Source organism: Triticum aestivum, chromosome 6A (assembly GCF_018294505.1).
Source record: "Triticum aestivum cultivar Chinese Spring chromosome 6A, IWGSC CS RefSeq v2.1, whole genome shotgun sequence".
In the NCBI taxonomy this organism is placed as follows: domain Eukaryota; kingdom Viridiplantae; phylum Streptophyta; class Magnoliopsida; order Poales; family Poaceae; genus Triticum; species Triticum aestivum.
Genome location: NC_057809.1, coordinates 18,621,953 through 18,694,041, shown reverse-complemented (window position 1 = coordinate 18,694,041; position 72,089 = coordinate 18,621,953). Strand labels below are relative to the sequence as shown.

The 72,089-nt window shown below is 46.1% G+C and overlaps 3 protein-coding genes and 1 pseudogene across 3 annotated transcripts; 2 read left to right on the top strand and 2 right to left on the bottom strand.

Moving 5' to 3' along the window:
* Nucleotides 1-4,355: 4,355 nt before the first annotated feature.
* On the bottom strand, nt 4,356-5,221 carry LOC123131715 (histone H2A.1-like; annotated as a pseudogene).
* A 24,397-nt stretch (nt 5,222-29,618) lies between these two features.
* On the top strand, nt 29,619-30,417 carry LOC123131712 (protein H2A.5-like). The gene is made up of 2 exons (XM_044551386.1): nt 29,619-29,879; nt 29,976-30,417. The coding sequence occupies exons 1-2, from the start codon at nt 29,703-29,705 to the stop codon at nt 30,240-30,242; spliced, it is 444 nt and encodes a 147-aa protein (XP_044407321.1). The 5' UTR covers nt 29,619-29,702; the 3' UTR covers nt 30,243-30,417.
* A 2,166-nt stretch (nt 30,418-32,583) lies between these two features.
* Nucleotides 32,584-33,240, top strand: LOC123131716 (histone H2B.2-like). Its single transcript, XM_044551389.1, has one exon. It carries the CDS (start codon nt 32,668-32,670, stop codon nt 33,100-33,102), a length of 435 nt encoding a protein of 144 aa, XP_044407324.1. The 5' UTR covers nt 32,584-32,667; the 3' UTR covers nt 33,103-33,240.
* Nucleotides 33,241-58,062: 24,822 nt separating this feature from the next.
* LOC123131710 (uncharacterized) lies at nt 58,063-59,520 on the bottom strand. The gene has a single exon (XM_044551384.1). It carries the CDS (start codon nt 59,385-59,387, stop codon nt 58,227-58,229), a length of 1,161 nt encoding a protein of 386 aa, XP_044407319.1. The 5' UTR covers nt 59,388-59,520; the 3' UTR covers nt 58,063-58,226.
* Between the last annotated feature and the right edge of the window lie 12,569 nt (nt 59,521-72,089).

Here is a 72,089-nt window from a genome sequence, read left to right as displayed (position 1 = left end):
AACGGCTATATAAGTTCGGAAATAGAACTTATAGTTCACAAATCACTTTAAAGTTGGAATCATCATGGCATCTTTCACATCTCCAAGCCTCCAAACGACCATCTTCAAATCTTCCAATGCCAAATCAAAATGCCAAGTCCTAGGGAAGATCAAAATTCACTCAAGCTAAAGTTAAACATGAGAACAATATGTAGATTAGTATATGAAATTTGCAAGTACCTGTACTTCACCTGCATTCCCTCTTGAATGTCTTGAAAACAACTCCAAAAGCTTTGTCCTTATTCATTTTCAGCATCTATGAGAATCAAATAAGTAGTAATGAACATCTTATGAAACATTGTAGCAAGATAATGATAAACTTTATGATGATATGTAAAGAAAGACACACCTTTATATTTGTTTCTTATCCAATATTGAACACATCAAGGCCTCTAAGATTTCGGGGGTAAGATGGCTACGGTGGTAAAAAATAATGTAATTTCGCGGGTATTGCCGGGTTTCGGGTTCGGGGACTACCGAAACGTGTGTAAACCCACGAAACGTGTCGGGTTGTATAATGTGCCCAACAACAGCCCCGCGGGGATGAAAAGATGCCTATCCCCGTCCCCCAATAGGGTAAAACCCACGGGGACGCGGGTTTCGGGGCCCCATTGCCATCTGTGTGTTGACTCCGGTCAAATAGGAGGTCCTGTCAGGGACACAGGCTATATCTCGATCCCTAGTGGGCTGACCCGGTTGTAAGTTCGTTCGTTTATTCATTTGGTTTGTTTCTTTCTTTTCTTTCTATGCATTCCCATCCCAAAAAGTGGTTTAATGAGTCGGCTACTTCGCTAGTGGTGAGGCTAGGCACATGACACGAGAAATTCGACTCGATGGTCCGGTGCTAATAGAAGTCACTTAATCTCCATCTAGCAAAGGTGCCAAATCCTTAAAGTAAGTATCTATTCGCCTAGTGTACCAACCACGTGGTACGACGTGCACTCAAAGACCTGGAGAATGAGGGCCCACCCCACCCAAGAGCGCTTATGTCATATGGGTACTCGGCTGGAAACAATCTTTATGGTTTTTATATCCGGTTAGAATAACAAAAAAGAATCAAAATCCAGGTTGGTTGGTGAGGTTCGGAAAGCACTTGTTGAGTCTAAGATTCCTTTATTGCTAAATGTTACGACCTAAATGCTGAACTATTGACCCTACTTATTCGGAACTTCTCGCAATAAGCGCTATATAATCCTTGTTAGCAGTTGAAGATGCTCTATATTGGGCAGTGTGATGCTTTCTCTCGCTTCTACAAGACCAACAACACCTTGCCTTAAGCACGACGTATGGTGGGCCGACCCAAAAGTGTTAGGTTCGTTAGTTTCATTTGTTTCATTGTTTTTTTACCTTTTTATGATTTTGAAAACACAACAATAGATGCTATATATATTCAACAATTAACTAACTTGAAAATTTTTAAATACTGCTCTAGCATTTAGAAAATGCTAACACAATATAAAACATTTGTTTGCATAATTGTTTTAAAATGTCATACTATTCAACAAGATGGTGGTGACAATTTCAAAATGTTTGTGTGTTTCAAAAAAATGTACTTACCATTTTTTAAAAACGTTTGAACAATGGAGAAAATATATGTGTATCTTTTAAAAAATCGTTTCATTCAAAAGAAATTGTGAAATTTAAAAAGCTGTTCACACATTTCAGAAATAAGTTTATGAAAATTTTAAGAAATGGTTGTACAATGCATAAAAATGATCACGTAGTTTAAATTTTTTGTTTCCTATCATTGGAAAAATTCCCATGAATTTGCAAAAAGTTTTAATGTAGGCATAAGAACATTCAAACCTATATTTCAGAAAAAATATTATATATTGTACGAAAATTCTTCATCTATTTTTAAAGAAATGTTTCATCCATTCAAAAAATAGTCACCATGTGTTTGAAAAATATTTAACTTGCTTTCATAACATGTATTTGAAAAATGTTTTCATGTACTGTATTTGATACACAGAAAAACAAAAATAAAAAACTGCAAGGAAGGTTCTAAAACCCAATCGTGAGAACCGCCCCAAAATGGGTTCAATGGACTGGCCCACTAAGATGTGAGCACCCCAAGCGCCAGAGGTGAGTACATGCTACATCCTCAGAAACTTAGACGAGATCAATATAGTCGTTCGGAACATGCCACCGAGGTGTGACTAGGTCATACACCTCCATGTATTGGGGAATTATTGCCTCTTTGATTGTAACCCAATAAATACGGAATAAAACTCCCTTTTCATTGCAAAAAAAAAGAAATATATTTTTGAGAGAAACAGTAAAAGAGATATAGCCTTTGCGAATGGCGCTGTTACATTGGGCAGAGCGAGGAGCAATCCCTACTGGGCCACCGTTCAACTGAGCATCGTAATTACAAGCAGGCGCCAATGGTGGTATAGTGTTCAACACGTGCGCCGCTAACGTATGTTCTATTTTGGACTAGCCCATGTATGCAACACGAAGGTATAGTTAACTGGTAAGCACTAAATTTGAACTAAAACTACGACAAGAAAATGGAATGAAAGGAGTACCTGAGTCCATACATCGAGAAAAAAACTGAGTACCAGATGCGAGTGGCCGGGCGTGAGTGAGTCTCTTCACCCCCAATGGTTTTATGTTTTTTGTCGCTTTTATAAGTACAATGTAAAATAAATAAGTTAAAAAAATAAAAATATTTGTGCTACCAATTTTTCACACAGATGAACTTTTTATGTAATTTTATAAAATGTATCTGATAATGCTCGTGGCTTTCAAAACATATTTGTATGTTTAAAAAAAATGTTCATGTAGATTTTAAAAGATCAAGTTTTTAAATTAGTGGTCATGCATTTCTTTACTATAATTAAAGTAACCTGATAAATGTTTCATGTATTTTATATAGTATCATTTAACAAAATGTTTGCTCCATTCTGAAACATGTTCATGAAGTTACAAGAAAGTGTTCACATATTTTTAAAAAGTGATACTCTAATGTTGAAATAAATTTGCACATTAAAAAATATCCAAATAGACTTAAAAAGTGTTATTGTGATTTATGTTCAGTTGTTTTAAGTGCTAATGTAATTCGAAAAAAGAGCTTGCATGTTTAAAATAAATGTTCTTAATTTCTAGAAGTGTTCACAATTGTAATTCTTAAAAGTTATTAATGTAGTTATTAAAAGTGTTGATGTGTTGAAAAAATATTTATGTTTTAAAAGTGATGGGTCATTTGAAAAGTTTTCTCATAAAGTTTTTACAAAACATGTATGTGCCATTTTAAGAACGGTTCATGTTTTTATTTTTAAAAATATGTATTTTAAAAAATATATTTATAAAAAGTACTAAAAATCCGAGACAAAACAAAAACAAATAAGAGAAAGTCGACGAAAAAGTAAAAAGGGAAAACTTTGAAAGAAGACGAATAGGAAAAATAAATAGAGACAACAGAGGAAAAATAAAAAATGAAACAATAAAATGGAATTCAGCAAAAGAAAAATGTAACAAACAGAAAAATATAATGGAAAAAACGATATAAACCCTCGAAAACAGCATGAAAAACAAGAGAAGCGTACACAAAACCTATATCCTTAGCACAAGACCTTCCATGGACTCGGTACTAGTTTTGGTTGCAAGCGATTTAGCGGAGAATCAATGTGTTCAATTCAAAGTTTTTTTACTGAGATTTGTACCTGTTGTATTTCCATGGTGGTTACCAATTTTACTTTCAGAAAAATATTTTTTTATTGATGGAACGAAGTGAAACATCACTATATCAGTTTTCTTACATGAGCATGGTTGCTATCTTAATTCCTCAATGTTTGTTTCTGCTTTAGGTCAATCTAAATTAGTACCTTATCTGGCTAGTGGCTCATAAATCATAAATCTGGTTTGTGGTTTGTTACATACACCTGAGTCCTGACTCCCCAAACTTCAGTTTGCATACGGCCGGCTCAACTCCAACCGGAAGAATTTGTTTGGCCTGTGAATACAACATGTAAAGAACTCAACTACAGAGGGAAAGATCAAGGCGAAATTAACTGCAGGAATGTCTTGGCATGGCTTTTGTGGTTCGTTGGTACATGCTTGAGCAAGTCTAAGATGGTGGTGCTGACTGACAGAAAGCTGATCATGAGGTGCGAATTTTTTCTCTGCAGCTCAATAGTAATATGATTGTGTTGATCTTCATAAGGAATTTACAATCAGTGTTTGCAATTGAGCACCATAATTCAGAGAGCAAAGAATTGGGGGATTTTTCAGCCGATATAAGTGAGAATTTAGTACTAGGATAAAACAGCACAGGAAGCAAGGATTAACAGGATCAATTTCACCCACAGATAGAACAAGAGAATTAAGATCTGAGCGATTGCATATTTAGCCATTCCTACAGAAATCACAGACATAATGCCACCCTTTCTCAGCGAATCTAAGGGCAGAACCACTACTCATCTAACTAACCAAAAGACTGCTCATCTTGTCCATGAGAAATGGATCTAAGCAACAATGGCTATGCTATGGGGAATTCTACTCCTTGGCGGCGACCTTCTTCTTGGGGGACTTGGTGGAGGTCTTCTTCTTGGGCGACTTGGCCTCCTTCTCGGCCGCGGCGGGGGACTTCTTGGGCAGCAGCACGGGAGTTGATGTTGGGGATGACGCCGCCGTGGGCGATGGTGACGCCGGCAAGCAGCCTGCCGAGCTCCTGGTCGTTGCGGACGGCGAGCAGCAGGTGGCGCGGGATGATGCGGGTCTTCTTGTTGTCCTTGGCCGCGTTGCCGGCAAGCTCCAGGACCTGAGATTCAAAAACGAAATCTGTAAGTTTTCCGTCGAACACAAGAAGAACAGAGCAGAACTGATGCTCGGGGACAGGAAAGATCCGTCAGTCATCCGTCGAACAGTGCAAGAACAGAGCAGAACAGCCTCGAGGAGGGAGGACATCTGTGCGTACCTCGGCGGCGAGGTACTCGAGGACGGCGGCGAGGTAGACGGGGGCGCCGGAGCCGACGCGCTGGGCGTAGCGGCCCTTCTTGAGGTAGCGCCCGATGCGGCCGACCGGGAACTGGAGCCCGGCCTTCACGGAGCGGGTCACCGCCTTCTTCCTGTCGCCGCCCTTCCTTCCGGCCATCTTGCTTGCTGCTACTTCTCCGGCGACGAGGGCTCTCGAGGTGTGGTGTTGGCGGCGGCGGCGCTGGATCGGAATGCTCTGAGCTTGTGTGTTGGAACGCTGGCGTGGGCGCGGGTTTTATCCGGAGGAGGGAGCGCCGCTGGCGGGGGGAGCGATCCGCGTGATGCGGTGCGCCAGCCGTTGGATCTGCAGGGTGCGGGCGGTCGAGATCAGTTTGGGGGCACGATCCGTGTGAGGGTCTAATCGGCCAATCAGAGAGCAGGGATTTTCTTTTACCACTTGATGATTGTCTTTGTGCATCATTTGTACAAAAATTTCCACTCTTATCTTGCAGCCAATTGATTTTTCACCGAGACGAATCTGCTTATATGTATAACATTATTTTGTTGTTGTAGCTAATCACATTTTTTTGGTAGTAAGCCCATTCATCATGTGTGGATCAACAATTTAGCATCGGGTATTGGCCATATTCAGTTTCATCACTCCATAGACTAAAATGTTCAAATTTGGCAAATTTTGATTAGAAACTTGAAGTTTAAGAAATGGAAGGTATATGCGTTGTACAGTCTGTGGAGTGAAAAAATAAGGATGGGTAAGGATAACAATTGTGGCCATTGTCAATGTCGTCATAAGTTGTTTCACATTGGGAAAACAATCATGAATCATGCGAGTAATAAAGAAGTTGATTTGCTTGGGTGCGTGAAATGTTTCTATATGTAGCATCTAAAAAATGTCAATGGTATGTTTAAAAAGAGCTGGGTGAACATGTATATGACACATTTGTGTGTGGATTTTTTGTTAACCCTTGTTATTAATGAGCCTATTTTCATTAGTCTGTTCATTTGTTTGTTTTTTGCCTACTTTCATTACTCTGGTCCTTTGTCTTTTTTTCACTCTTACAGCGCATGAGATGTTACTATTATTTGTTGAACTTTGTGTTTAATGTTACTTTTGTTATCTTTTTAACGATTAGCGTGATTCATGTGACTTTGTGAGATGAAAATGGAGTGGATTGTGCATTATCCTTTGACATAGTCCCCAAGCTACATTGCCACACCCGAGCTCCTAAGACATCATTGATCCTCGAGCCTCACAGTCCCTCAGCCGCCACCACACCCGCTAGTCCGTGTACGACCCCCCCCCCCCCCCGCGCGCGCCGGGTCCCGAGCTCCACCATTCCTAACTCAGTGTCCAGCCATCAACAACTCAACCTACAGCTAACCCAGGACTTGCTATTTCAACCACCTCTAGATAAATCGATCCTTCTCCGTCCATCTTCATCTCTAGACGATGGGCTCCATCTCTTGTGCCCCCTCCCTCTGATCTCTTACTACTGAAGGTAATTTCACTTCCACATGATGTATGACCGTGTTGTTGTTGTATGCTGATATTGATGTATGGTGGTGTTTCTGCAAATGATTTTCTCAATCAAGGCAACCCTCGCTAACATCCTTAGCAGGGGTTGGAGACGTATCAGTTGGGAAACGTTGCATGGAAAACAAAAAAAAAATCTATGCTCACGCAAGATCTATCCATGGAGATGCATAGCTACGAGAGGGGAGAGTGTGTCTACGTACCCTCGTAGACCGTTAAGCGGAAGCGTTTATCACGCGGTTGATGTAGTCGTACTCTTCGCGATCCGATCACGATCCAACCAATCTAGTGCCGAACGCGGAGGCTCGATGACTCCTTCCTTTTTTGTCTTCCCTAGCCACATGGGCTTTTAAGGACTTGGTGCGCCTAGCCCAATAAAGCAAGGGCGCCTCCCCGCAGCCCATGCTAGCCCTTGGGTCGTGGTCGACCCACTTGTGGACTTTCAGACCCCTCCGGAATCTTCCGGAACCTTTTGGAAGCTTCCCGATACAATACCGAGAAAACTGCACCTTTTTTCAAAACCCAAAATATGACTTCCCATATATAAATCTTTACCTGTCGATCATTTCGAGACTCCTCGTGACGTCCGTGATCTAACCCGGGACTCCGAACAACATTTGGTTACCACTCATCAAATATCACAATACTACTCTAGCGTCAACGAACGTTAAGCGTGCGACCCTGCGGGTTCGGGAATTATGTAGTCATGACCGAGACACCTCTCCGGTCAATAACCAATAGCGGAACCTGGATGCCCATATTGGTTCCTACATATTCTATGAAGACATTTATCGATCGAACCTTTATGACAACGTACGTTGTTCCCTTTGTCTGTCGGTATGTTACTTGCCTGAGATTCAATCGTCGGTATCTCTATACCTAGTTCTATCATGTTACCGGCAAGTCTCTTTACTTGTTCCGTAATATATCATCTAGTAACTAACTCCTTAGTCAATTTGCTAGCAAGCTTCTTGTGATGTGTATTACCGAGAGGGCCCAGAGATACCTGTCCGATGCACGGAGTGACAAATCTCAATCTCGATCCATGTCAACTCAACAGACACCTTTGGAGATACATGTAGAACATCTTTATGATCACCCAGTTACGTTGTGACGTTTGATAGCACACAAGGTATTCCTCTGTTATTCGGGAGTTGCATGATCTCATGGTCATAGGAATATGTATTTGACATTAAGAAAGTAGTAGCAATAAACTGAATGATCATATGCTAAGCTAACGGGTGGGTCTAGTGTTGGGGAACGTAGTAATACAAAAAAAAATCCTACGATAACACAAGATCTAACTAGGAGATGCATAGCAACGAGAGGGGAGAGTGTGTCCACGTACCTGATGTCTACTACACAACCGTATTCTTATAGACGTTGTTGGGCCTCCAAGTGCAGAGGTTTGTAGGACAGTAGCAAATTTCCCTCAAGTGGATGATCTAAGGTTTATCAATCCGTAGGAGGCGTAGGATGAAGATGGTCTCTCTCAATCAACCCTGCAACCAAATAACAAAGAGTCTCTTGTGTCCCCAACACACCCAATACAATGGTAAATTATACAGGTGCACTAGTTCGGCGAAGAGATGGTGATACAAGTGGTATATGGATGGTAGATAAATGTTTTTGTAATCTGAAATTATAAAAACAGCAAGGTAACTAATGATAAAAGTGAGCGTAAACGGTATTGCAATGCGTTGAAACAAGGCCTAGGGTCCATACTTTCGCTAGTGCAAGTTCCCTCAACAATAATATCATAATTGGATCACATAACTATCCCGCAACATGCAACAAAGAGTCACTCCAAAGTCATTAATAGCGGAGAACGAACGAAGAGATTATGGTAGGATACGAAACCACATCAAAGTTATTCTTTCCAATCAATCTGTTGCGCTATTCTTATAGGTGTCACAAACAGCCCTAGAGTTCATACTAGAATAACACCTTAAGACACAAATCAATCAAAAACCTAATGTCACCTAGATACTCCAATGTCACCTCAAGTATCCGTGGGTATGATTATACTATATGCGTCACACAATCTCAGATTCATCTATTCAACCAACACATAGAACCTCAAAGAGTGCCCCAAAGTTTCTACCAGAGAATCACGATGAAAATGTGTGCCAACCCCTATGCATAGGTTCATGGGCGGAATCCGCAAGTTGATCATCAAAACATACATCAAGTGAATCACATGATATCCCATTGTCACCACAGATACGCACGGCAAGACATACATCAAGTGTTCTCAAATCTTTAAAGACTCAATCCGATAAGATAACTTCAAGGGGAAACTCAATCCATTACAAGAGAGTAGTGGGAGAGAAGAAACATAAGATCCAACTATAATAGCAAAGCTCGCGATACATCAAGATCGCGCCAAATCAAGAACACGAGAGAGAGAGAGATCAAAAATTATTGACCAAAAGCGGAAGCGTTTAGTAACGCGGTTGATGTAGTCGAACATCTTCACGATCCAACCAATCCAAGCACCGAACGTACGGCACCTCCGTGTTCAGCACACGTTCAACACGATGACGTCCCTCGAGCTCTTGGTCTAGTTTAGGACGAGGGATAGTTTCGTCAGCACGATGACGTGGCAACGGTGATGATGAAGTTACCGGCGCAGGGCTTCACCTAAGCACTACGACCAGGCCCGTCGATGAGGGTGAGCGAGGTGAGCGATTGCACAGGGCCCCCAAAATTGTGGGGCCCACATCGAGAGAAAAAACCCTTCGTCTCATGCATCCGAGCATTTCATTTGCATACATGTTCGTCTCATGCATCCGAGCATTTCCCCGTTGTCCCTTTTGCAATCCAGCGCTCCTATGTCACCCGGTGTCCCTTTCTACCTCTTTTCATGTGTGGGTGTTAAACGTTTTTGGATTGGACCGATACTTGTCATGCGGCCTTGGTTTACTACCGGTAGACCGCCTGTCAAGTTTCGTGCCATTTGGACCTCGTTCGATACTCCAACGGTTAACCGAGGGACCGAAAAGGCCTCGTGTGTGTTGCAGCCCAACACCCCTCCAAAGTGGCCCAAAAACCCACCTAAACCCCCTCCTTCCTCTCGGTCGTTCGATCACGATCGCGTGGCCGAAAACCGCACCTTATTTGGACTCTCCTAGCTCCCTCTACCTATAAATACGCGCTCTCCTCCGAAATTCTCGCGCAGATGAAACCCTAATTTTTTCCCTCGCGCCGCCGAACACTTTCCCACCACCGGCCGGACATGTCCACCGCTCCCCTCCACGTCGCGTGGACCAATGGCAGGCCGCCACCTCAGCTCCGCCGCCTCCCGCACCCACTCATCCACCGCCACGTGTCCACCCGGCTTCCCCACCGCGCCGCGGCCCGCGGAGCCCATCCAGGGCCCGCGCGAGCCCGACCGGGTTCGCCGCCGCGCGCTGGGAGCCCGAGCGCTCCGCCGTCACCGCTCAAGCTCCCGCCGGCCACCCGTGCCTCGTCGGAGTCCGTCCACCTCGCCGGCCTCCGCTCCTCGCGCCTTCGCATCTACTGCACCAACCATCGCCACCATGAAAATCCATGGAGCCGAGCTCCCGATCTTCGACGCCGGCGTCATCGAGCCCCGCTGTCCTCGGGAACGGGTCCGTAGCCTCGGCCTCCACTCCCCGCGCCTGGATCTGGCTGGTCTCCGCCGTCCCTCGCCGGCATCGCCATCGGGCGCCGCCACCCTTGCCTCCCGGGTTTCCGATCAGGATCGAGGGAGACGAGCGCGCCCCCATTGACCCTCCACATGGGCCTCGCAGGCCGCGACCTCGCTGAGGCCCTGATCCATCGGCCCGCCTGCCTCCTCCCCGTGTCTGGGCCGAAGCCCAGGGTGAGCCTCTCCTATTCCCCGCCCGTGCGAAGAATAGATATCCAACGCTCATCCTGTTTTTATTCTCAAAATGGCGAGTGAATTGCAGAAAACCACCACATTGAAGCCTAGGGTTGCAGAAAACACTCTTCTACGTTTTTGTGCCAGCAAACACTGATTTCGCGCCTAATCATTTGCAGAAAACACCAAACCTTCTGTTGGGGCATTTTAAGCACTATTATGATAGGTGGGGCCCGATTTTGGGGACGTGGCGTCACGGCCGCGAGCTCACGCCGTCTAATGGTGCTACAGTTGGAACGGACGCGCCGTCTCGGTTAAAACGGCACAGGTCCCTTATCCACTTCATTTTCCCCCTTTCACCACTCCTCTCCTCTGTCTCTCTTTCTCCCCGTGCTCCATGGCGATGGCGAGCCCTGACGACGGCGGTGGAGTGGATGGAGGCTCCAGCGGAGGGTTGCTTCGCGGCGACGAATCGAACAAAGTGGAGGAGGTGTGCGGCAGCTCAAACCCCCCGAAGAGGAGAGCACCATTGCCGCCGCTTGAGTACCGCACTGCCGGCGCTTTTGCCCGTGTTGTGCATGCTACTCCGACGGGTAGCCATCAATGGGCTTCTGCATTTGGCGGCGTTGAGTAAGTTCTCCCCCTCCTTCCGGGTTAGGGATCAATTTCTAGGGTTAGGGTTAGGGATCAATTTCTCATAGTTCAATAGTTAGTCTTCGATTTGAATGAACTGTAGGTCAATATTGTTTGTAGTCTAACCTCTGATATGTATCCTATCAGTTAGATGAATTTGCTCCTGTGTATGAAGTTAACTGAATTTTCTCAGTGTACACAAGTTTTTCAGTTGACTGAATATTGTTTAGTGCCAATAGTTTGTAAAGGCCCAAAATTTGCTCCTGTGTATGAAGCGTCTGAAGTTAACTGGATTAGGGTAGTGTATGAAGTTAAATGGATTTGCTTCACTGTATGACATTAACTGAATATTGTTTAGTGTCAGTAGTTAACTGAATTCTATTAGCGTATGAAGTTAACTGGATTAGGGTAGTGTATGAAGTTAAATGGATTTGCTTCACTGTATGAACTTAACTGAATTTTTTTAGTGTTCAAAAAATTTCAGTTAACTAAATATGTGTCAGTTTCACCTAGTAATTTGTAATATTTCAGTTAACTGAATATGCACTTCTTTGCTTTGTAGTTTGTGTGATGATGTGTGGGAAGTTAGGCTCCACTTTCATGACAGGGACAATTTGGAAAGGACCATGGTGTTTCAGACATAACATTTCTGAATCTAATAGCACTAATAGAGACAGCAGGCTATGGAGAGGATGACTACATGTACTTTGTTAGGGATGCTGGCCTGGGAGTAGCTGGTTTAGAAGAGATCTGTGATGATGACAAGGTTGATGAGATGCGAGACCACATTGCCAACATAGATCAGGCCATAGTTAATCTGACAGTAGTTAGGGGTAGTGAGCCCAGACCTGGAGATTTAAACATAGGTCATGTTTGTGAGCAACAGGTCCCTATAGATAGTGTTGGAGAGAGGACTGTGTATGAGGTCAGTGATGAAGGTGTGGTGTACAGGTCACCATCCAAAAAAACAAGGAGAGTTGCACAAGTTGATGAGCAGGAGGCACATCCAATACAGTTTTACTCCAGAGAGCAGAGCACGCATCTGATTATGCAGAAAGATATAGATATGGATCAAGGAAATGCAGAAGATGTTGATTTGGAGCAAGAGGAGTTGGAAAGAAGTATGGAGCTTAAGAGGAGGAATAAAATACAGAGGTATAAGAAGCATAAGAAGAGTGTTGAGAGGGTGGAGGCAATTAAAAGAAAACTTCCTGTTTTAGTAACTGAAGATGACTCTGACTTGGAGCAAGATGAGGATTTCATGGCTAGGATGGCTGAGATGAGGAGGCAAAGACAGGACCCATTTTTACACTTTGAAGGTGACACTGATGTTGAAGAACCTTATGAGCTAGAAGAAGAGGTAGTGCATGAGGAACATGGAGATGATGAGGAAATTGAAGAAGGGGTGGTACCACAAGGGGAAAAGAGGAAGAAGTTGAAAGTAAGAAAGGGGCCAACTAGTAGATCACATGCAAGTTTGGAGCAACAATTTGAGGATGTTTGGGTGCCATCATCTGATGAGGATCCAAATCCTGGTGATTTGAAGGAGGAGGATGATGATGGGGCAGTACCCCTAGCTTTTGTGCTTGGCAATAAGAGTAGGGCCAAAAAACCCAAACCAAGAATCTTGTATGATGAGGATAGAGAGAGCCCGGAGATGCAGTTTCTCAAAAAGCTTTGTTTTTAAAGTGTTTACCAATTTAGAAGGGCACTTCTCACATTCCACGTAGCTCAAAACAGAAACTATGTGTTTCATAGGAACTGCAATGACAGAATCATAGCTATTTGCAAACATGAAGATTGCCCTTTTTTCATTGCAGCTTCTGTGTTGGCAAATGAGAGAACATTTTGCATTAGAAAGGCAATTTTTTTGCACACATGTCCAGCTGTAGCGGAGAGCACCAAGGTGACTACCAAGTGGGTCACACATCAGGTGTTAGAAGCAATAAGAACAGACTTGAACACACCAATAACTACAATAATGCAAAACCTGAAGAGCAAGTATGGAGTTGAGATTAGCACTCATATGGCCTACAGGGCTAAGAACAAAGCAGTTGAGATGGTGCAAGGAGATCAGAGGGGTCAGTATACCATAATCAGGGATTACTTGCACGCTGTCTTGGACACAAATCCAGATAGTAGGTGCATTGTCACTACTAAGTTCTTAAAGGAGCATCCAAGCAAAAATCCAAGGTTCCATGGTTTGTTCATCTGTTTGAATGCTTGCAAGGAAGGATTTCTGAATGGATGTAGACCATTCATAGGTGATTACTTTACTTTCTTTACTTTGCCTTGTTTGAATGCCTTGTTTTTGACTTGTGTTGTGTGCCAATGCAGGTGTGGATGGATGCTTCATCAAGCTGTCTACTTGCTAACAAATCCTGGCTGCCACAGGAAGGATTGGGAATAATAACATATATCACATTGCTTTTGCAGTTGTGGACAAAGAAGACACAGACAATTGGACTTGGTTTCTATCTGAACTGAAGATAGCAATTGGTGGAGAATTAGGGAGATTTGGTTATTACACCATAATCTCTGATAGACAGAAGGTAATTCCCATGTTTAGTTGTATTTTATAATATACATTGCTTCATAACTGCTTAGTTCATAATTGCATAGTTCACAATTGCTTAGTTCATAATTGCATAGTTCACAATTGCATAGTTCACAATTGCATAGTTCATAATTGCTTAATTAGTTGTTGGTCATATACATTGCTTAGTTGTGATTATGGTGATTTCTCCAAATAGGGCCTTCTTAAAGCTGCAAACAATGTATTCCCCAACTACCCACATAGATTCTGCCTTAGACACATCTATCAAAACTTCCAGACTGCTGGTTTTAGGGGGTCAGAATTAAAGAAGTACATGGATAAAGCTAGTTACTCTTATACTGAAGATGACCATCTTGCTGCAATGGATGCTCTTAAAAATGAGTGCAAGGCTGCTTGGGCTTGGCTTAACAAAGTTCCTAGAGCTACTTGGGTTAGCATTGAGAAAGAACAAGCATCAGGTTTGTACAAGCACCAGGTTCAGCCAGATTTTGTTTTCTAACACTTGAATGTATTAACTTGCTACAATTATTATATGCAGTCTAACAGCATAGGGGAGGGTAGCACACAAGGAAGCAGGGCACAAACAACACCAAGGGGATCAACAAGTGCAGCACCAAGGGGATCAACAAGTGCAGCACCAAGGGGAGCACCAAGGGCAACTTCTTCAACAGCTCCAGCACCAAGGGCAACTTCTTCAACAGCTCCAGCACCAAGGGCAGCTTCTTCAACTGCAGGTGCAGCAACAAGGGCAGCCAGCTCAACTCCTGCCAGGAGAGCTTCTTCAGCTATAGCAAGTAGGAGAGGTTCAATAGTTGCAGCATCCACATCAGCACCATTCTTGCCACCAAGACAGAGAAAGCAACCCAGCAGGCTGAAAGACTATTTCTATGCTTCTGGGAACTGATGTTGAACCTTGATGATGATGTGATCTAGCTAAACTAGTAATTGCTAAGATCTATTTTGGCAACAACTTGTGGTACTGTAATCTGGCTTGTTCAAGTTGGCTTGTTGGATCAAATCATCGATATGTCGACAAGATGAGGCTCAAGGTGACACCTAGGGTCAAATCATTGATATGTCGACAAGATGAGGCTCAAGGTGAACCCTAGGGTCAAATCATCGATATATCGACAAGATGAGGCTCAAGGTGACACCCTAGGGTCAAATCATCGATATATCAACAAGATGAGGCTCAAGGTAAACCCTAGGGTCAAATCATCGATATATCGGCAAGATGAGGCTCAAGGTGACCCCTAGGGTCAAATCATCGATATATCGGCAAGATGAGGCTCAAGGTGACACCTAGGGTCAAATCATCGATATATCGACAAGATGAAGCTCAAGGTCACCCCTAGGGTCAAATCATCGATATATCGACAAGATGAGGCTCAAGGTAACCCCTAGGGTCAAATCATTGATATGTCGACAAGATGAGGCTCAAGGTGACACCTAGGGTCAAATCATCGATATATCGACAAGATGAGGCTCAAGGTGAACCCTAGGGTCAAATCATCGATATATCAACAAGATGAGGCTCAAGGTGACACCTAGGGTCAAATCATCGATATATCGACAAGATGAGGCTCAAGGTCACCCCTAGGGTCAAATCATTGATATATCGACAAGATGAGGCTCAAGATAACCCCTAGGGTCAAATCATCGATATGTCGACAAGATGAGGCTCAAGGTGACACCTAGGGTCAAATCATCGATATATCGACAAGATGAGGCTCAAGGTAACCCCTAGGGTCAAATCATCGATATATCGACAAGATGAGGCTCAAGGTAAACCCTAGGGTCAAATCATCGATATGTCGACAAGATGAGGCTCAAGGTGAACCCTAGGGTCAAATCATCGATATGTCGACAAGATGAGGCTCAAGGTGAACCTTAGGGTCAAATCATCGATATGTCAACAAGATGAGGCTCAAGGTAAACTCAAGGGTCAAATCATCGATATGTCGACAAGATGAGGCTCAAGGTGAACCCTAGGGTCAAATCATCGATATGTCGACAAGATGGGGCTCAAGGTGAACCCTAGGGTCAAATCCATGAATCTAGATAACAGAATTTACTAACTTAGCACATGACAATCAAAGTGCACTCACATTCATAAAGTTTCGTCAAGGTTGGATCCAACACCTGATCTCACAAAATACATAGACAAAGGTTCAGAAATAGATACTAAAGTACTTAATAGATGATTATCATCTTGATTACAACACTGCTGGATCCAACACCATAGATCACAAACTCATCAATGACGTACTTGTGTCACAAGTTCATACTAAAGTACTGGATAGAAGATTATCATCTAGAAACTGATAGATGATTATCATACTAGAAGGCACCCTACTCATCTAAGATAGCCTTCACACCCTGAAGCTTCAACTTTATCTTTTCCTCAAACTTTTGAAGCTCAGAAATGTGATACTGCAGTTTAAGCCTCTCTTTTGTGAGCCTCTCCTTCTCCTTCAAATGATTGAACTTCAAGTTCCTAATCACATTGGCTTGAGCACATGTCAGGTTCTTCAGAGTTTCATAGTTTAGCAGCATCTTCTTCTTCTCCTCCTCTGTCTTTGACAGCTCCGCCTTCAAGTTCCCCACTACAGTCTCAAGCTCAACAATCTTCACATCAACATATTCCTTCTGCTCCTTCTGATTGTTTAACTCCACACCCCTCTGCTGCTGGGCATCCAAGAGAGAATTCACATCAGCATACAAACTGTCATAGTTCTCCTGTAGTTTCTTCTTCTCCTCCTCTTTCTTTGACAACTCTGCCTTCAAGTTGCCAACTACAGTTTCAAGCTCAGCAATCTTCACTTCAAGATATTGCTTCTGCTCCTTTTGATTGGTTAACTCCCACTAGTAGAAAAAGGGCCAAACGTGAAGCACATTAGTGCCGGTTTGTAAAACAACCGGCACTAATGTGATCAATAGTGCTGGTTCAAATGGCTATGCATTAGTGCCGGTTCGTAATGAACCTTTAGTACCGGTTCGTGCCACGAACCGGTACTAAAGGGGTGGTGGCAGGCTGGCGTCAGGCTAGGGCCCCACGAGCCCCTTTAGTGACGGTTTGTGACACAAACCGGTACTAAAGGTCTAACCTATAGTACCGGTTTGTGTCACCAACCAGCACTAACGAGTCTTAACCTATAGTACCGGTTTGTGACACAAACCGACACTATAGGGCAATTTTCAAACTCTACCTCCCCCTGTGTGCCGCCATTTCAGTTCTGAAAAGATCAAAAGAAAATGATAAAAACTTCAAAAAATAAAATCCTTCGAGAGGTAGTTATATTACTACATCTACTAGTTAGGAAAATTTGAAAACTTAAATTTGGACATATTTTGCAAAAAGTGTAGGAAAAATGTAAAACGACTATAACTTTTGCATACGATGTCGGAAAAAAACGTATAATATATCAAAAAATCCAGCATGAAAATCCGCATCCGATGGAGACCGCCTACGGCCTGTTTGCAATTTTTTAGAATCCTCAAATTCCAAAAGGAAAAAAAGATATGGTCAAATTTAAGTTTTTTTTAATTTTTTTTTGTTAAATCTGGTCAAACTACTTATTCAAGAAGTATTAATGTTACTACATAATTATTCAAGAATATTAGTGTTACTAAATAATTATTTCAATTTTTGAATTTTGGTCAAATCTGGTCAAACTGTGGTCAAACTATGGTTAAACTTATTCAAGAAATATTAGTGTTACTAAATAATTACTGTTTTTAAAATAATAGTTTCAAACTCAAACAGTGAAATGTGTGACTTCATGCTCAAGCTAAACTCCTAAGGGTTAATAGGATTGACATCTTACTATTGTCAGGAAAACAACAAGTGCAGACTTGGAAACGAAGGAGAATAGAACATGAAAGTTAAGCGTGCTTGGGCTGGAGTAGTGAGAGGGATGGGTGACCAGTCGGGAAGTTAGATGATTTGGAATGAGTGATCCACACTTGAGCAGTTAAGAGAGGTGATTAGAGACTAAATCACCAAATAATTCAGAAAAATTAAAAATCAAAAAAAATAATAAAAAAAATTCCAAAATTTTCAAAAAAAATTCTAAAATAAAAAACCTTTAGTACCGGTTGGTAACACCAACCGGTACTAAAGGTCCCCCATACCAGGGCGCGAGCTCACGCCACGTGGTGGCACTTTAGCGTCGGTTCGTGCCGAACAGGTACTAAAGGGGGGGCTTTAGTGCCCACCAATTAGTGCCGGTTATGGAACCGGCACTAAAGGCCCTTACAAACCGGTTTTAAAGCTCCGTTTTCTACTAGTGTCCACACCCCTCTCCTGCTGGGCATTCAAAAGAGCATTCACATCAGCATACAAACTGTCATAGTTCTCCTGTAGTTTCTTCTTCTCGTCTGTCAGGTTGTGAATTGCAAAGGAACTCTCTAGATTGTCGTTGGTCCTAGCTGACTTAGTCTCCTCATACATATCCCATAGCTTGGCCAATGCCTTCTCCATTGAGTCTGGCCATTCAAAATCAATCCATTGAACTACTCCACAGTTTATGCCTTCCTGTATTATAAACAATAAAAGAATAAATAATTGTCTAAGACCATCAAACCAACAGGTTCATGTATCTAATATGTGCACTGTTAAACAGACAAATTAACAAGTCACTAAGCACTCACAGGTTCCTTACCATACAATAGACAAATTAACAATGCCCACTGATAAACAAGTCATTAAGCACTGACCATAATAAACAATGACTACCATCCACTAATGAGAACACACTCCAACACAGTAGCTAAAGCAAATTAAACAAAGACAAAGCACTTAACCAAGCTTAACAACTTGGTAAACAAAGGAGTAAGCACTGACCACAATAAACAATGTGTGGTCAGAACAAGCTAAAAAAATCCACTAATGACAAGGCATGTCATAAAAGGCTAAACAAAGACCAAGCTAAAAAAATCTTAAGAGCTTGATAAACAAAGCATTAAGCAAACAACTTCCTTTACACAGGATGTGAATCATACCTTCTTAGCACATCCAAGAAACCTCCTGCCCGTGTGCATCCCTTCAAATGCTACAAAGCGTTCGGCCGGCTCACCGTGTTCACACAACACATTCACATCTACGTCAGTACCATTGAAATTCGGATCGTGCATCGTAGCTGGAAGCTGCGGGAGCAAGCAAAGAGAAGGCTAGGTTCACATCGAGCTCAGTGAAAAAATCCCCAATTCACTAACCCTAACCCTAGCTCTAGGTATCTAACCAACTGACCTTGATGATGCCATCGCAGCAGGAGGAGATGTTCAGGACTGAATCCTCACTGGTCTCGTCGCTCCACGACACCATGGCACCGGGGAGCAGCAGAACGGCGGTCGACGGTCTGGCGGCGCCGGGGAGGAAGAACAGAGTGAGGAGAGGGCGAGGCAGAGGCGAGAGTGTGAGAAGAGAGCTGGATCGAACCTGTTTTTACCCACACGCCGGAGTAGTAGCGGACGCCACGCCGTTAGACGGCGTGAGCTCGCGGCCGTGACGCCACGTCCCCAAAATCGGGCCCCACCTGTCATAATAGTGCTTAAAATGCCCCAACAGAAGGTTTGGTGTTTTCTGCAAATGATTAGGCGCGAAATCAGTGTTTTCTGGCACAAAAACGTAGAAGAGTCTTTTCTGCAACCCTAGGCTTCAATGTGGCGGTTTTTTGCAATTCACTCCAAAATGGCCAAGTCCTCAGATCTGCATAATTTCTAGCACTGTTCATCGCATCATAACTTCATCACCGTTGCTCCGATTCATGCGTGTAGCATATCAAAATGTTCGTATCGACGAGTACATCATTTCATCCCATTGCATCATTTTCATTTGAGCTCATCTTGATGCCTGAAATGCTGTTGGAAGAGGGCTATGTGAGGATAGTTTCAGATCTGTTTCAGCAAATGCCCTTTTGTCATTTTTGCCATGATTAATGTGTGCATGCTATGATCCTGAGCTCTACATGTGTTTTGAAGAATGCCATGCCATCTTTACAGGGGTGTATGCCATGTATTTTTGTGATCTTTGTGATGACTAGCACAAGCATGCAAAGTAGCTTACTTATTGATGCTGATTTCAGGGACTTAGAATTTCACTAAGTCCTTGCCCTGTCATTATTTTTATGCCATATGTTCATGTTGTTTCCTAGTGATCCATGCCTCTTTTGAGCATGATCAGTAAGGATGTTTTGTAGATATTGTGGTTCTATATCCATCCATGTCTTTGTTTGCAATTATGGAGCACCCTAGCTTGACTCAATCGAGCTCTACTTTTACTATAAAATGTTCCTGGCAGATTGTTAACATGTTTAGCAATTTTGTCGAGCTTGTGGTTGTTGATCCATGCATGCTATGTTGTTGTTCTTGCCATGTCTAGCTTCTAGGCCATGTCTATTTGCTGGGTGTATGCTTAGTTTGCCATGCCTTGTCTCGTAGTGAGTGCATCGAGCTCGTAAACATGCCTACCCGTTATCTGTTCTTGCCATGCTCCAGTTTTTCACTAAGTCTGAATCTGTTTATGTTTTTGCTATGTTCACATGCTTGCAATTGTATTTTCTGATCCCTTTTGGCTCATGGTCACTAAGGGTCTTTTGTTGTATGCTTTGAGTAGCTTCATGCCATGCCTTGCTTTGCCATGATATGTTCATGTAGCATATAGTTATCGTGCTCTAAACATTGCTTCTTGATGATAAATTCCTGACATGTTGTTATTTTCACTAAGTCTGAAACCTGTTATCTTTTGCATTTTTGCCATGCTTGTTTGAGCTTGCTATTGAGTGAATTAGCCGTAGCTCAGTCTTCATCTTTTGTCAAGCATCATGAGTGGATCCCTGCCATGTATTTTGTTGCTATGTTAGAGTGCTGTAGCATGTTGTTCTTGATGCATTTAGATGGCCATTTGTTGTTAATCGCAGACCGGTGCCATATTTGTTTTGCTTGCCATTTCCAAACCGTGCATCCGATTCCGGTGATCTTTATATCGATTTCGACCGAAATCAACTCCTCTTTCCAGTGGCACTCTTGGATTTCCAAGTTGAGGCCAGGTTCAATCATTCCTTTCCAAATCATGCATATGCACCGCATACCGCATCCCCCATATCATACCATGTTCATGTGTTGGTTGTTTACTATGTTGTGTGTTTCTTTCCGGTGTTGCTTCTTCGGGTTGGTTCCGATAACGTTGCATTTGTGAGGACCCGTTCGACTACGTCCGTTTGTCTTCTTCATGTACTCGTTCTTCTTCCTTGCGGGATTTCAGGCAAGATGACCTTACCCTCGAAATCACTTCTATCTTTGCTTGCTAGTTGCTCGCTCTTTTGCTATGCCTATGATGTGATACCTACCACTTGCTTATCATGCCTCCCATATTGTTAAGCCAAGCCTCTAACCCACCTTGTCCTAGCAAACCGTTGTTTGGCTATGTTACCGCTTTGCTTAGCCCCTCTTATAGCGTTGTTAGTTGCAGGTGAAGATTGGAGCTTGTTCCATGTTTGGAACATGGTTATTTTGTTGGGATATCACAATATCTCTTATTTAATTAATGCATCTATATACTTGGTAAAGGGTGGAAGGCTCGGCCTTATGCCTAGTGATTTGTTCCACTCTTGCCGCCCTAGTTTTCCATCATATCGGTGTTATGTTCCCGGATTTTGCGTTCCTTACACAGTTGGGTTATAATGGGAACCCTTTGACAGTTCGCTTTGAATAAAACTCCTCCAGCAAGGCCCAACCTTGGTTTTACCATTTCGCCACCTAGCCTTTTCCCTTGGGAGTCGCACATCCCGAGGGTCATCTTTATTTTAAACCCCCGGGCCAGTGCTTGTATAAGTGTTGGTCCAACCCAAAGCACCGTGCGGGGCTGTCCCTTGGCAACTTGGGTTACGTTGGCTCCCGTACGCTTAGCTTATCCGGTGTTCCCTGAGAACGAGATATGTGCAGCTCCTATCGGGATTTGTCGGCATAGCGGGTGGTTTTGCTGGACTTGTTTTACCATTGTCGAGGATGTCTTGTAACCGGGATGCCGAGTCTGATCAGATTGTCTTGGGAGAAGGAATATCCTTCATTGACCGTGAGAGCTTGTGATGGGCTAAGTTGGGACACCCCTGCAGGGATTGAACTTTCGAAAGCCATGCCCGCGGGTATGGGCAGATGGGAATTTGTTAATGTCCGGTTGTAGAAAACCTAAAGTTTATCTTAATTAAAATGCATCAACCGCGTGTGTCGCCATGATGGTCTCTTCTCGGTGGAGTCCGGGAAGTGAACACGGTGTTGGAGTTATGCTTGACGTAGGTTGTTCTAGGATCACTTCTTGATCATAGTTCATCGATCGTGCTTTTGCCTTCTCTTCTCGCTCTCATTTGCATATGTTAGCCACCAAATATGCTAGTCGTTTGCTGCAGCTCCACCTCATACCTTTTACCCTTCCTATAAGCTTAAATAGTCTAGATCGCGAGGGTGTGAGATTGCTGAGTCCCCGTGACTCACAGATACTTCCAAAACCAGTTTGCAGGTGCCGATGAAACTGTGCAGATGACGCAACTGAGCTCAAGGAGGAGCTCGATGAGATTCACGTTCGTTATGTTGTTTCGTTTCCAGTTGTTCAGTAGTGGAGCCCAGTTGGGGTCGATCGGGGATCTGTGTAGCATTTGGGGTGGTCTTCTTTTATTTTGGTTCCGTAGTCGGACCTTGAGTGTATCTGGATGAATGTAATGCTTTTATTCATGTATTGTGTGAAGTGGCGATTGTAAGCCAACTATGTACCTTTTTCCCTTATTGTATTACATGGGTTGTTGTGAAGATTACCTCACTTGCGACATTGCTTTCAATGCGGTTATGCCTCTAAGTCGTGCTTCGACACGTGGGAGATATAGCCGCATCGAGGGCGTTACAAAGGACCATTAACTTCCTGGGGGGGAGGGCCCCGTAACCTCCCGGTACTCCGAAAAAATGCCCGAACAACTCGGAACCATTCTGATGTCCAAATGCAACCTTCCAATATATGAATCTTTACCTCTCCACCATTTCGAGACTCCTCGTCATGTCCGTGATCTCATCCGGGACTCCGAACAAACTTCGGTCATCAAATCACATAACTCATAATACAAATCGTCATCAAACGTTAAGCATGCGGACCCTACGGGTTCGAGAACTATGTAGACATGACCAAGACACATCTCCGGTCAATAACCAATAGCGGAACCTGAATGCACATATTGGCTCCTACATATTCTACGAAGATCTTTATCGGTCAAACCACATAACAACATACGTCATTCCCTTTGTCATCGGTATGTTACTTGCCCGAGATTTGATCGTCGGTATCATCATACCTAGTTCAATCTCGTTACCGGCAAGTCTCTTTACTCGTTCCGTAATGCATCATCCCGTAACTAACTCTTTGTGATGTGCATTACCGAGAGGGCCCAGAGATACCTCTCCGATAGACGGAGTGACAAATCCTAATCTCGATCTATGCCAACTCAACAAACACCATCAGAGACACCAGTAGAGCATATTTATAATTACCCAGTTATGTTGTGACGTTTGATAGCACACAACGTGTTCCTCCGGTATTCGGGAGTTGCATAATCTCATAGTCAGAGGAACATGTATAAGTCATGAAGAAAGCAATAGCAATAAAACTAAACGATCATTATGCTAAGCTAAAGGATGGGTCCTGTCCATCACATCATTCTCTAATGATGTGATCCCGTTCATCAAATGACAACACATGTCTATGGTTAGGAAACTTAACCATCTTTGATTAACGAACTAGTCAAGTAGAGGCATAGTAGGGACACTCTGTTTGTCTATGTATTCACACATGTACTAAGTTTCCGGTTAATACAATTCTATCATGAATAATAAATATTTATCATGATATAAGGAAATATAAATAACAACTTTATTATTGCCTCTAGGGCATATTTCCTTCATCGGCCGCGTCAGGCGTTACCTCAAGAAGGGCCTCTACGCGCAGCGCGTCGGCTCCGGCGCCCCCATCTACTTCTCCGTTGTCCTCGAGTACTGTAGGATCGAAAGTATGTCTAGAGGGGGGTGATTAGACTACTTGACCAAATAAAAATCTAGCCTTTTCCCAACTTTAAGTCTTGGCAGATTTTAGCAACTTAGCACAAACAAGTAGTCAACCTACACATGCAATTCTAAGAGTATAGCAGCGGAATGTAAATCAATTGCATATGAAGGTAAAGGGAGGAGTTTGGAGGGAGCAAATGCAATGTAGACACGGAGATTTTTGGCGTGGTTCCGATAGGTGGTGCTATCGTACATCCACGTTGATGGAGGCTTCAATCCACGAAGGGTAAGGGTTGCGCGAGTCCACAGAGGGCTCCACCCACGAAGGGTCCACGAAGAAGCAACCTTGTCTATCCCACCATTGCCATCGCCCACGAAGGACTTGCCTCACTAGGGTAGATCTTCACGAAGTAGGCGATCTCCTTGCCCATACAAACTCCTTGGTTCAACTCCACAATCTTGACGGAGGCTCCCAAGTGACACCTAGCCAATCTAGGAGACACCACTCTCCAAAATGTAATGGATGGTGTGTTGATGATGAACTCCTTGCTCTTGTGCTTCAAATGATAGTCTCCTCAACACTCAACTCTCTCTCATAGGATTTGATTTGGTAGAAAGATGATTTGACTGGAAAGCAACTTGAGGAAGGCTAGAGATCAAGATTTATGTTGTTGGATTGGAATATCTTGACCCCAACACAAGTGTAGGTGGTTCTCTCTCAGAAAATGTATGTTGGAAGTGTAGGCATATTATGATGGCTCTCTCCACGAATGAAGAGTGTGTGGGGGGGGGGTATATATAGCCTCCACACAAATATATAACAATTACACACAAATCACCAAACTCGGTGAGACCGAATCATATAACTCGGTCAAACCGACTTAGTTCAAAATGTGAACGTTAGGATTTTCGATGGGACCGATATGTCAACTCGATGGGACCGATTCCATTAGGGTTAGGGCATAACGTAATCTTGGTGAGACTGATTACACAAACTTGGTGGGACCGATTTTGGTAATAGGCAAACAGAGAGTTGTTCAGGCAAACTCGGTGGGACCGATTCACTCATCTCGGTTAGACCGAAACGTTACGAAGGGGAAACACAGAGTTTGCATTGCAATCTCGGTGGGACCGATCGCTCATCTCGGTTGGACCAAAACGTTACAAAGGGGAACAGAGAGTTTGCAATCCCATCTTGGTGAGACCGAGATCCTTATCAGTGAGACCGAAGTGACTAGGGTTTCTGGCAGTAGCTATGTCAAGTGAACTCGGTGGCGCCGGATAGAAGATTTCGGTGGGGCCGAGTTTGACTTTTGGTTTGGGACATATGTGGATATGAGAAAGTAGTTGAGGGTTTTTGGAGCATATCACTAAGCATTTTGAGCAAGCAACTCATTAAGCAACACCTCACCTCCTTTTAATAGTATTGGCTTTTCCTATGGACTCAATGTGATCTTGGATCACTAAAAGTAAAATGTAGAGTCTTGTGCTTTGATCTTGAGCCAATCTTTTGTCCTTAGCATTTTGAGGGGTCCACTTTCTAATCTATGCCATGCCAAACATTGAGCTTGTCCTGAAATATTTATCTTCAAGTAGCATTAGCTCGATGAGGTATATGTTGTTAGGAATTACCAAAACCATCCAGGGATAGTTGCACTTCCAAGTACCTCGCCACCGAGGTATGCGCCGATCTCTCCCCTCCTTGAACCTCTGTTACTCTGTTCTCGTCGTGCTCGACAGATAACTAACTGATCTGGTTCTTGGTTGAATCTCAGGTCCTGGAGCTTGCTGGCAACGCGGCCAAGGACAACAAGAAGACTCGCATCATCCCGCGCCACCTGTTGCTCGCCGTCCGCAACGACCAGGAGCGCGGCAGGCTGCTCGCCGGCGTCACCATCGCCCATGGCAGGCTGCTCGCCGGTGTGATCCCCAACATCAACTCCGTGCTACTCCCCAAGAAGTCCCCCGCCGCCGCCAAGAAGGAGGCCAAGTCGCCCAAGAAGAAGACCGCCACCAAGTCCCCCAAGAAGAAGGTCACCGCCACCAAGGAGTAGCCGCCCACATAGCCTAGTCGGTGTTGCTTAGATCCATTTTTCATGGACTAAGATGAGATCCTGTATGTAATGCCTGCTAATCTATAGTGCCCGTCAGATTCGTCGAGCAAGGATGGCATTGTATCTTTGATTTCTATGACAATGCGAAAGATGCAATCATTTCAATCTTGTACTACGAAATTCTCTCTTCTAGCATCCAAAAATTTCCATTGATATGTCATTTTCAGCCATTTATCTTTACCTCCTTGTGAAGTTCACTTCAAGCTTATTCCTATCAAGCTGCTGGAAACTGAATCTATGAAGAAGTAGCACTTAGGATTTCCAATCATCCTCCGCCTCTCCCTGCGTGGCAGCTTATCGATTGAAGATGGTGCTAATTAAATTGGATAAGAAAGATGCTTCAGAAGTCCTGCAGTCAAACATTCCAAATTAGATCTTGACCAACATTTTGGATCAGTGATGTATATTTGTGTTAGATGACATTCATCATATAACGGTCACAACCTAGAGCGATACACAATAGCCGCAATTCATCAATGTAATGTAGGTATGTGTTTCGTATATAGTCATATGTGCTTATAATAAGAACTTGTGTGACATCTTTTGTCCCACCCTCCCGTGGCAGCGGGGTCCATATGGAAACTAAGGGATATTAATTCCTCCTTTTAATAGATAACTGGAACAAAGCATTAACACATGAACTCCTTAAATTACGCTCATCACCGGAAAAAATTCCAACTATTGTCACTTCGGGGTATGCGAATCATAACACGTAATAGAGGCATATAACTTGCAAGATAGGATCAAGAACACAAATGTATTCATGAAAACATAAAGGGTTCAGATCTAAAATCATGGCACTCGGGCCCCAGTGACAAGCATTAAGCATAGTAAAGTCATAGCAATATCAATCTCAGAACATAGTGGATACTAGGGATCAATTCCTAACAATTTGACTTGATTACATAATAAATCTCATCTAACCCCGTCACCGTCCGGCAAGCCTACAAAGGAATTGCTCACTCCTAGTGGTGAGCATCATGAAATTGGTGATGAAGAAGGGTTGGTGATGATGATGGCGATGAATCCCCCTCTCCAGAGCCCCGGACGGATTCTAGATCTGGCCTCCCGATGAAGAATAGGAGGTAGCGGTGGCTCTATATCGTAAAACGCGATGAAACTTCTGCTTTTATTTTTTTCTTGGGGAAAAGGAATTTATAGGCTTGAGATTAGGGTCAGCAGAGCCACGTGGGTCCCACAAGACATCAGGGCGCGCCTAGGGGGTGGTTGCGCCCTATTGCCTTGTGGGCAACTAGTGGTCCCCTCTGGTGGATCTTCGCTCCAGTATTTTTTATATATTCCATAAAAAATCTCCAATAAGTTTCATCCAATTTTGAGAACTTTTATTTTTGCACAAAAAACAACACCATGGTAGTTCTGCTGAAAATAACGCCAGTCCGAGTTAGTTTCATTCAAATCATGCAAATTAGAGTCCAAAACAAGAGCAAAAGTGTTTGAAAAGGTAGATACGACGGAGACATATCAAGGGACGCGGAGGCGGAGTTCACCGTCGCCCAAGCCGTAGAGATGGCGGAGCAGCAGACCATCATGGAGTCCATCCAAGATGAGGCCTATGTGGAGGTTAACTGGCAGTTCCTCCAATAGGAGCGGGCGACGGCTGACGCGCTCTTCGCCGAACTCGATGTGTAGATAGAGGACAAGGCCGGAGCGGAGTAGCCGGAGGGGCCGGAGCTGCAGCCGTCGCCCATGTACTCGGAGTCGGGCACGGAGATAGTCGACATCTCCGATGAGGACTAGGCTAAGTGATCTACGTAGTACGTAGGTTTTTTTTCCCGCATGCTTTTGTATGGATTTAAGAATTTTAGTATGAGGTGTTCAGATGCAGTTGAGCAAATTTGAGGACTGACCGATCACTGCCTGCAGACACGCTCGGGGTCATATTGGTACGCCCGCGGGCGTTTGAGGGGTCATATTTGGCATATGCGGTTGTAGATGCTCTCATAGTACTAAATTTTCTTACTAGTGCTGCCAAGCCCTAGTGACCCATCATTGTTGTGAGAAGGCGAATGTTCTGTGCAAAGGCTAGTGTTCAAGGAAAATATTGTAAATGTCAACATTGATAAAATATACTCAAGGAAATTGGTTAGCCGAGTATTTAACTATATTTGTTTAATATTGTTATTCATCATGAGTTCTTCAAAAAAGTCACACTTTCTCATCGATATAATTCATAACATATATTAGAGTTCACAAAGTTCACTTGTGAACTGGTGTTTTCTCCGCATTTTCTTTTGCTATACCCAGTTAGGTTCCCATGTCTTCAAATTTTCTTTTCGTCCTCCTGCCATGTAGAGACTAGATTAATATCAACTGCAGAATTATGTGTCCAGAATCCAAATTGCATGGATTGTGACCAGATGAGCCATTAACATAGGTGGTAAAGATTGGATTGGGGAGATGGAGGTAGTGGGTGGAGGATAGACATAGTTAATGTGAACCACAAACATATGTATGCCCGTGTTGCAATGCACATACAATTAGCTATTCTAAATAAAAACTGGTATTTGCTCAAAAGATTTGGGATTTTTGTGTGGCGTGCTGCTACGAATAGTTTGGCAGTCCAGATGAATAGATTTAAACACCATTAGACTAACTCAGGTATGTGCTCTATTTGCGATGTGGAAGATGAAAGCACTTTCCATGCTCTGGTGAGGTGTTCTAAATCTTGTGCTCTGCGGTTGGCCTTGAGAGATTCTTGGAATATTCTGGATGAAGAGTTCTTCAAATGCTCAGGACCAGACTGGCTTTTGAGTTTGCTGGATCAGTTGAACTTGCAGCAAGGAGAGCAAATTTTATTCCTTTTCTGGCGAGCTTGACATCTGAGAAATGATTTAATTTTCGGAAAGGGAAAAGAATCCATTACTAACTCGACAAATTTTGTGGAAAAATATTGGTCCTCTTATACGGCCAATAACGACGCTACACAGTTGGATTCTTGCAACAAAGGTAAGGAAAAGGTGGGAGGGGTTATTGTGGATTTGGCATCGGTGAAAGAGCATGAGGTGTGGAAATTGCCTCTTGTGGATTATATCAAGATCAATGTCGATGCTAGTTTTGTGGAGAGTATTAATGCTGCCAGTGTGGGGGTTGTCGCTAGGAATTGGCGAAATTATAATGTCCTCGTGGGATTTTACTGGTAAGTGTACTAGTGTCAGTGAAGCTGAGCTCCGCGCATGCCTAGCATGTCTTTATATCGGTATTACCCTTCACCAATATATTATTTTGAAGATTGACTGTGCTTTCGTACATTATTTCCTTGCGAATGACAAGCTTGATAAATTCCCTCTCGTTGATCTAAAGAAAGAGGTTCTGAGTATCGTCAAGATGTTCCAAAATTTGAGTTTCTCGAAAATAAATCGTCATGCCAATGAGGTGGCATTTGAGAGTGCTAAGTTTAGTTTTAATAATAGGTCTGATGGGTTGCTCGTTAACTCTGTTCCACCCTGTGTGGCATATGTTGTAATGACTGATTGTAATAAACTTCTGTTTAATTAATTAATATATGTTTTTTTCAAAAAAAAAACTGCTATTGACAATCACTTTTTTTTAGGGGTGCTATTGACAATCACTTAATCCCAATTAGCAATTTTATATACGACCAAAAACACAATCAGAATTGAAGCCCATCTAATAGCAAAAAAAAAAGGAATTCAAGCCCATTTCAATACATAGGCTGATTTTTGGTTTTGAACTCAATTTCAATTCCACGTACGTATTGCAAATCTCTGCTATCTGATTGGTCGATCTGGAGCTCCCACGGATCACTCCCCCGGCCCGTCACGCTCCCCTCAGATCCAACGGCTGGCGCACCGCATCACGCGGATCGCTCCCCCCGCCAGCGACGCTCCCGCCTCCCGATAAAACCCGCGCCCACGCCAGCGTTCCAACACACAAGCTCAGAGCATTCCGATCTAGCACCGCCGCCGCAAACACCACACCTCGAGAGTCCTCGTCGCCGGAGAAGTAGCAGCAAGCAAGATGGCCGGAAGGAAGGGCGGCGACAGGAAGAAGGCGGTGACCAGGTCCGTCAAGGCCGGGCTCCAGTTCCCCGTCGGCCGCATCGGGCGCTACCTCAAGAAGGGCCGCTACGCGCAGCGCGTCGGCTCCGGCGCCCCCGTCTACCTCGCCGCCGTCCTCGAGTACCTCGCCGCAGAGGTATGCGCCGATCTTCCCCGTCCTTGAACATCTGTTCTGCTCTGTTCTTCCCGTGCTCGGACAGTTAACTGACAGATTTCGTTTTTGAATGCGCAGGTCCTGGAGCTCGCCGGCAATGCTGCCAAGGACAACAAGAAGACCCGCATCATCCCGCGCCACCTGCTCCTCGCCGTCCGCAATGACCAGGAGCTCCGCAGGCTGCTCGCCGGCGTCACCATCGCCCACGGTGGCGTGATCCCCAACATCAACTCCGTGCTGCTCCCCAAGAAGTCCCCCGCCGCCGCCGAGAAGGAGGCCAAGTCGCCCAAGAAGAAGACGGCCGCCAAGTCCCCCAAGAAGAAGACCGCCGCCACCAAGGAGTAGCCGTCGTCCCCATAGCCTAGCCATTGTTGCTTAGATCCATTTCTCATGGACTACGATGAGATCCTGTATGTAGTGTCTTGTAGTCTTCTGTGCCCATCAGATTCGTCGAGCATGGGTGACATTGTACCTGTGATTTCTGTGACAATGGCGAAAGATGCAATCACTTCAATCTTAACTCTCTTGTTCTACTCTAGTCTGCTACTTATGGCTGCAATTGATCTTGCGAACGCTTGCTGCCTGCCTTTGCGTTTGAAGATTTGCTGTACTACGAAATTCTCTCTTCTAACGTCCGATATTTTCCATTTATCTGTGATTTCAGCGGTTCATCTTTAGTTCCGTATGAAGATCTCAAGCCGTGGGAAAATGAATTTATGGAGAACTAGCACTTGATGATTCCCAAGTGGTGCAAATTATAGATTGATGCTATATTGGACAAGGAAGATGCTTCACAAGAAAGATGAAACATTTTGCAGACAATTTAACCATGATCTTTCCTTCGGAGTTTGATGTACGTAACAGACCAGACCTGAGGGAACGTTTTGGCTGCTAGATGCAAACTAAAATTACTAGCCAGATGAGGCACTATTTTTGTAATAATGAGCTAAAGCAGAAACTGATATTGAGAAATTAAAATAGGATCAGGCAGGGCCTTCAAAGGATCCAGTAGAAAAATGTTCGTCACCGGAAAGCTTCCACGAAAAATAAGCAGTTGATGTTTCATGGTGGAAAAAATAACAAGGATTTTCAGTAAATTGATGAATAGTACAATAACAGGTTAAATGCATAATGATTTTTTTTATCGACGAATGAGTTTTCTTTTTCAATTAGTGTTATTTCCTCTCTTGGCATTGGGCCTCCAGTCCTTCTAGTTGCAGCCGTGGACGCATTTAGGCCGACCATCATGTTTCTTTTCAGTTTCTTCCACTTCTCTAGTTTATTTCATGCGTTCTGACGGTTTAAATCTATGGCTTGTGGTCGACCATCGGTACTAGTGGCACATTTGCACGGTGTTTGGGTAACATTTTGTCGATTTGGTGGAGGCTATGGGGGTGCCCGTTATGAGGAGACATGCTCATATGACAAATCGTTTATCCTTCTGATAACTTGGTTTGTTGTGGTACGACCAGGAGCTGCTGTATCAGTGGTTCGTTAGTCCCTTGGGATGCCAACTTGCCTCAATTTTTTTAAGTTTTCTTTGGGTGACCTGAAATGCCAAATGTCAAAACAAAACCGGAGAACATAACATTCAAAATTTTCACCAAAAAAATGGCACTATAATTACGAGCACTGTAAGAAATAACATTTCGTTCTCATACAGGTGGTATCCAAACACTTTATTGTTTACAACGATAAAATGAAACAAACACTATCTTTATTCACAGTGTGTAGCCTTTTTTGTTTTCGGTCGTTCGCTCGACCACAATGAATCTTAACTTGCATTAGACCATGGCTCACATATATGGCCACACTGCGTCACTGCCTCACCTTTAGGGTACTTCCTTCAACGCCATATACTTTGGTTTTCTGTTTCCTGGCAAACAACACAACATACTAACAAGGGTATAAACTGAATTTGATGCCAATATACGCATCGTTTCCCACAAATCTATTTTTTAAAATTTCACAAATGGGAAAAAACATCAATTTTGGAAAAGTTCATCAAATTTGAAAGAAAAAAATCACATATTTGAAAAAAGATCATCAGTTTTGAAAAAAGTTCAGAATGCTGAAAAAAAACATTGATTCTGAGAAAAAAGTTCATAGATTTTGGAAAAAAGATTTCATGAATTTAAGGAAATAAAAAAGAAAAAGAAAAAATAAAGAAGAAAAAGGGAGTAAGAAAACACAACAACTTTGGGATCCCAGGTGGTTACTGAAGTTTATTGAAAGACAGTAGGTCACATGTTAGATTCACCTCGAGTGTGTTTCTTGTTGCAGTTTAACAGGAAAAAAAAACTAAAACGGGCTGCCCAGCGTGGGGGGAGGGGCTAATTTTGGAAACAGAAGAAACAGGCGTTTAAGGCGCCATTTAAGATTTGCCGTGAATTTCATTTGGATTTTAGTTGTTTTTTTGTTCAATTGGGTGAGACCACAGTTTCAGCGGCTTCAGTTTGATTTCTACTGTGCTTTGGCGGACGTCATCGATCCGCGCCGCTCCAGCGGGAAGTCATCTCGCCACGTCATCGATCCGCGGCAAAGCGCATCCAGTCCGTCCGTCCCAAGCATCACCGAACGGCTGGAGCCACTCCACGCCATCGATCCGAGGCACCATCCTCTCCGCCAACCGCAGCCCGCCTGCTTCCTCCTCCTCGCCGCTCCCTACATAACCTCGCCGCCCCCTCCGTCTCTGCACACCACAGCATCCGCAACCCCCTCACATCCCACACCAAGCCCCACGCTCGAACCACCACCACCACCAGCACCCATGGCACCCAAGGCAGCGGAGAAGAAGCCGGTGGCCACGGCCGAGAAGACCACCGCGGGGAAGAAGCCCAAGGCGGAGAAGCGGGCGCCGGCGACCAAGGAGGCCGGCGGCGAGGGGAAGACGAGGGGCAGGAAGAAGGGCAGCAAGGCCAAGAAGGGCGTGGAGACGTACAAGATCTACATCTTCAAGGTGCTCAAACAGGTGCACCCGGACATCGGCATCTCCTCCAAGGCCATGTCCATCATGAACTCCTTCATCAACGACATCTTCGAGAAGCTCGCCGGCGAGTCCGCCAAGCTGGCCCGCTACAACAAGAAGCCCACCATCACGTCCCGGGAGATCCAGACCTCCGTCCGCCTCGTCCTCCCCGGCGAGCTCGCCAAGCACGCCGTCTCCGAGGGCACCAAGGCCGTCACCAAGTTCACCTCATCCTAGGCTGGCTTCGTTGTTGTTTCATGAGTTGATGGCGGCAGGCGTCGTGTACGTAGTCGGCAGTAGTACGATGTTACAATCTCTGTAAGAATTGTGCTGCTTGTGTTTCTGAAGAAATAGTGATGTTGCTGTTTGAATCGATGTTCCTGTCTGCTAGTGTCGCTTCAGACTCTTCTTGCTGCCGTTTGTTTGTGTCAGCAAGTTTCTACTGTGATAGTTTATCTAATCTTAATTTCCTGCCAGTTTATCTACTGTTATAATTTAATTATGTTCCAGCTTGACAGATAGAAACCTCTAAATTTAAATCTACTCCATCCGTATGTGGTAGCCATTTAAAATGTCTAGAAAGACAATTATTTAGAAACAGAGGGAGTAGAATACTACACTATTTGAAGTTCCAAAATTCTGTAGGCAAACTCATGAACTTTGCAGTTGTTTATGTGTTGTTATTTCTTTCCCTCTTTTGGTGCTGCGTAAGTTTTCTTAACCTATTTACTTTTGCTGCCATTTCAGTAAGACTGAAGTTGGCGAGCCTTGTTATTTTCTGACGGAACATTCCAAGTTTTTTCCTGAGTGGACTTGTCAACCATACGGCAAGAAGCCAGGAACAGCTTGCCAACTAGTGTTCAGAAATTCAGAATGCATTAGATTCAGATTAGCTTCTTGAGATAAATTAGAGGCTACTTTTCGCCAAAAAAAGAAGCGATAAATTAGAGGCAATGCACCCATGGTGTAGAGTCAAGGAACACGACAGATGCAACCATCATCTTTTTAGGATGGCAAACAGAATGTTTGCTGTTGATGCTATAGAGTATTGAGACATGTGAGTTTTTCCTCTATTGTGTTTATACTACACTAGGTAATTTTTCTTTGTAGTACTACTACACTTGTAATTTGGGATCACGAAGCCACCAATTTTGTGGAGGTGCAACGTTTTTTCTAATGATTCATTTCTCTATGTTTATGTACACTTAATTATATGGATATATAAATTGTAAGTTACGTGTATTGGCAAGAAGCATTCACCATTCGCCATCTTTGGGTACGGGAGCTGTTCCTCATTTGTTTTAGATGATGTTGTTATCATGTACTCCCTCCGTTTCTAAATATAAGTCTTTTTAGAGATTTCACTATGGACTATATACGGAGCAAAATGAATAAAGCTACATTCTAAAACATGTCTATATACATCCGTATGTAGTTTGTGGTGGAATCTCTAAAGACTTATATTTAGGAACGGAGAGAGTAAGAGTTGTGCCGTGTGAGTCTGAAGAAATAGTATTGTTGCTGCTTAAATTTATGTTCAAGGTGTGCTTGCATGTCACATCAGATTATTTACATAAACTTCAGTAAATATAGATAAGAATATTTTATATAACTACCTAGCTGTCGAGCATATCCATTTTGAGAAGCTTTGTGCCATTTTCTTTTGTTCCAGATTAACATGTCGATTGATCTCAGAATGCAGTCTTCCCCTGATACAGTAACATGCTCAACCAGACAGAACTGACCCCACAAACCATATATGCCAACCATGCAGAAGGAATGTAATATATGTGTAAATAGAGTAAGGAATGCTCTCTATCTACGTGCAGTCACCTTCCATGCATAAATATTCCTAATTTGCTATACCAATTTTTCTTCCTGTGAGGAGTCTTGAAAGATTGGCATTTGTTGTTGTGACGGTTAAATAGTATGGAGATACTCCTCAGAAATAGTATGGTGAATAAGTTCTGTGCACATGTCCAGCAGAAAATTTACATCAGACTAATTAGGTCCGTTTTTCTTTTATTTCAGAGATAGTTAGCTGGAATTTCTGAGTAAACACATAAGTCTAATCCCAGTGAAAAAAATCAAGCTATCTTAACCTCCAATTTTGATCAAGTAAAACCCGCTTACGGAAGTTATGAATCTGAAGAGCAGAGTGACTTTTTCCTAGTGGCAATATGCTTAGATATATCCCTCCTATTCGAACAAAATATCCAATGCATTTGTCCCCACATAAATATAAAGCACTGGTCAACACAAGCATGTACATCCCTCCTAGTGTTTCATTCCCCCCCTTTTATATCCCTTAAGCTCTTCTCTGTTTTGGTCATGAAATTCAGGAAAAGCAAGTTAACTCACCTCAGTTCAAGTCACTGAGCAGAACAAAAAATAGGAACAGCAGCCCAGATCTGCTGACGCTCTACAGAAGCAACAGAACAGAGGCGCACTACATTCAATGTCTGACAAGCGAGTTGGAGTCACCACACTGATGTACACTCCATCACCGAGGTACAACCTTTACTAATTCATGAATTAATATTTTGCTTTTACTGAATATATAATATTTCTCATTTTTCTCTTCTTTTTCAGATCGATATGATTGTGATCATGTTTCAACAGGAAAAATGTTTGTATATAATGCCATGGTAACGGTAGCACGATTAGTTATCCCTGCTGCTCATTAAACACAATCAGAACAGATATATACATCGGTAAACACCAAGGACTACAAGTGCCCAGGGCACTGACTCGTGGACATGCTGTGACACTAGTTTGGTTGCAAGACAAGTACTAGTCGAGCAACTCTTAAATCTTAATCCTTGCTAAACAAAACAATTTGCAACTTTTTATGTTAGGATGACAACAGGTTGAAGGTCTCAGTGTCGGCTCAAGGCAGCAAGGTGTGATGAATTTTGTTGCAAAATATATTATGTCTTTTATTCTGGTTGGTAGCACCAACCGGGACCAAAAAGCATCAACACGTCAACATTTTAGGGGCTGGGTTTTTTGGGGCGGTTGGGGGGTTTGTAGGGTTAATTTAGGGGTTTCATATATTGTGTTAGCTAGCTAATAGAAAGAAGTGTCCTCTCTTACCTCCGTGCTTGGTCGACGCTACGTACTATACGTATAGAGAGGACTCGACGAGATCGGCGCGGGCGATCGACGACGGTGAAGACGGGGACGGGACAGACCGCTAAACCTAAATAAATCTTAAGGAAAATGGAGTTTGGAAGTCGAGTTTAGAGAGGAAAAAGCTTAAGTAGTGTGGCTCAGGCATTTCATCGAACACCTCATGTGCATAGGAGGTGAGCTAGAGCACCACAAAGTCCTTCCCTCGCTGTCCAGAAAAAAACAGAGCAGTGGAGTGCTCTGCTCGCGGGCTAGGGGTATATATAGCCACCTCATTGGTCCCGGCTCGTGGCTGGAACCGGGACTAATGGGTCCAGACGAACCGGGACCAATGCCCCACGAGGCCCGGCCGTCCCCCTGGGCTCACAAATCGGGACGTATGCCCCCATGGGTCCCGGTTCGTGATTGAACCGGGACTAATGGGCTGGCCAGGCCTGGACCAAAACTCTGTTTTCTACTAGTGTTGACCAGTGGCGGAGGCAGGGGTGTTGGCAGGCCCCCCTCTATACTCTCAGAAATACAACTACATGTGCTCTTGATCCTCTATTTGTCAAACAAAAGTAGCAATATTTAAATGATTTGGTCTCGTCTAACATCATATAACACAGTTTGGCCCTCTCTATATTAAATTTCTGGCTTCGCCACTGGTGCTGACCCTTGGACTCTCGAGGCTGTGGCCCTGCATAGAAGCTTTCGCATTGGCAGAAGCAGTGACGGAGCTAGAGCTAGACCGATTCTGCTGGGGGCCAGTGTTTGGAGTCAAGATGGGAATGTGTGGGCCTGGACCTGGACCAATGGTCTCAAGGCCAATTTCAGGGGTCACGGGTCGACCCATTCCGACAAAATCATGTGGCTCGCTGGCCCATTGGGTGCCCCAGGGCTGACCCGAAATTCAGCTAGAATTCCACAGCTTTTTAGCTATGTATACACTACTTTTGCAGGCTACTTCTACAACATTTAGAGCATGTCCAGAACAGTTAAGATACACACCTTGATGCAACCGTCCTAGATACATAAGGCAGGGCCAGAGCATCATGAAGATGTCGGATTTAGTAGCAGAAATGCACCATTGCAAACTCGGATCAACTTCTATACGTAAAAAAAATCCAGATCAACTTATTTTACAGTACGGTTCTTCCATGCAATAAAGTTAGCACTCCAAATTAAAAGACACGTGCGAATCAACCTGTGATTGAGTTGGTTGGGTGGACAGTGGTATTCCCAACTCACCAGGGTTCAAATTCTGGTGCTCGCATTAATCCTGGATTTATTTCAGGATTTTCGACGATGCGCTTTCAGTGGAAGGAGACGTTCCCGTCGACGACGAGGCGCCTACAGTGACTTCGTAAATCTCAAAATGATATGCCGGCTCAGTCTCTCGGAGGTGCTCATAGGGGTAGGGTGTGCGTGTGTGCGTTCATAGGAATGAGTGTATGCGCGTGTATATGAGCGTTTGTGTTTGTACTGATGCTCAAAAAAAATTGAAAGACACGTCGGACGGTCCGCCGGCGATCTCGCCGAAGGTCACATGTACCATGCCCTGCAGCCAGGGGACTGGAAAAGTAAAAAAAAAAAGCAAACAGGCTCAAAATGAACTCGAATTTGACTGACATGATCGGCCCAAATCCCTACGCACGTGCAGGATCGAGGAGAGCACGCCGGCCTCGACGTCAGCGGGGAGCATCCTGCCGCGGGTGCTCACAAGCGCTGCAGTCGTTGCAGTGCCACCTGCCAAGCCCCGCATCGCAGCAGAAGCGATGGCGCGAGCCCTCCTGGCACGCGCTCCCTCGACCACAGGATTTGCTTCCTCGCCGCCTTGCATCTTCCTCTCAAGGTGCTATTCCTTAGAGCATCTCCACCCACGTCTTCAGAAACGCCCCCAGGTCATTTTTTTAATGTCCGCGACAAAAAATCCTCTCACTCACGCTTTCAAAGCGTCATTTTTCGCTGAATTTGAAGAAAAACAGCGCCGGTAGTCTCACCCCGAACCCAGCCCCCTGGGGGGCAGCTGGGCGTGCCGGCGGCTTCTTTTCCTCGCTGCTGGCCCACCCTCAGCCTCCCACCTCCCTCTCTCATCTCTTTTCATCTGGGACCCATCCTGTGGCCTCACCCTCTGTCCTCTCTTTTCCTCTCCCCTCTCCCGAGATCGGCCATGGAGAAGTCCGCTTGCCTGGCTGCCGCCCGCCCCCCTCAAGCCTTCCTCCGCGAGCAAGACGCCAGCGGCGTCGGCGAGGAGCGCCATCTCGTCCATCCTCTCCCTGTCGTCCTCCTCCACGACTTCCTTCTCCACCAGCTACGCCTCTTCCCGTCGTCCTTCTCCACCAGCGGGGCGGAGCTCGTGGCCGGGCGTGGACGAGGCGAGGGCGATAGACTCCGGGCGTGGACGGGAAGGGGCGAGCAACTCCGAGGCCGGGCGGGGCGGAGCATGGCCGGCGAGTTCGCGGCCGGACGGAGCGTGGCCGGGCGAGCTCGCGGCCGGGCGGAGCGTGGCCGGGGCCGAGCTCGTGGCCGGGCGGAGCACCTGCCTCCCCGCTCGCCGCCTACTCGTCGTCGTGCCGTCGTGCAGACGAGGTCGAAGAGCACCACACGGTGGTGCAACCACGGATCCAGGGCGGTTCGAGCACACCACGCGTGCTCTTCGGCCAGAAGGAGTCGTGCACACCACGCGTTCTCCGCAGGGCCTCGCCGTGGCCATGCACAAGAAGGAGTCGCACGAGGGCGCTCCAGTTCGAGCCCCGCCCGTTTCTGCTGTCCGTGGTCGCCGTGGACGCGCCGGAGCTGGACCTTGACCAGAGCACGGTGGACTTGGGCGCCCTCGTGAAGGAGTCCACGGAGAAGAGCCAGCAAGGGGAGCGCGTCCGGCAGTGGCAGATGGCGTTCCTGCTCGCCGGCAAGGCCAAGGGTGGGGAGCTCGTCGTCACGCTCGCTTTCCAGATCATGGAGGACGGCGGCGTCGGGCTCTACAGCCAGCCGGCCACCAAGACTGCTGCCCTGGTGCGGTGTACGATGACGAGAAATCTGAAGGAGCCCTTCCTTGTCCCTTGCCTTGGCCGCCAGCCTGAGCTCCCGCAGCGTGGCGGAGAGCCCGGACCTCTTGCTCCTCTTCTTCTTCATGGCGTCGCTCCGACACAAGGACGGCGGCCTGGACCTCCTCCTCTGCTCCGGGCCCTCCTCGACATCGTCACCGGCCCGGCCGCTTCCTCGCTGCGCGCCACGCGTCCTCCTCGTCGAGGTGCAGGGATGCTTGGGGGTGGAGACGGCTGGAAAAAATTTCCCCCCAAACCTAAAATTTGCGCCGGTGCAGCCCCAGCCGGACGAAAAAAACGCGTCCTAAGAGCGAGCCGGCGAGATTTCCGGCGTGGGGGCGAATGCGTTCCTACTCGTTGCCCCAGGTCGGCCCCAGGGCTAAATCTATTCGGCGTTTTTTGGCACAAACTCGGCGACCTTCATTCAAATTTGTACAAAAAAAATAAACACGGCCTAGCTACGCCGTCCTCGCCGCCGTCCGGCTTCTACATGCCTAGGTGCTTGTAGAAGTCGGTGTAGTCTCCGTCATCGTCATCATCGTCGTCGTCTTCCTCGTCGTCCTCGCCCTGCGACCCGCCGCCGTCCCTGCTGCAGCCCTGTCCATGGTCGCCGACGCGGGATGGCCCGGCCTCCTCCTCGTCGCTGTCGAGGTAGACGACGCCGTCCACCTCGCGGACGGGGCGGTGGTGGCACGCCTTGAGTTCCTCGATGGCGCGGCGCTGGCGAGCCACCTTCTCACGGACGTAGTCCTCCCTCACCCACTTCATGGGCCGTCTCGTCGGCGGCGGCCATCGCGAGGTGCTCTGGCTTCACCGGGAGCAGGGGAGGCTCCGGCTCGGTTTTCGGTCGGACGAGGCGCAGGCGACCGCCGTGGCCTTCCTCGCGGATGGTCAGGGCACCGCTGCGGGTGTGGCGCCCTAGCGGGGACTCCCCCGCCGTGTCCTGCGGCTCGGGCTTGACGGCGAAGGCCGCCGGCGAGCCACCCGAGGAGGAGGAGGTCGTCGCGTATGACAACCGCCGCGGCATCCGCGAGCTGCCACGACGGCGAGAGAAGGACGAGGGAGCGGGGGCGGGGTACTCGAGGCGCGGCGTGTTGCCGGCCTCGATGTAGTCGAGGACGTTTGTCACATCCTAACTAGGTTATGCATTAGAGTGTGCATCATGTCTACTTTCATCAGAAATGGAAATGGGGAAAGCAGAACCCCCAGCACCCCCCCCCTGAAATCAACTAGGGTTTACTAAAAATAAATTCAATGAACCTGAAATGCCCTTCAGAAATGTTCACCCTCTTTGCCTTGGGTTAGAACCCTTGGGAAAAATGGTGAATATAATTTTAGGTCATCAAAAGGGGCATTGATTTAATTCATAAGTATTTGAATTTGGGCATTTAAATGCTATAAAATAATTTAAATGCTCAAATAATTTTGGGAATAAATGTTTTCTGTTGGAAATATTCTAAACAGAGCTCACATTTATTTTCATGAATTTTGGAAATATTTTAGTATTTTTAATAAAGCCCAACAGTTACAGAAAATAGAAAACAGAAAAAAGAGGAGAGGGAGAAGCCCACCTGGGCCTTACCTGGCGCCGCCCACCAGGCCCACCTGCCGGCCCAGCCCAGCCACCGCGCCAGCGAGCAGCTTGGCTCGGCCAGGCAGGCAGGCAGGTGCTCGACGGCGGCACCCGCGCGCGCCACGCAGCTGGCTGCCGCCCTGCTTCCTCCCCTCGCCGCCCTGCTGGCCTAGACAGGCTCCACGTCGCCGCCTCGACCCCCTGGACATGCTCACTCGCCCCCTGCCTCACTCCCTCGCTCCCCTTAGCCATGGCCGACGCAGCCGTCGTCGTTCCGCCAGCGTAGTCGTGTCCACCGCCGTCCCCGCGCTGCTCCACCGTGTCCTGAAGCTCCGCCACTTCCTCCTCGATCGCTCCACCAAGCCACGCCCCGCCGGAGGCCCGCAAACAACTCCACCGAGCTCGTCTTCAACCTCGGGCCGCCCAGATCACCGTCGCCGTTCCGACCGCACCGAGCCTTCCCCGAGCACGCTGACCCTCCCTGCGGCTTCTCTGTGAGCTGTTGAACCTCCCCGTGCTTTCTGTTTCACCCCTGGAACACCGTAGACGCCGCATCTCTTGTGCCCGAACGCGCCGCCGCCTGACCACGTCGCCGGCGTTGCTCCGGTGACCATCTGGTCACGGGCTTGTGTCCGTCACACTCCTCGCGCCGCGTAGAGGCTGTAGGTGCTAGCGCCACATCGCCTAGGCCACTGCAGCCACACGCACGAGCTGGCCCGAGCTTCGGCCTCCGCCTAACCTCATCGCCGGCGATGCTCCGGCCACTCCCCGGCCAAGCCATCACCACGGCTGGATGCGGGCGAGCACCAGCTGCCCGTAGCTGCTCTCCGTGTGGCAAACGGAGCCCTGTGGGCAAATCCCGCAGCACGCCGCCGCGTCTGGCCTCGCCGGCGGCTAAACGCCGGCGAGTTTGACCACTGACGTGGACTGGGTGGGCCCAGTTGACTCCCCTGAGTCAATGACAAGTGGGCCCCCCTCTGCTAATTATCCAGAATAGTTCCTAACTAAAATTAGTTAGTTTAATTAACTACTGACACGCGGGACCCACCAGTCAGGTTTGACCTGGACGTCCCCGTTGACCCTGACGTCACCCTGACGCATTGCTGACGCAGTAATTGATTTACTAGAATTATTTTTATTCAGGAAATTCCAGAAAATAGTTCAAACTTCAAAAATTCATAGAAATTCAACCATAACTCCAAATGAGACAAATTATATATGTAAAATTATCAGAAAAATTCAAGGAATTCATCTGTACCATTTTCATGCATGTTTGAACAATGTTTGTCCCCTGTTTTGGACAAAACAAATAAAGGGCATTTAAATAATCATATATGGGGTTGGAATTTGAATCTTGCACTCAAACCAACTCCATTTAAATTATAGCTAGTTGCATTAGCTCAAGACACATCCATATTGCCATGTCATAGCATGCATCATATTGTTGCATATCGTCATGTGTTGATTGTGCTCGGTTGTGTTCTTCGTGGTAGGTTCTGCCTCCGAGGATATTCACGAGTATCCAACTGAAGGGCAGTATCCCGTCACCACTCCATCAGGCAAGCAACCATTGATCATTCCGATACAACCCATGTTCTCGCTCCTGCTCTTGTTTACTGCATTAAGTCAACACGTTTCAAACTGCTGTGTGCTACGGTAGTTGAACCCTTATCCTCTGCATGACCTGTCATTGCCACAGTAACTAGATGAAACCCACTAGCATGTGTAGGAGTTGATTGAGCCATGTTTTGTGATTCCTACCTTGCTATGCCTGCTATGCCTAGAGTTGTGTCAGGTCTGGTTCATCTGGGTGATGGGCTAGAGTGAAATGCTTGTGCCAGTAATATGAGGGATGTGTTGAACATGTTTTGGTAAAGGTATCAATGAGAGGCCATGTAGGAGTACATGGTGGGTTGTTTCATTGAGGCCGTCCATAAGAACTGAGATCTGAATGTGTGATTTAAGATGCAGTTACTACCGTACATTGGGCCCGAAACAAATGGACCCTCTCGGCTTCTTAGCCACCCTAGTACTCTGTCCAGGAGTTGCAAATAGTTTCTCGTGCTTGTAGGATATGTGTTGGCGGCCGTGCGTAGCGCTGACCCTAGGGGTGGGCTATGTTGCGGTAGATACACCGTGGCACGGTGTACCGAGTCACCCGTTTGGTGTCTCGGGAACCCTGTTCACATCGTTCGGGGCCGTATGTGGAAACCTCGGCCGGACTCCCTGCGGATGGAACCTGGATAGGCGATAACCTGGACTAGGGGCTTAGGTGATTAGGTAGGCCGTGGCCGACACCCTCGCTGGGCTTCCGCTTGAAGGTAGCCGAGTACATGTCGTGTAGACGGCGGTAAGCGGTGAAAGCGTGTATGACGAAGTACACCCCTGCAGGGTATAAAACTATTCGAATAGCCGCGTCCGCGGTAAAGGACTACTTGATTGCATATACAGTTCATAGACAAGTTAATGGATACTACTAAAAGACTCAAGATAAGTGTGAGTACCGGGGATGGCCCCCTTCACAGGATACGAGGGAGGATCCTCGGTGGAGTATTGTGATGGTGAGTAGTGGACTCGTGTGCGAAAACTATTTTGCTAAAAGATTCCGTAGGATAGCTTAGCCAAGAGTCAAAGCTGGCTTGCTGCATAAACCCCACCACCTTCTTGAGAATGAGCATGTACAGTAGGTTCTGATGTAAGACTTGCTGAGTACCTTTGTACTCATGTTTGCTTATTTATTGTTTTCAGACGACAACACTGCCCCCTCCGATGGGTTTTACGTAGATCTTGACGTCGACGAGTGACTAGACACCCAGGTGGTGATCCAGGCCATGGAGGGCCCTATGTAGATAGACAGGCTTCGAGAAGCCTTCTTTCTTTCTAGAGTCTGTACTCAGACTAGTTGCTTCCGCATGTGCTTGTATGACTGTATGACTTGAGTGTCGGGTCATGTGACCCCTACCTGTATGGATATGTTATGTATGGCTCCCTGGAGCCTTTAAATAAAGTACTTGAGTTGTAGAGTTTTGTTGTGATGCCATGTTGTATGTACCCATATCGAGCATATTGTATGTATGTTTGAAATGCTTGGTATGAGTGGGATCTGACAATCTAGTTGTTTGCCCTTCGCAGCCTTTCTTATGGGGAAATGTAGTCTAGTGCTCCTCGAGCCATAGTAGTCCGCTACAGCCCGGTTCACCGGAGTCCTGCTAGCCCAGCACTACTGTTCAGGACACTTGACTGGCCGGCATGTGTTTCACTTCGTCCCTATGTCTGTCCCTTCGGGGAAATGTCACGCGGTGATCTCCGGAGTCCTGTCTAGCCTGCTACAGCCCGGGATTCCCCGGAGTCCTGCTAGCCCAGTGCTACAGCCCGGAATCACTCGTTGATGACCGACATGTTCGTTGTGATTCATGTATGCCTGTCTCCATAGGTCTGTGCCGCTTTGGGTTCACGACTAGCCATGTCGGCCCAGGTTCTCGGTCATATGGATGCTAGCGACATTGTCATATACGTGAGCCAAAAGGCGCAAACGGTCCCGGGCCATGGTAAGGCGACACCCGTGGGATACCGTGCGTGAGGCCGCAAAGTGATATGAGGTGTTACCGGCTAGATCGATGTGGCTTAGAATCGGGGTCCTGACAGCGTTGGCATCAGAGCCGGACTGCCTGTAGGTTCGTTCAGCCAAACTGGTCGATGTCGAGTCTAGAAATGCTTTAGTTATATGTAAGGGAATTGATTGTGGGAGGGAACGTAAGGTTCTTTTACTCCTTTACCCTATGCTTCTGATCTGAGTTATTCTCTTCTCATTCAACGTGGGTTAAGGACTAGGCTCTCTTCTTCTATCAGGTTCACGTGTTACTAATCCGTAGTAGCTCATAGGATTTTTGCTACGAGTTTCAGTCCAGTTTCTACTATTTTAGTATGTGGCTATTTGAATCAGAACCTTGATATGATGCTGTTGAGCGGTATTGTGAACTGTTGTGGATGTCTCAAATCTTTTTCTGAGCATTTACAGCCGTTATGCTGCCCAATTTTCCCTAGGAATTCTGATGTCTTTGTCTTGTGGCTATGCTTTCAGATGGACAACCAGTCTCAAAACCAAGTGGTTCGCCTGACCAGGTGCCTCGACGTGCCCGGTCATACTGCTATGTTGGTCCGGGTAATGATCGAGACAGGATACCGTTGGTATCCCGAATACACTGTTGAAGAGCAGTTCCGCGACTTTAATCAAAGCCAGTATTTATGCACCGTCAGGATATTTCCTTCCTATCCTGGATCTACCGAGCCCCTTCACTGTTCCTATGGACTCGGAGTTACCATTGAGATGGCTGTGCAGGATGCTGCCTATTCCATGATGACCATCTTGCGAGTCCGGACTGGCCTGCTTCGGAACACTGGCTTCCGTTACATGCCAGCTTCACTTCCGGGAGCGCAGGGGTATCTTCAGGCTATCTATGCTGACTCCACTCAGGAGGACTCATTAACTCGTACCACCGCTGAGATGCTCGAAGATAAGGACCGAGAGAATCGGGCCTTGAGGCTGGAGCTCTTCAATACCCGTGCTGATCATTGGGCCACATTGACTCGGTTTGCACCCGCGGTGCAAGCTGGATGTATGGATACCAGGGATCTGTATCCTGTGAGAGCAGCTCTGCCAGACATGGTGGATTGGCGTGATGTGGGAGGCATCACCCCACCCCTTGGTCCCCGCAGGCCACCGTTTGTTGGTCCAAGACCTTATCCTAGCCCCTATGGTCCACAGGCTCCTCAGGACCGTCTGTTTCCGGATGATCACGTTGAACTTCCAGGCTATGGAGGTGACTTCTATGAGGACTACTACGGAGCTATCTGAGTTAGTAGTAGTACCACTAGTATTGTAGTAGTTGTATCTCCACTGTCCTGTGTGACTTGTGGAATACGACTTGGTGTGTAATCGATTCCGGAGGTGTAGACAAATAATGTATAGGGACTCGGAATGCCTCCGATGAGATGTAACGTCTACCTTCATAGTTGTACTGTAGCATGGGCTTGTACTAAACTATGTATGACGAGTATGACCGTCGGTGTATATATGGCAGTTTTATATTACCATGGCATACGAATGAGCATCTCTGCATTCCGCGTTATCCTTTACATTCTGCACTTCCCTGTTAAGTTTGAGCCATCCTCGTCTAAACCGTTGTTTTGTTTTCCCTCCTAGGATGGTCAACACCCGCGGAAACCCTGCTGCCCCGGAGCAGGGGGAAGCCAATGCAGCTAGAGGTGAAAATTTGCCCCACCCGCCTTCCCTGGCCGAAGTGATGCTGGAGGCGGAAAGGAACAAGCGTGAGACCAACCGCCTGCTGGAGCGGATTGAGCAGAACACTGCACGCCACCCACGAAATGCCTTGGTGTCAATCAACGACTTCATCAAGCTGTACCCACCAAAGTTTAACCATTCCGTCGAGCCCCTCGACGCGGATGATTGGCTTCGCAGCATCACCCACAAGCTACGTTCTGCCAACGTAGCTGAAGCCGACAAGGTTACCTATGCTGCTTATCATCTTGAGGGCCCCGCTAGCCATTGGTGGGAAAACTACGAAGCTATGCGCCCGGTCGGTCAAATCACTACCTGGGCTGAGTTCAGCGAGGCTTTCCGTGAGCATCACATTCCGGAAGGTCTCATGGATCGCAAGAGGGAGGAGTTCTGCAACTTCACCCAAGGAAGGCTGACTGTGGATGCATATAGCCGAGAATTTGGGAACCTGGCACACTATGCTCCTGAAGAGGTTTCTACTGACGCCAAGAAGCAGGCAAGGTTCCGTAAGGGACTTAGCCCTGAGCTTCGCCGCGATCTCCGTCTGCACGAGTGCACATCCTTCCAGAAGTTGGTCAATAAAGCTATCAGTGCTGAGACAGGCCAGACTGATTATGACGCTTCACGCAAGCATTCTCGTGATTTTGGGTCTTCATCCGGCTCTGGAGCTCAGAAGCGCCGGGTGTGGATTCCAAGCACCGCACTGCCACCCAGATTCACCCCGAGGCCATCCTTTGAGGCGCCTCGTCCCAACCAGCAAATTGCACCATCCAAGCCCTATGGTGGCCCCGCTGCTAATGTTGCTCCACGCCCCACTGTGGTAACATGCTTCAAGTGTGGAGAACCGGGTCACTATAGTCGAGAGTGTCCCCAGAACAACCCCAATCAAGCGGGAAAGTCCGTTGGCCGTGGTAAGCCCGCGGGAAAGACTTTCTACGCCAAGCCGGCCACTACTGCACGTGGCCATGTCAACTACATCTCAGCCGAAGAGGCTCATGAGGATCCCAACGTCGTCCTTGGTACGCTCCTTGTTAACTGCCATCCGGCATCTGTTCTTTTCGATACTGGAGCATCTCATTCATTCATATCCGAGAATTATGCTCGGTTGCATAACACGACATTCTGTGACATGCCCACTTCCATGGTAATTCAAACTCCGGGTTCCAAATGGCAAACTTCTAGGGTAAGCCATGGGAACGAAATTCTTGTCGATAGGCTTGTCTTCCTTGCATCTTTAATAGCTCTCAAGTCCTCCGACATAAATATCATCTTGGGTATGGACTGGATGTCGGCTCACTATGCCAAGATCGATTGTGCCACTAGAACCGTTCAACTTACTCATCCCTCGGGCAAGACAGTTAATGTCTTAACTCGAGTGGCCAAGCGCCAACTTTACTCTCTCAATGCCAACCCCCTTCCAGACCTTGAGGACGTTCCGGTAGTCCGAGACTTCCCGGATGTGTTTCCGGAAGAACTGCCAGGTGTTCCACCTGACCGGGATGTCGAGTTTGTGATAGACCTTGTTCCAGGAACCGTTCCAATTGCTAGAAGACCCTACAAGATGGCACCCTTAGAACTAGCCGAGCTTAAGAACCAACTCGATGAGTCCTTGAACAAAGGGTTCATCCGTCCTAGCTCCTCTCCTTGGGCTTGCCCCGTCCTCTTCGTCAAGAAGAAGGATGGAACGGATCGAATGGTTGTGGATTACCGACCTGTCAATCTGGTCACCATCAAGAACAAATACCCGCTTCCCAGGATCAACGACCTGTACGATCAGCTCGCTGGATCCTCAGTCTTCTCCAAGATGGATTTGAGGTTGGGCTACCATCAAATCAAAATCAGAAACGGGGACATTCCCAAAACGGCTTTTGTCACTCGTTATGGCCAATACGAGTACACCGTCATGTCCTTCGGTTTAACCAATGCCCCGGCCACTTTCTCCCGGTTAATGAACTCGGTTTTCATGGAGTACTTGGACAAATTCGTCGTAGTATACCTCGATGACATACTCATCTACTCCAAAAATGAAGAGGAACATGCCGAACATCTAAGGCTGGTATTGATGAAACTTCGAGAGCATCGCCTTTATGCCAAATTCTCCAAGTGTGAATTTTGGTTGTCAGAAGTGACCTATCTAGGCCATGTAATCTCTGGTAAGGGTATTGCTGTCAATCCCGAGCGAGTTCAAGCCGTCCTTGATTGGACTCCACCTGTTTCGGTCAAGCAAGTTCGGAGTTTCCTTGGCCTAGCGAGCTATTGCCGCCGCTTCGTCGAGAATTTCTCCAAGGTTGCTAAACCTCTAACTGAACTCCTCAAGAAAGATAAAAAGTTCGAGTGGACTCCACAGTGCGAGTTCAGTTTTCAGGAACTGAAAAGACGCCTGACATCTGCTCCCGTACTGGTACCACCAGATTTCTCCAAGGACTTTATTATCTATTGCGACGCCTCGCGACAAGGACTAGGTTGCATACTCATGCAGGATCGTCAGGTAATTGCCTATGCCTCACGGCAATTACACCCACATGAGGAAAATTATCCCACACATGATCTAGAGCTTGCAGCTGTAGTCCATGCACTCAAAACCTGGCGACATTACCTTCTCGGTAATCGTTGCGAGATCTTCACCGATCACCAAAGCTTGAAATATATCTTCACCCAACCAGATTTGAATCTCAGGCAAAGACGTTGGGTCGAGTTGATCTCGGATTACGACTTAGGAATAACTTACACCCCTGGCAAAGCCAATGTCATGGCTGATGCACTAAGTCGTAAGTCCTACTGTAACAACCTGATGTTACAACAAAGTCAACCACTTCTCCATGAGGAATTTCGTAAGCTTAATCTTCACATTGTTCCTCGTGGATTCCTGTCTACCCTGGTGGCGAAACCTACCCTTACGGATCAGGTCATCAAGGCGCAGAAGATAGATCCGGGAATTTCCCGTATCAAGAGAAACGTTATAAAAGGAGTCGTGAATTGTTTCTCCATTGATGACCAAGGTGTTGTATACTTTGGGGATCGCCTAGTGGTTCCGAAGGCGCGAAACCTGAGGCGACTGATCCTTAAGGAAGCTCATGAATCCCCTCTCACCATTCATCCCGGTAGTACCAAAATGTATCAAGACCTACGCCAGAGGTTTTGGTGGACTAGGATGAAGAGGGAAATTGCTCAATACATTGCTAATTGCGACGTTTGTCGTCGTGTTAAAGCAGAGCATCAACGGCCTGCTGGCACCCTTCAACCTTTGGCTATTCCTGAATGGAAGTGGGACAAAATCAGTATGGATTTCATCACTGGATTTCCCAGGACCAAGAGGGGAAATAATGCCATCTTCGTCGTGATCGACCGTCTTTCCAAAGTAGCCCATTTTCTACCTGTTCGAGAGAGTATCACCGCTAGCCAGCTGGCTGACTTATACATCTCCCGAATAGTGTCTCTTCATGGCGTCCCGTTGGAAATTAACTCAGACCGTGGAAGTCTCTTCACCTCTCGATTTTGGGAAAGTTTCCAAAATGCTATGGGAACTCATCTCTCCTTTAGCACCGCCTTCCATCCTCAATCAAGTGGTCAAGTAGAGCGAGTAAATCAAATTCTGGAAGATATGCTCCGAGCTTCTGTTATCTCGTTCGGAATAAGTTGGGAGAAATGCCTTCCATTCGCGGAGTTTGCCTATAACAATAGCTATCAAGCTAGTTTGGGCAAGGCTCCCTTCGAAGTTCTCTATGGACGAAAATGTCGAACGCCTCTTAACTGGTCAGAAACCGGGGAAAGACAACTCTTTGGCCCGGATATGATTCAAGAAGCAGAAGAGCAGGTTCGCGTTATTCGTGAGAAATTGAAAACGGCCCAATCTCGCCAAAAGAGTCAATATGATCGTAAGCATAAGCCTATGACATTTGAAATTGACGAGAAAGCTTACCTTCGGGTTACCCCGTTAAAAGGAACCCATCGCTTCGATATCAAAGGCAAATTGGCTCCTCGTTACATTGGACCCTTTCGCATTATTGCCAAACGAGGAGAAGTTGCCTACCAATTGGAACTACCTCCGCATCTTTCCAGAGTTCACGACGTCTTCCACGTTTCGCAACTCAGGCGTTGCTTCGCGGATCCTATCCGTGGAGTGGACCACGAAACGCTTGATTTACAAGATAACCTTTCTTATCGGGAATACCCCGTTCGTATCCTTGATCAAGCCGAGCGTACCACTCGACGTCATAATATCAAGTTTCTCAAGGTTCAATGGTCACACCATTCCGAGGAAGAAGCCACTTGGGAAAGGGAGGATCGTCTTCGACTCGAGTACCCCGCCTTCTTCCCAGATGATCCTAAATCTCGGGACGAGATTCTATTGAGTGGGGGTGAGTTGTCACATCCTAACTAGGTTATGCATTAGAGTGTGCATCATGTCTACTTTCATCAGAAATGGAAATGGGGAAAGCAGAACCCCCAGCACCCCCCCTGAAATCAACTAGGGTTTACTAAAAATAAATTCAATGAACCTGAAATGCCCTTCAGAAATGTTCACCCTCTTTGCCTTGGGTTAGAACCCTTGGGAAAAATGGTGAATATAATTTTAGGTCATCAAAAGGGGCATTGATTTAATTCATAAGTATTTGAATTTGGGCATTTAAATGCTATAAAATAATTTAAATGCTCAAATAATTTTGGGAATAAATGTTTTCTGTTGGAAATATTCTAAACAGAGCTCACATTTATTTTCATGAATTTTGGAAATATTTTAGTATTTTTAATAAAGCCCAACAGTTACAGAAAATAGAAAACAGAAAAAAGAGGAGAGGGAGAAGCCCACCTGGGCCTTACCTGGCGCCGCCCACCAGGCCCACCTGCCGGCCCAGCCCAGCCACCGCGCCAGCGAGCAGCTTGGCTCGGCCAGGCAGGCAGGCAGGTGCTCGACGGCGGCACCCGCGCGCGCCACGCAGCTGGCTGCCGCCCTGCTTCCTCCCCTCGCCGCCCTGCTGGCCTAGACAGGCTCCACGTCGCCGCCTCGACCCCCTGGACATGCTCACTCGCCCCCTGCCTCACTCCCTCGCTCCCCTTAGCCATGGCCGACGCAGCCGTCGTCGTTCCGCCAGCGTAGTCGTGTCCACCGCCGTCCCCGCGCTGCTCCACCGTGTCCTGAAGCTCCGCCACTTCCTCCTCGATCGCTCCACCAAGCCACGCCCCGCCGGAGGCCCGCAAACGACTCCACCGAGCTCGTCTTCAACCTCGGGCCGCCCAGATCACCGTCGCCGTTCCGACCGCACCGAGCCTTCCCCGAGCACGCTGACCCTCCCTGCGGCTTCTCTGTGAGCTGTTGAACCTCCCCGTGCTTTCTGTTTCACCCCTGGAACACCGTAGACGCCGCATCTCTTGTGCCCGAACGCGCCGCCGCCTGACCACGTCGCCGGCGTTGCTCCGGTGACCATCTGGTCACGGGCTTGTGTCCGTCACACTCCTCGCGCCGCGTAGAGGCTGTAGGTGCTAGCGCCACATCGCCTAGGCCACTGCAGCCACGCGCACGAGCTGGCCCGAGCTTCGGCCTCCGCCTAACCTCATCGCCGGCGATGCTCCGGCCACTCCCCGGCCAAGCCATCACCACGGCTGGATGCGGGCGAGCACCAGCTGCCCGTAGCTGCTCTCCGTGTGGCAAACGGAGCCCTGTGGGCAAATCCCGCAGCACGCCGCCGCGTCTGGCCTCGCCGGCGGCTAAACGCCGGCGAGTTTGACCACTGACGTGGACTGGGTGGGCCCAGTTGACTCCCCTGAGTCAATGACAAGTGGGCCCCCCTCTGCTAATTATCCAGATTAGTTCCTAACTAAAATTAGTTAGTTTAATTAACTACTGACACGCGGGACCCACCAGTCAGGTTTGACCTGGACGTCCCCGTTGACCCTGACGTCACCCTGACGCATTGCTGACGCAGTAATTGATTTACTAGAATTATTTTTATTCAGGAAATTCCAGAAAATAGTTCAAACTTCAAAAATTCATAGAAATTCAACCATAACTCCAAATGAGACAAATTATATATGTAAAATTATCAGAAAAATTCAAGGAATTCATCTGTACCATTTTCATGCATGTTTGAACAATGTTTGTCCCCTGTTTTGGACAAAACAAATAAAGGGCATTTAAATAATCATATATGGGGTTGGAATTTGAATCTTGCACTCAAACCAACTCCATTTAAATTATAGCTAGTTGCATTAGCTCAAGACAGATCCATATTGCCATGTCATAGCATGCATCATATTGTTGCATATCGTCATGTGTTGATTGTGCTCGGTTGTGTTCTTCGTGGTAGGTTCTGCCTCCGAGGATATTCACGAGTATCCAACTGAAGGGCAGTATCCCGTCACCACTCCATCAGGCAAGCAACCATTGATCATTCCGATACAACCCATGTTCTCGCTCCTGCTCTTGTTTACTGCATTAAGTCAACACGTTTCAAACTGCTGTGTGCTACGGTAGTTGAACCCTTATCCTCTGCATGACCTGTCATTGCCACAGTAACTAGATGAAACCCACTAGCATGTGTAGGAGTTGATTGAGCCATGTTTTGTGATTCCTACCTTGCTATGCCTGCTATGCCTAGAGTTGTGTCAGGTCTGGTTCATCTGGGTGATGGGCTAGAGTGAAATGCTTGTGCCAGTAATATGAGGGATGTGTTGAACATGTTTTGGTAAAGGTATCGATGAGAGGCCATGTAGGAGTACATGGTGGGTTGTTTCATTGAGGCCGTCCATAAGAACCGAGATCTGAATGTGTGATTTAAGATGCAGTTACTACCGTACATTGGGCCCGAAACAAATGGACCCTCTCGGCTTCTTAGCTACCCTAGTACTCTGTCCAGGAGTTGCAAATAGTTTCTCGTGCTTGTAGGATATGTGTTGGCGGCCGTGCGTAGCGCTGACCCTAGGGGTGGGCTATGTTGCGGTAGATACACCGTGGCACGGTGTACCGAGTCACCCGTTTGGTGTCTCGGGAACCCTGTTCACATCGTTCGGGGCCGTATGTGGAAACCTCGGCCGGACTCCCTGCGGATGGAACCTGGATAGGCGATAACCTGGACTAGGGGCTTAGGTGATTAGGTAGGCCATGGCCGACACCCTCGCTGGGCTTCCGCTTGAAGGTAGCCGAGTACATGTCATGTAGACGACGGTAAGCGGTGAAAGCGTGTATGACGAAGTACACCCCTGCAGGGTATAAAACTATTCGAATAGCCGCGTCCGCGGTAAAGGACTACTTGATTGCATATACAGTTCATAGACAAGTTAATGGATACTACTAAAAGACTCAAGATAAGTGTGAGTACCGGGGATGGCCCCCTTCACAGGATACGAGGGAGGATCCTCGGTGGAGTATTGTGATGGTGAGTAGTGGACTCGTGTGCGAAAACTATTTTGCTAAAAGATTCCGTAGGATAGCTTAGCCAAGAGTCAAAGCTGGCTTGCTGCATAAACCCCACCACCTTCTTGAGAATGAGCATGTACAGTAGGTTCTGATGTAAGACTTGCTGAGTACCTTTGTACTCATGTTTGCTTATTTATTGTTTTCAGACGACAACACTGCCCCCCTCCGATGGGTTTTACGTAGATCTTGACGTCGACGAGTGACTAGACACCCAGGTGGTGATCCAGGCCATGGAGGGCCCTATGTAGATAGACAGGCTTCGAGAAGCCTTCTTTCTTTCTAGAGTCTGTACTCAGACTAGTTGCTTCCGCATGTGCTTGTATGACTGTATGACTTGAGTGTCGGGTCATGTGACCCCTACCTGTATGGATATGTTATGTATGGCTCCCTGGAGCCTTTAAATAAAGTACTTGAGTTGTAGAGTTTTGTTGTGATACCATGTTGTATGTACCCATATCGAGCATATTGTATGTATGTTTGAAATGCTTGGTATGAGTGGGATCCGACAATCTAGTTGTTTGCCCTTCGCAGCCTTTCTTATGGGGAAATGTAGTCTAGTGCTCCTCGAGCCATAGTAGTCCGCTACAGCCCGGTTCACCGGAGTCCTGCTAGCCCAGCACTACTGTTCAGGACACTTGACTGGCCGGCATGTGTTTCACTTCGTCCCTATGTCTGTCCCTTCGGGGAAATGTCACGCGGTGATCTCCGGAGTCCTGTCTAGCCTGCTACAGCCCGGGATTCCCCGGAGTCCTGCTAGCCCAGTGCTACAGCCCGGAATCACTCGTTGATGACCGACATGTTCGTTGTGATTCATGTATGCCTGTCTCCATAGGTCTGTGCCGCTTTGGGTTCACGACTAGCCATGTCGGCCCGGGTTCTCGGTCATATGGATGCTAGCGACATTGTCATATACGTGAGCCAAAAGGCGCAAACGGTCCCGGGCCATGGTAAGGCGACACCCGTGGGATACCGTGCGTGAGGCCGCAAAGTGATATGAGGTGTTACCGGCTAGATCGATGTGGCTTAGAATCGGGGTCCTGACAACGTTCTCGAGGGTGCGGCTGGGCACCCCCCACCACTCGCGCCGCCCTCCGGCGTTGTGGCGGCCGCGAGGCACGACGCCGTTGGTGGAGGCGATCAGGCCGTCACGGCGACGGTCGAAGTAGATCGTCCATAATGCGTCGTTGTCGGGGGAGTACGACGGCGTTCGCCGCTGCTCCTCCGTCAGCGACGACCTAACGCGGGCGATCTCTGCCCGCCTGTCCGCCCCGGTGGGAGCGGGTGGCACCAGCACGCCGCCGGCGCTCAAGCGCTACGCGCCCGGCACCCTCATGTCCGGAGGAGCCGGGTAGTCGGCCTCAAAAAGGAGGCGCGCCTCCCACTCGTGGAGGTGGCGGCGGCCGAAGCCATTCTTCGTCGCGGAGTCGCCTGGGTACCGCGCTGCCATTGCTCGTCGGCGGGCGTGTGGAGTTTGCGAGCGGGGGGGAGGGGGGGCGATTTTTTGCTGCGGTGCGGCATTCACCGGCGAGGAGTCCGGCTTTTATAGCCGGAGCAAGGGTGGCGGAGGCGCATGCCAGGCGACGCGTGGCGGGCGGCCGTGGCGCTGGGCGACGCGACGCTTCACTGCGCGGCATCAATGGGCATGCTGACCAGCGTGCTGCATCGCGCCAGGCGCGGCATCAATGGAGGCGACGGTGCGGCAGCGCGTCAGTTGGCATTGATTCCCGCAGGAAACGAGGCGATCTGGACGCCGAAGCGGCGCGTCGCTGACAGGGCGGGCCCATCACAGTTCGCGCCAAAAACGCTCCGTCCGGCGCCCCAGGCGACCCCCAACGCGCCGGGTTCGAGTTGGGTACACCGGCGTCAATTTCGGCCCAATCCGGCGGAAAACGGGCTCCTGGGGTCGCGACTGGGCCATTTTTTCGGCGCAACCTGAGGAATTATACAGTGACATGATCAGCGAGATTGAATGGCGATACAAGTCCTTTACAACCTGCACCTTCATTCATGAGCTGCATAATTTTAACTATAAAGCCCACAATCTAGCAAAATTATCAAATTTTGTCACGATTATTTTCGCTGATCGTGTTTTTTATCATTGCACCACATATTCTATTTACATAGAGATTCAAGTTAACCTCAATGGATTAGTTAACTGACTGCCTGACACAGTTTCTGACTTTGTCTTCATTTTTCAAAGTACTCCCTCCAGATGTTCGGAGAGGACCCGCCTTAGCACACACCATATAAGGCCAGCAGCTGTTCATGTGCAGCTCTCCAAGGTTTTTCTTCATATCACAAGTGTGAGACAGAATGGATATTAAGCGTGCAATAATATCCACAAATAAAACTAGTTCTCACAACAGAAACTCAAAAGTTGATGCACAAAAAATGTCATCAGATGAGTACTCTCAAACTGAGCAACAAAAACAAAATTAGCATTGCATAGAAACAATTTTGCGGGGCATGATGGTTGTTGCAGCCTGCGAGCATATATCCGCAAATAAAGCTAAGCCGCTGATGAGAAGCTACTGGGCAAGTAATGTTTGTGAAACCGATGAAGGAACCTCACACACACGTCTACTATTTTGTTTAGGACAAGGAATTTTGTTCTGAGAAAACCAAACACTGCAGAGAAGCCATCATGGCTAGATCAACATCATATAAAGAAAATATAAAGGAATACCTAATGCAAAATTACTTCAATATCCCAGCTTAGCTTACAGAAGGCGCAACATATGTAGCATGTTTCCCAGGAATCCCATGAAGGCACAAAATAACTTTTCTCTTAAACTCCAGTAATCACTGATCTATTTTAAGAGAAGAAAGTGATTTTTCAACAGAATTATTTAAGCTCAGTCCCGATGCTCTGAAAACATAAGAACTCATGTCATACATATGCTGGTGTGGTACAGGAAATATTGATAAAATAGCTTTGGCTCCGGCTCTGTCTCTGAAGAGTCTAAGCTGAAGCATATGAAAAAATGGCTGAGATTGCACCTTACTATGGCCCTAAGTCACAATTAAGTTTTAAAAGCCAAAGCATGAGAAAACAGCAGAACAAAAATCTAGCTTGCAAATTTAAAATATGGTTTGACAAAAGGCATATGACTTATTTCATGATATCGAACAACTTTCTCTTGAGTTAAGGCAGATAACTTTTAAGCTATGCCACTAAAGAATAGGGACACCAAACAGAATATAGTCAGCTTCTCATATCCATCCATGTATGAATGTTTGCAACAGAACCCTGAACATGACTCTGCAGCAGATACAGATGTCCCTGGATAGTATCTGGCTGCCACAAATTCAAAGAGAAGGCTGATTATTCATATCCTCGCCTATATAGATATATGAAGTGCAATATTCTTCAGCGGCAGGCTTCCTACTGCGATGTGCATTCTACTTTTCCACTGATTTTTCCTTTTTTTTTTGTAGGGGCAAACCTAACCCTGTTTCACTGAACCATGCAACTAAAAACACCAAACCGGAGTTTACAATCAAAGACAGAAGATTGCATTATGGCACTTGAGCAGAAACCAATACAATTAATCAGGCATTGGTGCGCCAGCAAGACCATTTATAGAAGCCAACAAAATTATGCAAGAAAAAGTATGTGGAGGCACATGGATAATTTCCATCTTCTGTAAGTAAATGAGATGTCGACAAACAATCTAGGTGCTTCACAGTACTAAACTGCTAATGGATGACTGACTGAATGTAGGTCTGAAATAAAAAGCTGAGTACCCAAAAATTGCGCGATAAAGGAATTAGCATTGCATAGAAACAATTTGTGGGACACGATGGTTGCTGCAGCTCACAGGCATATATAACTGCAAACAAAGCTAAACTGCTGCTAAGAAGCTAGTGGGCAACTAATGTATGCGAAACTGACAAAGGGAACAGAGGAGCCATCATGGCTATATCAATATCATATTAAGAAAGTGTAATGGAATACCTAGAGAATAATTACGCCCAGCTTAGCTTACATAAGGCACCACATATGTTGCATGTTTCCCTTGAACCCCATGAAGGGCTTTGCCACATCATCCGGAAACAATGAAAGGGATGTTTCTCTTGAACTTCAGTAATCACCTATGTATTTTAGGATAATAAGGAAGTGTTTTTTCAACAGAATTAGTTAAGCCCAGACAGAGTGCTCTGAAACCATAAGAACTCATGCCATACACGCGGGTGTGGTAAAGGAAATTATTGATAAAATAGAGATTGCACCTTCTATTAATTATGGCCCTAAGTTCTGATGAAAATTGAAAAGACAGAGCATGAGAAACAGAAATCCAGTTTGCAAATTGCAAATTTAGAATATGGTTTGACAAAAAGCATGTTGCTTATTTCATGATATCGAACAACTTTGATTTGAGTCACACGAGGCAGATAGTTTTGAACTATGGCAAACTGATTTCTGAATCTACAGTTCATCGACAGTTTTGTTGTGAAAAGATAGATGCAGTTTTGTGAACAGCTGTAATATCACATATGCAAGCACTGAATAGTAGACTCTGACAAGACCGATTCATGCCATCTTCACTGGCTTAGTTCCACAATTAATGACAGATGTTAATGGTTTAGACTAATCTGTTGGTCATGCTTTAGTGGGTTACTTTATCAAATTTGGAAGAAAAAAACCCAGCGATAGCAAGGCCATCTACAGCCTACAGGACTTGGGAACAAAGATAATCCATCATCAAGAATAAGGTGAAAGAAACCAAAAGGCATAATAAGCATACAAAAAATCAGAATCTAATTATTGAAGACTGAACTGCCATTTTAGAGAGGATAACAAGCGTCTGTCTGTTTTGGCGAACAACACAGGAAGGGGACTAACCAGCTTACTGCACAGAATGTAAACTTTGCTGTGCCATACACAGTTACACATTTTAACAGCAGGATCCTGGTTCAATCAAATATGAACCTAGTGGGTACCTCTCCTCGGCAAGCAGCCACATAGTCTTCAGCAAGGTGCGGCGCAGCTTCGATGTGAGGGCACACAAACTTCTTCACGAAAACATTCTCCGTCAAACCGACCGCGCAGATGTAGCTGTGATCACGATCTAGCAACCCATTTGCCTTGACAAACTTTAGAAGGTAGTGCCGGGGCCTGAGCCGGCCCTCCAGGCTGTAAGTGAGCACTATCGGGCGATGAGCAATGAGCGTTGGTTCCAACCCCACCTCAGACACCAGGAACTCGGACTTGCTCCGCAGCGTGTCCTTTGACCTCCTCAGCAGCATCGGAGCCTTAGACACAGCGATGCCCACCTCAGCAGCAGACCACCTGAGCGTGGTCTTCAAGTAGTCCACTTTGGCGGCAATCTTCTCCTCGCTTTGGAATGCGACAGCATACAGCGCTTGTCTGAACATCCCAGAGCCACGGGGCACGCCTATACCTTCGGCGCATGCCACCATCGCCCGGAGGCGCCCCGGGTTGGTGGTCAGGATCCCCCGCCTGTACATGACCAGCTCGACAATATCACAAGCAGCTAGCCCGCACTCGTGCAGGAACGCGACATTGGGCTTGATAATCTTATCAAGGTCCCGCGAGAGAAGATAGGAGGAGCGCTCGTACGCCCGGAGGAAGTTGTGGAAGGAGCCGAAGAGGGGATGGTAGTACTGCAGCTTGGAGACGATGTGTCTGGAGCGGAAGCACTCGGGGCCGAGGGAGACGAGGCGGGCGATCTCAGGGCGCGAGAGGCCTATGCCGGCGAGCCCGACGGCCTTAGGGGCCAGGGTTTTGTCCACTTTGGCGCAGAGTAGCCGCGGGTCTTTGGCGACGGCGGCGGCGGCGTCGGCGCCGGAGAGGCCGAGGCCGGAGAGGAAGGCGAGCACGGCGTCGGGATTGGCGGGCGACTTGAGGTGGGCGAGCTTCGGGGAGGCCTTGATGGCTTGGGCCCGGGTGAGGCCGCAGGCGGCGACGAGGTACTCCTCCACGGCGAAGCCACTGGGATTTGGGGGAATGGGGGCCGACGCGGTGGCCGAGAGGAAGCGGCGGAGTGGGAAGATTGCAGAGGTGGATGGAGAAGAGAGGAGAAGGGAAACGACGCACTCTCGGAGGCGGAGCATGGCGCGGAAGCGGCGGTGGGGACGGCGGCGGCGGAGATATCTCCGATGGATTGCAATGGCAGCTCTGCCCCTGGGTGTCGCGGTCCCGGTTATCGGGAGATTGGATCATTTGCCACACTTTATTTAGGGAGTTGATGATTTGCCCTGCTTTAGTTAGGCCTTGTTTGGATACGATGGATTAGCCAAACTAGTTTTCTGTGGACCCATATAACCGCCCAACAAACTAAAATCATATTTGGGCCCTTCAACAAAATCATGGATAACTTAAATTATGTTTCCACAAAGCCAGGAAACTACGTTTTATCAAAAACGACTAATACTCGTTTTTGAGAAAACAAGATTATATAAAACTCTCCGTAACAGACATTTTCCTCTCCGCTCCTTCCTCAACAAACTTATTGGCGCCAATTCTTCCCTCCCGCAGCCAGTTCTAGGCGCCATTTTTTCCATCGCATCTATATAAACTGGATGGCGACACAACAAACATCAGCAAAAAAAGATCTGGAAACCTAGTTCAATGGCTAGCCGCTAACCCCTGCTGTGATCGCCAATTCCCTGGCCGCCGGTGTTAGGCTGGGATCACCAACTGGCAGCTGGCCGCTGCTGGGAAGAGAAGGGATCTCTCTTCCCCAACTTGTTTCCATCACCAGAGATCAATCTGCAGATTCGTCATCCTACAGGTAAGGTCCATAATCAGAAACTGATCAGCATACTCAAATCTGTAGGAAGAAGGTTCATGCTTTCAGGACATGAATGCAACTACGAAATTGAAATTTAAATCTGTAGCAGCTGTGTGTTTATTTGAGTGATGAATAGACAATTATTCCCTATAGATTAGTCACATATGTAAATTGTCATGTCTTAGTTTTTACTACAATATAGGCAATCCTTGTAGATGGAATACCCTTCATGATAATTTCCTTAGATCATAATTGGTGCCAAAGGTAACAAAGATTGCAGTATTTGTGTAACTTAAATGATTTAACTAGTAATCATTTTGTTGCTTTATTTCCCTTTAGGAAAATATGGATGACCAAATCAAAAGCATTAAGAAGGAAAAGACCGATAAGCAGGTCACAAAGCGCCACACATGGAAATCTTCAGAGGACAAAGTATTGCTGAACATACTAAAAGATCAAACTTTAAATGGAGGGAAGAAAGGAACAGGATACACAAAAAAGCATGGCGTGAAATCCTAGAAAAGTTCAATGAGTCCAAGGTAGACAAACTTGAGTTGCAACAAATAAAAAATCGCCATAAATACTACAGGAGTTGTTATGCTACCATGGACAGACTTCTAAAGCACACATGATGTAACGCCCCAGATATAACTTTCCCAATTTGTACTCCAACTCTTGCCGTTTTCGGCGTTAAGTTATATTTATTTCTCGGGTTCGGGTCTTTGTCTTCGTGTGTTGTTTTCGTTTTCATGCATCTCATATCATGTCATCATGTGCATTGCATTTGCATACATGTTCATCTCATGCATTCGAGCATTTTCCCCGTTGTCCGTTTTGCATTCCGGCGCTTCGTTCTCCTCCGGTGGTCAATTCTAGCTTTCTTTCGTGTGTGGGGATTAAATATTTCCGGATTGGACCGAGACTTGCCATGCGGGCTTGGTTTACTACCGGTAGACCGCCTGTCAAGTTTCGTACCATTTGGACTTCGTTTGATACTCCAACGGTTAACCGAGGGACCGAAAAGGCCTCATGTGTGTTGCAGCCCAAACACCCCTCCAATTTGGCCCAAAACCCACCAAACTCTGCTCCATGTCCTAGAGCGTTCGATCACGATCGCGTGGCCGAAAACCGCACCTCATTTGGACTCCCCTAGCTCCACTTATGCCTATTTAACCCCCCCCCCCCCGTTTTTCGGATCTTCCCCTACCTCCGAACCCTAGATCCATCCCTCGCGCGCCCGAACATGTCCGTTCCGGCCTGGACAAACGCCGCCGCCGCCCGCAGCCACTGAGGGGCTGCCACGTGGCAACCGGCGTCGCCGCCGCCGCGGAGGCCCGTGAGCCCAAGGCCGACCCCCGAGGCCCATCGCCCCGCGCCACCTCGCGCGCGCCCCGACGCCGGCCGCCTCCCTCCGCCTTGACGCCGGCCGCCGCATTCGGTCGCCGCCGACCACCGCAGCTCGCCGCCATTCCCCGTCGCCACCACGCCCGGCTGCCGCGCCGGCCGACTCCGGCACCGCCCTCGCCGGACCCCGCCGCCTCTTCTCCGCCGCCACTTCGGTCCGGCCCCGCCGGCCCTCTCCTTCCTCTCCGGCGAACGGCGCCGATGAACCTCGAAGAACGCGCCGTGAACAGTGCAGCCGGATCCGGATCTAGATCTGAGCAATTACGGTTGACTTCTCCTCCCGAAACCCTAATTTTTCGAGCAATCTTTGACCTGCCATATCTTTGCATCCGTAGCTCCATTTTGGACTTATAGTATATCAAAATGTTCGCCTCGACATGTACATCATTTCATTCCATTGCATCATTTTCATTTGAGTTCATCTTGATACCCGAAATGTTGCTAGAAGGAGGCTTCGTGAGATAATTGTCAGATCTGCTAGTTCATCTTAGACTTTTGTCATTTTTGCCATGATTATTGTGTGCCTGCTATGCCTGTGAGTCCTTGATATGAATTGTTAAGCATTTTGTCTTCTTTCCAGAGGTGCAACCCATGCATTTTTAGGATATGTGTGGTGACTTGTGCAAGCTTGCAAAGTGAGGCACTTGGTAGATCTGTTTTCAGGGACTTAGTGGATTTCACTAAGCCTGTGATTATTTAGTTCGTGATGCCATATGTTCAGCTTGTTTCCTAGTGATCCATGCCTCTTTTGAGGATGATCAATAAGGGAGTTTTGTTAATCATGTTATGCTCTATCCATCCATGTCTTTGTTTGCATATGTGGAGTACTCTAGCTTGAGTCAATCAAGCTCTACTTTTGCTTCGTGGTAAATCTGGACAGATCGTCAACTTGTTTGCGATTTTGCCGATGCTATCGTTATTGATCCGTGCATGCTATGCCATTGTTCTTGCCATGTCTAGCTAGCATTTTGTGCCTTCTTAGTGGATATATGCTTGCCTTGCCATGACTTGCACCGTAGTGAGTGCATCGAGCTCGTTTACATGCCTTCGTGAGTTATATTTTAGCATGTCCCAGTTTTCACCAAGTCTGAAAATTGATTGTGCGTGAGCTATGTTCGTGTGCTTGTTAGTATATTTTGTGATCCCTTTTGACCCCAGGTCATTTTGGGACTTTTGATAAGCTTGTTGAGTAGCTCCATGCCATGTTCTTACTTGTCATAATCAGATCATGTATCATGTTGTTTTGCTGCTCCGAAAAGAGCTTCGTGATCTGAAATTTCAGACTAGTGTTAATTTCACTAAGTCTGAAATCTGTTTTGCATTTGCGTTTTTGCCATGCTTGTTTGAACCTCATAATGGATGAATTTTGCCGTGACTCAGTGCTAGTGTTTTGTTAAGCATCTTGTGGGCATCCCTGCCATGTATTTTGTTGTCATGTTTGGTGGCTGTAGCATGTTCATTTCGTTGCATTTAGATGCCTACTTGCTGTAAATCGCAGACCGGTGTCATATCTTAAATCGCTTGCCATTTTCAAACCGTAACTCCGATTCCAATGATCTTTATATCGTTTTCAAGCGATTTCATCCCCTCTATCCAGTGGCACACTTGGTTTTCCAAGTTGAGGCCAGGTTCATGCATTTTCTGTCGCGTCTTGCATTTTGCATCCCGCATCGCATCCCGCATAGCATATCATCATTGCATCTTATTGTTGGAGCTTGCACGTGGTTGATTGTATTTTTGTTGCTTGTTTGTGTTGTTTGGTAGAGCTGGGAGACGAGTTCGCTAACGAGGAGCCCGTTGAGTTTGCTTGTGAGGATCCAGTCAACTCTGACAACTGTGCAGGCAAGATGATCATACCCTCGAAATCACTACTATCTTTGCTATGCTAGTTTGCTCGCTCTTTTGCTATGCCAATGCTACGATGCCTACCACTTGCTTGTCAGACTCCCAATTGCCATGTCAAACCTCTAACCCACCATTGTCCTAGCAAACCGTTGATTGACTAGGTTACCGCTTTGCTCAGCCCCTCTTATAGCGTTGTTAGTTGCAGGTGAAGATTGGAGCTGTTCCTTGTTGGAACATTTATTTACTTGTTGGGATATCATTATATTGCCATGTTATCTTAATGCATCTATATACTTGGTAAAGGGTGGAAGGCTCGGCCTCTCGCCTAGTGTTTTGTTCCACTCTTGCCGCCCTAGTTTTCCGTCATATCGGTGTTATGTTTCCGGATTTTGCGTCCCTTACGCGGTTGGGCTATAATGGGAACCCCTTGATAGTTCGCCTTGATTAAAGCTTTTCCAGCAATGCCCAACATTGGTTTTACTATTTGCCACCTAGCCCCTTTTTCCCTTGGGTTTCCGGAGCCCGAGGGTCATCTTTATTTTAGCCCCCCGCGGGCCAGTGCTCCTTTGAGTGTTGGTCCGAACCAGAGCCCCTTGCAGCGCCACCTCGGGGAAACTCAAGGGCTGGTTTTAGTTGTACGGACTGCTCATCTGAGTGTGCCCTGAGAACGAGATATGTGCAGCTCCTATCGGGATTTGTCGGCACATTCGGGCGGTGTTGCTGGACTTGTTTTAACCTGTCGAATCGTCTTGTTGTACCGAGATACCGAGTCTGATCGGTGTGTCTTGGGTGGAGGTCTATTCCTTCGTTGACCGTGAGAGCTTGTTATGGGCTAAGTTGGGACCCCCTGCAGGGATTGATCTTTCGAAAGTCGTGCCCGCGGTTATGTGCAGATGGGAATTTGTTAATGTCCGGTTGTAGATAACTTGAACCTTAATTAATTAAAATGAAACAACTGAGTGTGTTACCGTGATGGCCTCTTCTCGGCGGAGTCCGGGAAGTGGACACGGTGTTGGAGTTATGTTTGCGCAGGTTGCTCTCTAGTTTTTCGCTCGCGCATTGCCTCCTCTTCTCGCTCTCTTTTGCGAATAAGTTAGCCACCATATATGCTAGTCGCTTGCTGCAGCTCCACTTACATTTACCCCCCTTCCTACCTATTAAGCTTAAATAGTCTTGATCGCGAGGGAGCGAGATTGCTGAGTCCCTGTGGCTCACAGATTACTATTACATCAGATGCAGGGACAGAGGATACAGCTCCAGATGGCGCGCTTGAGCTCAAGTGGGAGTACGACGAGGATTCTCAGCGTTACTATGTGTCTTTTCCTGATGATCAGTAGTGGTGCCCAGTTGGGGTGATCGGGACCTATGTCGCTTGTTGGGTTGTCTTTTATTTTGGCGCCGTAGTCGGGCCATGAGTGTTTGGATGATGTATGTTATTTATGTACTTTGATGTGATGTGGCGAGTGTAAGCCAACTATTGTATCTCCCCTTTTATTATATATTACATGGGATGTTGTGATGATTGCCTAACTTGCGACATTGCTTTCAATGCGGTTATGTCTCTAAGTCGTGCCTCGACACGTGGGAGCTATAGCCGCATCGGGGGCGTTACACAGGATTTGGTTGGGATGACGATGACAAAATGATCAAAGCTCCAGAAGAAAAATGGGCAGAACTCATTTTGGTAAGTTTAAGAATAGTAACTTTTATATAATTGCCATATCATACACTTGACCAATAGACTAACAATGAACTTACAAACCGCAGAAGGATAAGAATATTCAAGAATACCGAGATAAAGTGTGGCCTAGTTGGATAGACCTGCAAGACATATGTGCGAGCTCTACTGCATCCGGACTCGGTGTTGTATCTAGCAAAGGGAAAGGTGAAACAACTAAAGCATAAATTGATCTAAATGAGGTGGTAGAACTAGAATCCGATGAAATAAATGATCCCACTATTGTTTGTCCTAAAAAGCCTAATAGCACCAAGGCAGAGAAAAAGAAGAAGTGCAATGCAAGTGGATCACAAGAACCTCCAAAGGGACAGAAGCGATCATCCAATGATGCTATAAACGCAATTGATCGCCTAGCGGACGCATCACTCATCATCGCTGAATCAAAGAAAAATGCAGCACAACAGATAGAAGCTTACTCAGTGAAAGCATGTATGAAGATATTAAATAGCATGCCTGGACTTGAGGCAAATAAAAAATTGAAAGCTGCAGAAGCATTTGAACAAGCCAATAAAAGGGCGATTTTCGTGGAGATGGATGAAGAGACTCGATCTCTTTGGGTTGACAATGCGTAGTTTTGTTTTCTTGTAATGTACGTTGAGCTTTGAGATTAAGTCATATTTGCAATTTTTCATTAATCCTTCTGTAATTTTGTGTTCAAACAATCAATGGCAGTTGCAATTTTATATATTTATTTGGTTGCTGTTGCTTGCTAATTATAAGATCCAATTATAAATTTCTACTCTTGATATTTGGAGTTATATATATTTATGTTCTTCAGATCAATAAAGAACCGAATATATAAAATTGATGGCATACATTTCCTTTACGTTGATTGGTTTGACACAACAATGATGCAATGGTGTTCTCTCGCTCATTACATGATTTTGTCCTGCCATTTAACAGAAAGTCTATCGATCAGTTAAAGGAGAGTGATGGAAGATATGGCAAATGAAGAATATTCTGATTCTGAGCAGATGGTTATTCATAACATTTCGGCAGTGTCACTGTTTCGATATGTGCTATTTGGAAGACTATTCAAAACACCACGTAGTACTTCCAAATTAACGGGTGCTCAGAAAACTAAAGAGTGGTTAGAAGGGCATCCAGTTAGATTTTATGAACAACTTCGCGTTGATAAGCACACCTTCTACTTACTGCGAGATGCATTGTGCGAGAGGAATTTACTTAAGGATACAAAACGGATGGATGTGAATGAACAACTAGTGATATTTCTACATACAATTGGGCATAATGTTAGGAATCGTGTTCTCCAGGATATATTTCAACATTCAGGAGAAACAATTAGTCGACACTTCAAGAGAGTTTTAAAAGCCATAAATGGTTTGCGTGATGTTTGCATAACTGATCCGGCCAATGAAGTTCCAACCAAAATATTGGCCGATGAAAGGTACTGCCCATACTTCAAGGTATATATCCTATCTCAAGAACATGTTCCTTTTCCAAATGACTTGCATAATGGTTTAAACCTTACATTCTAATTCACAATTTTACCAACAGAACTGCATCGGAGCAATTGATGGGACACATATTAATGCAAAGATCAAGCTTGATAAGCAAACTCCATATAGAAATTGGCATGGTTATCCATCTCAAAATGTTATGGCAGTAGTGTCATTTGACATGTCATTTTTATATGTGGCTGCTGGATGGGAAGGTTCTGCATCGGATCAGGCCGTTTTACGGTGGGCTGTTACTGATGGTGGCTTTGTTGTTCCAGAAGGTAAAATTTTAAATACATGAATTTTACATGCATGCAAGTAAAGTTTATCTTCATTGTCTCAAACATATGATTATATGATAGAAAATTTGAGTGTGATATCAAACTTTACATGCAGGTAAATTTTATCTTGTTGACTCGGGATACGCAAATACTCCAAGATTTATTGCCCCCTACCGTGGAGATCGCTATCACATTGGTTCTTTCCGTGGAACTAATCGTCGGTATAGTAGTGAGAAAGATCTGTTCAACCATCTACATGCACAACTGCGGAATGTTGTAGAACGCACTTTTGGTGTTCTAAAAGCCCGATTTCCAATATTAACCAGGAATGGAGGAATCCCTTATCCTTACAAAAAACAGGTCCAAATTGTTATGGCTTGTTGCATCATCCATAACTTCATTAGGAAGGTTGATAGGGATGATGAGTTGTTTCAGCTTTTCGAACAAGAGGGTATAGAAGGAAATGTTGACACAGGTGACCAACAAGTTAGAGGGCACGTAAATTTACAAGAAGATGATCGAGTTGCTGGTGAGCGATTACGTGCAGGCATCGCTCAACAGTTGTGGACTAATCATCAACGACGTACCACGCAAGAAGAAGAAGAAGATGATGATGATTAAACACTGCAATATTTTATTGCGATCTTTATATGCATATACACTGCATAGTTATCATTATATCTTTTCATTCCTTAGTAGGCCCAGGAACTTTCTATTCTATTTATATTCAAGCACACTCTGTCTCTACAGCTACAGATGAAAGCACTGCTGAAATAATAATTCTATGCCAATCACCTAATGAAGCAATCAGTAAAAGCTCTGTATGCCTTCTCTAGTTTGTGAGATTGATGAACTAAATGGACAAGACTAAGCTACTAACCTTGTAAAGGTAGTAACAATCTGAAAAATGAATTTGTAAATCTGAAATAGATAACTACTCTGTGCACATAATTTCTGGTGAGATCAAAACGTACAAATGCGCGTGAACGTCCATGTGTTGGGCTAAGCTAAAGAATGAATCAATTGACTAGCCTATATGCGCCTGAATGTGCAAAGATAATAGATCATTCATACGCAATCAGGTATCTTTTTGGCTCTGTGAAGTGAAGTAGTACTCACATTTCTGTAGTTGAAGAATTGGAGCACCTTGTTGACAGCGTCGATGTACTTGACGGATGGCGGGCCATGGAGTACGCTGATGCTGATAGAGACATCAATGAGGACGAAGGCGCCAAGGACGGCGCAGAGCATCCACCACGAGCTTGCGCTTGACGACGACGCAGGCGAGACCGATGTCCTTGTGCTTCTTCTTGGGCTCCGGCGGGCTGACTACCAAATCCGTACAAAGCCTATGGAGGAGCCGACGAAGTGGAGGTAGAGGCGGCGACCTAGCCATCGAGGGAAATCGATCGCCGGCGTCGCACGTGCGCCGTGTCGTCCATGGGAGAGCAGAGGCGAGCTGTGGCTTGGACGAGCTGGGGACGAGCAGTGATTAACTTGACACAAAGAGGCCGAGCTGCCGAGAAGTGGTGGTGGTGGCAGGAGGCAATGGCGACGACGAATCGGCGATTTGGAGGCTGCCGTCCGGCCAATTTGGGGAAAGTGGCCAGCTTTGGGAAGGCCACGAGTTTAGGGGTAGGAGAATAGAAAATACTTTTTTTTCTAGAAGCCAAGGAATAGCCATAGGCGAGCGGTCTTCAAACAAGGATCTGCGTACGCTGATTTTACACCTTCCATAACTCAAACAAAGTTTTCGTTAAACAAATTATACACCAAAAAATAAGTAATACCGGTTTATCAAAAAATCTGCTTAAAACTTGTTTTTCTAAAACTCGGCGCTAATATTCTCTATCCAAACAACCACTTAGAGTTAGATCATTTGCCCCTGTTTCTGTTTTAATGAATTCTTAATTAGTTTTGCAATTATGCCCCTATGACAGTTTTGCAATTTCTCTGCCTAATCTTCTCTACTTGATACGACCCCAACAGATCAATCAATACATTCACAACTTGTATCCCGTCCTTGTGTTCCTGTGTTAGTTGGAGTTGAAGTTGCCGTGCCATGCCCTGCTCGCCCGAGTCGCTGTAGTCACCTTGGTCACCGGAATCGTCGTTCAGGCCATCACTGATCTGCCTCTTGTTCCAGCTCGAGATTACGCTGCACCCGTCTCCACCTCCAGCTCCAGCTCGAGGTCAGCACCGCCGCTGCTCCCGTACACTCCAGCAGCAACTCTGTTGGAATTAACCACGCGTCCATGTCCGGTTTGGACGTGAAGCTAGCTGCTACGTACATGCTATGTATCCCCTTGTAACCAAATACGGAGTATCAGATTAGACAAATAAGATAACTGGATCGGTGTTCTGTGTTTTCGCGTGAGTGTCCTGTCCGTTCCTCCGCCGGCGGGTCGCATACGTACGTGAGCTACGTGAGTAGCCTCCCAAGAAAATCCATCCAGCTGCCTAGCTGCTTCAAAGCCAGCTTCTACATGACTTGCCCTGCCTATGAAAAGCATCGGTTGAGTCAGCTTTGCATGTAGTGTTTGCCCTTTGCGGCTTTGCCGGAGAGTACACGGCGAGTCGCCGTGTCGGGAACAGCGCCCCTGGTTGCAGCTTGCACCCCGGCCCCCTCCTCTGCTTCCAGCGTACGAGAAGAGAAAACATGACGAACAGTGGTCATAGTTCGACCAGGTAGAGGGGCATAAAGGTCATTCCGCAACAATTTTCTGAATTAAACAAATCAAGAATTCATTAAAACAGAAATTAGGGCAAATGATCAAAAGATTAAAGAAAAATGGGGCAAATGATCTAACTCTAACTAAAGCAGGACAAATCATCAGCTCCCAAAATAAAATGTGGCAAATGATCCAATCTTCCCGTGGTTATCAGAATGGGCGCAACTTCTTTATCTCTTTGTGCGTGCGTGGGGCTCAACTGGACTGGACAGGGGTTAATTTTTCTCTTTTTTTCTTTTGCGGGTAGGGGTTCATTTTTCTCATCCATTCCTCTTCCCTTGTTCTAAAATAAATCCATTTTCTCTCCTTTCCATGGTTTTATTTTTATTCACTTTACCTATGTCGCCTCCACATTTTTTTTGAGGGTTGTCGCCTCCCGATTTTTATTTAATTATTTTCTGTCATATACTCCCTCCGTCCCAAAATAAGTGTCTCAACTTTGTACTAACTCTAGTACAAATTTGTACTAAGCTCAAGACACTTATTTTGGGAGGAAGGAAGTATTTTATTGTATTTTTTATATTTCCATTTTGGAATTTTTACTAACAAACAATGTGCTCCCTCTGTAAAGAAATATAAGAGTGTCTAGATCACTATCTTAGAAATCTAAACGCTCTTATATTTCTTTACGAAGGAAGTATCTCTTTTTCTTTGACACTGCTCATAAAAATGGAGTAAAACTTAGCATCTAACACAAAATGGAGTATTACTACATTTTAGCAGGCAGTACAGTAAGCATAGACTACTACCTCACATTACCTCAACCCTTGCATCTCATCTGCAAGTTCAGCAAGTGTCTTAGCGAAGCACTAAAATCAAACATGTGCCAACAACAATTTCAAGGTAGGCAGGACATGAAAACCGAGAGATATTTTTCTTGGTGGTTGCTATGATTTCCATCCTCCTTCCTCCTTTGGTTTGATCGCCTGGGCTCTGCTTTTCCTAAGACCTGCACTTGCTCATTATATTTTTCTTACAGAACTACTTTATACTATCATGCACTTTTTATTTCATGCAACAACATATTGTGGTTGGATTTTGTAGTCAGTCTTTGGCAAAACATTAAGTAAATACAAGGAACTGAATATACGATTTCAGCTGCGGTAGAATAAAACTAAAGCAGAAGTAAATACAAGGAAGATGCTAAAGCAGACTAACTATAAGGAACATGCTGATAACACCAAATCACAAGTATCCTGTTTTATGAACAGTATAAAAAAGTGCATTTATATATCAGATAGTACTAGATATGGATACTCCCTTTTGGCATGGGGAAAGTAGTGGCTGCACCCACTTTCGGTGCACCCATGCAAGAAAACATATCAAAACATTTAGAAAAAATATGAAACTTTGTGAAAATGATCATCAATAAATGTTATGAGGGCTTGCAAAGTTTGGTGGTCAAATAACATTCGAGAAGCGCTCTACAAAAAAGACAAAATTGCAAAATCTGCTCAAACAGTGCACGTGCATTTTGACTAATTTTCAGAGATTTTGTCTTTTTTTGTAGAGAGCTCCTCGAATGTTATTTGACCATCACATTTTGCAAGCCCCATTACATTTGTTGATGATCATTTCCACGAAGTTTCAGATTTTTTCAAAATATTTTGATATGTTTTCTTGCGTGGGTGCACCGAGAGTGGGTGTAGAAGAACCACTCTCGCATGGCATGATGTGGATGCTTGTTAAATCACTGAAGCTGGCATCTAAAACTATATAAACATAAATTGTTGTCAAACAACAAAATGTTGACTATACCAGATGGAAGGTACTGGTTTCAAAACGGATCACCTCATAGTAACGAGACAGAGGGTCATGATCTGGAGCACTCTCTATACCAAAATAAAACCCAAAAAGCATGTGCAGCCAAGAGAAGTCCTGGGCATCTCAACATACAAAGGAGCACTAACAAAGAATCTGTAACAAGATGGCAAGCAGAAAACAGAAACACATAAAACAGAGGCAAAACATAACCATGACAATATAAAATTTCCATATGATATTGTTTCCAGTAGTTTGCAAACTCTGGCAATTCTGCAGCTATGAACAGCTAACTTCAAGGTGTGAATTTAACTAATGACATGAAGCAATGAGAGAAAGAGAAGCCAGTGCAGCATTTCACTAACTAAATCAACCAATGACCAGAAGAAGCATATCTAAGTCGCATTAAAAAACATGGATTTCTTACTAACAAAAGAATAAAGTCAGCAGGTAAAAAGAGGAGTAATTCTCAGAAATAAAATAAAAGGAGCAAGCAGAGCTCGAGGCTACATGCTCTTCTTGGTGGAAAGACAGCTTGGTTGGCCAATGTTCATGTCCGTGAAGCCGGCAAATCCCAACTAGAAAATTGCTCTTAAGATATGGGAAAATATAGTTACATGGGAGCATTGAGCCATGCTGTGATTTTCTGATTAGCATTTTCAAGATGAAACCTGCAACGTGAGGAAGAAGGGATGGGAGGAGCGACTTATGACAAACCTGTAGCCGGCTCGCTCCGCCTCGCCAGATTGAGCGGCCTCCGCCTTGTCAAGTGTGACTCGCCCAGCCCTCCCACGCTGGCTG

What these genes read in the sequence shown, in the direction of transcription:
- LOC123131716 (XM_044551389.1), top strand. Translation starts at nt 32,668, where the DNA reads ATGGCACCCAAGGCAGCGGAGAAGAAGCCGGTGGCCACGGCCGAGAAG.
- LOC123131712 (XM_044551386.1), top strand. Translation starts at nt 29,703, where the DNA reads ATGGCCGGAAGGAAGGGCGGCGACAGGAAGAAGGCGGTGACCAGGTCC. An exon ending in TCGAGTACCTCGCCGCAGAG is followed by an intron (nt 29,880 to 29,975) that starts GTATGCGCCGAT and finishes TTGAATGCGCAG; the next exon opens with GTCCTGGAGCTCGCCGGCAA.
- LOC123131710 (XM_044551384.1), bottom strand. Translation starts at nt 59,387, where the DNA reads ATGCTCCGCCTCCGAGAGTGCGTCGTTTCCCTTCTCCTCTCTTCTCCA.